The 60,948-nt window shown below is 40.8% G+C and overlaps 3 protein-coding genes across 3 annotated transcripts; 1 reads left to right on the top strand and 2 right to left on the bottom strand.

Annotated features, from left to right (window-relative positions):
* Positions 1 to 248: 248 nt before the first annotated feature.
* abcb7 (ATP-binding cassette, sub-family B (MDR/TAP), member 7) lies at positions 249 to 20,947 on the bottom strand. Its single transcript, XM_044039786.1, has 16 exons — positions 20,721 to 20,947; positions 17,168 to 17,248; positions 17,007 to 17,084; positions 15,848 to 15,967; positions 12,389 to 12,521; positions 10,402 to 10,670; positions 9,674 to 9,762; positions 9,046 to 9,133; positions 7,044 to 7,218; positions 6,647 to 6,804; positions 4,880 to 5,043; positions 4,584 to 4,713; positions 4,014 to 4,185; positions 2,673 to 2,776; positions 1,912 to 2,019; positions 249 to 533 (listed from the first exon to the last, which is right to left on the bottom strand). The coding sequence occupies exons 1-16, from the start codon at positions 20,868 to 20,870 to the stop codon at positions 315 to 317; spliced, it is 2,238 nt and encodes a 745-aa protein (XP_043895721.1). The 5' UTR covers positions 20,871 to 20,947; the 3' UTR covers positions 249 to 314.
* Positions 20,948 to 21,221: 274 nt separating this feature from the next.
* Positions 21,222 to 26,592, top strand: uprt (uracil phosphoribosyltransferase (FUR1) homolog (S. cerevisiae)). Its single transcript, XM_044039789.1, has 7 exons — positions 21,222 to 21,505; positions 22,312 to 22,354; positions 22,451 to 22,520; positions 22,760 to 22,822; positions 24,594 to 24,755; positions 25,385 to 25,483; positions 26,179 to 26,592. The coding sequence occupies exons 1-7, from the start codon at positions 21,273 to 21,275 to the stop codon at positions 26,283 to 26,285; spliced, it is 777 nt and encodes a 258-aa protein (XP_043895724.1). The 5' UTR covers positions 21,222 to 21,272; the 3' UTR covers positions 26,286 to 26,592.
* On the bottom strand, positions 26,511 to 33,336 carry zdhhc15b (zinc finger DHHC-type palmitoyltransferase 15b). The gene is made up of 11 exons (XM_044039788.1): positions 33,168 to 33,336; positions 32,715 to 32,741; positions 32,505 to 32,599; positions 32,287 to 32,407; positions 31,945 to 32,014; positions 31,584 to 31,616; positions 31,362 to 31,482; positions 31,107 to 31,239; positions 30,143 to 30,269; positions 29,767 to 29,885; positions 26,511 to 28,467 (listed from the first exon to the last, which is right to left on the bottom strand). Exons 1-11 carry the CDS (start codon positions 33,283 to 33,285, stop codon positions 28,424 to 28,426), a joined length of 1,008 nt encoding a protein of 335 aa, XP_043895723.1. The 5' UTR covers positions 33,286 to 33,336; the 3' UTR covers positions 26,511 to 28,423.
* Positions 33,337 to 60,948: the final 27,612 nt, after the last annotated feature.

Raw genomic sequence — 60,948 nt, 5'->3', positions numbered from 1 at the left:
AGATGTCTTAGACACATGTTTGTAATATACAAGGTCTCTTATGCTTGGCTTCAGCTAAAGCAACTGGCATAGAAGCTCTATCTCTGGACACCAGCCAGTGCTTCACACACACACTTGCTCTCTGTCTCTGCTCCTCCTCCCTCACTTTGGTGAGCAGTGGCCTTTATTCACATGAGGAGGAGGAGGGAGAGTCACATGGGCTGAGGCTTGGCTCGAGTCGGGAGAGGGTATTGGGGATGTAACCACCCCAATACTCCACAGACCAGTATAGGGCATCTGAGAGGGATGAACAGACACAGTGGAGGCAGCTCTTCTCAACAGGAACAGTTGCCACATCCCTTCACACTGTTGAGAATCTCCTCCTGCAATTTCTTTCTCTCCTCCTCCTTCTGGGAGAGGCGCTCAACCGGCGGCTGGGGCGAGCCCTTGCCGCTGTTCAGGATTTTATTGTGCTGGGTGTTCCACAGATCAGCATACAAGCTGCCTGGGGTGCTGAGGAGGCTGTGGTGATCCCCTCGCTCTGCCACTTTACCCTAGCAGAAAAAAAGGAGGAGAATTAAGGAAGGAAAGAAACATAACGAAGCACAAGCTATACACATGAAGTAAAACAAAGGGGCTACACACACAGTCCTATAGTTAGCTTCTCTTCCTGACCACACAACAGTGATCACATTCTCTGTGGAGAGTTGGGCCCCCCACCTAGAATGCCTGCCGCCTCCCCAACAACTGTTGCATTTCTTTTGCAAAAACATGGCCTCGCAGACACACACGCGCATCCACACGCACCAAACACACATCCCTCCCACACAGTTGAACAAAAATGAAGGCACCCTCTTCCCCCACCTCCCATGAGCAAGCAGAGGTGTTGGCATCATCTTTAGTGCACCCAGGACGGGCACGTGACTGCTTCCGCTCGTTATTTTAATGAGCACCCCAGGCAGTCCTCTGCTGGTGACACCAGCAAACACCATGGCGACATCACACGCAAACATGCCTCCTCACAACGACCCTCTGATCCCTGCCATCTGACTCTGGAAACATGGAACAACACACGCTCGCTCACCACAGTTCAAAGAATCCTCTTCTCATTTTATCTTAACACACTGGTGGGAAATGTCACTTCAGTTCACCTCAGTTGCATTTCTTATTAACTCTTGATTTCTAGCTAACTGGCAGCACTCTGTTTGTGCTTAATAGTATCTCCATGGCCAACCACTTAAACGCTACTGCATTTTCCTCTTCACTCATAGATTTGTATGATTTAGAGCACAGCGCCAATGTAGCAAAAACATGAATTGTTGTAACACAAAATGAAACCCTGTCTTTGTCTTTTCAGGCTGACTTTAACACATAATTCAAAAACTGTAAAGATAGGTCCATTTGAAAGGCGATCTGCAAGTAAAAGACTTGTTCAGTTCTAGATAATGCCTCATCAGCGTCTGGGAAGCTGGCCCATACATTATTAGTCACCGAGACAAACAAGACACGCCATCTGACCAAAACAGCCAGTCGAGTCTGACTGCTTTAATGAGCCCTTATGGAGAAAATAATACATTCACTTCAACTAACAGCACCCTGTTGTTGTTGTAGTTAATGAGAAAAGCTGAACAAAGCATGTTTTCATCACGTACGTTGAAGAAAAGTAACTGAAAATAAACGAGTGGCAAAAACAGAGAGGCTACTTGTCGCTGGCAGATACAGTGCCCTTAAGGTCATGCTGATTGCAGTCCAACATCTTTCCCTTCAATGCAAAAATCACCTAATTGGACTAGCAATTAACACGGTGCATTTTTATACTTGGAAACTCTGAACCGTCCAATAATTTGCTTTTATGAATCTGACATTACAAGTGGAAATGTTAATCAGTGAAGGCAAGTGATCAAGTAACAAAATAAGCAGACGAGTTCTTACCTCATTCAGCACAATAATCTCGTCGGCGTCCACAATAGTGGAGAGCCTGTGGGCGATGAACACTGATGTCCTGTCCTTCACCAACTCCTTCATTGAACTCAGGATGTTCTGCAGGACAAAAGACAAATACAATTATCACTGTTAACAAGAGCATGTCCTAATCCAAAGGAAAATATTTCCTCAGGGTTGCAATAACTCTGGTCTGCAAAAATAATTGGAAAGATAGCACATGAATGACAGGATATATATGAAAAGCAAAGCTAAAGTTTGATTTGAAGAAGCAGCTAAGTCAACACAATGTTGCTCGGCAACATCCACCTTCATATGGTTTTCTTTCCAGTGTTTACATATGATAATTTAAAAACACCATTGTGATGAGAAGCAACAGAAAATCTCAATTAACAGCCACGTCTACTGTCCCACTCTTATTCCTGAAGTTCATTGGGGACATGGTGAACTTTCTCATTAAATGTAACATTTACAAAGCCTGCGGATTTTAAGCTGAGCTGAAGATTAGGTAGGAGAAAACACTGGCATGTGTGTGTGTGTTTTTTTTTCAGCAGGTATGTGTCGCAGGCCTGAGTCGACTTATTGTGTTCTTTCAGCAAGTGAAGGAGTGGGTGTTTTTTCTGATAACTGTGTGTGCAGGCATGGAGAGGTACCAGCCTGGTCTTGCAGCAGAGAATGGGCATTTATGCATATGTTATGTATGCATGCCTGTGTCTGTCAGGGTATGTGTGTTCAAGCTCTGTCAAGCTTACCTCTTCTGTTATGGAGTCAAGGGAGGATGTTGCTTCGTCATACAGGAGAATCGGTGGGTTCTTGAGTATTGCACGGGCGATGGCAACACGTTGCTTCTCCCCTCCTGTAACAACATGACAAAGATCATTAACTCAAGCAAACCGGGCGAAAGACAAACGGTTTGAAACGCACCAAGATCCAGCAGGTCTCTTGCACTTGTCAGGTAATTACCATGCCTTGTTCACACTTCCAATGCTTCCGGTTTCAGGGTTATAAAATGTACTTAATTTAAATGTGAAGACAAAGTAACAGGATGCAAAGATGTCTCCCACTGTGTCTGACTCAGCCTTTATTGCATATGAGCTGTGTGTGGCCTCTTGAAAGTAAGTAAGCAGATATGAGTATAGCTGCCAGTGGAGAACAGCAATGAAAGAAGTTGGGAGCCTAAGAGCCCAGACTGCCCACCTCCCTAAACAACCCTCCCTTGACTCATAAACTCACCGGCAGCTGTCACACACAGCAGCAGTGAAATTAATGAGAAGTTAGTCAAGTCTTTATTTTGTCCGTCCACTCACTCTCTCACTCAGTCACTCCACACAGGGAAATCTGTGCTGCCAGTAATTGCATCTTGAATGTTAAGTGAAAGTGCTCAAACACTGTGTATTTATGTGGGCTAGATGAGTTGCAGAGAGATGCTAGGAGCCAAATACTACACGGTCTTCTCTTATCGCTGCATATCAAATGGGGATAAATATAACTGAGAGGCAACATGCCAAGTTCATATACTGCACAGAAGAAAAATGATAAAATAAAGGTGTTGCCAGAGATTAGTCTACAGTCCCATCCTGACTGCATGTCATTAAAAGGATGTCAAATTGAATTATTAGATTCATTTTAATTATCACCTACTTTTAGTTGACAACACTTCATAGTAAAAAACTACTTCCCATGGCATATTAATGCAGAAATTGAAATGTAATTTACAACTGTGCAAAATTAGATCTTCAATGGCAGCACCTTGCTGATATTACAGCCACTCACCTATCTATCAGCAGACATCCTGTACATTACCACTTTTCAATATGCATTATGTCCTGCGCAGTGTATGGAATATTTGGCAAAATCTTACCATTTTACCAAAAAGCTACCTCTGAAACACGCACAGAAAAAAAAAAAATAAAATAAAATAACGGTCTGCAGCAATGACCTAATAACCAATAATAAAAAATGTAGACATAATCTAGTCTCATATAACATATTCCCTGACTCCTTTATGTTACTACTCATACAAGTAATGTCTTTTGTTTTCTTTTCCAGCTTAGCACACCGTCTTTAAACAGAAGTCAAATGGTGCAGCAAACCTGACAGCTTGAGGCCCCGCTCCCCAACCTGGGTGTTATAGCCATGGGGCATCCTGAGTATAGCGTCATGGATGCCTGCTAGACGTGCCACTTGGTAAACCTCCTCTGGTGAAGCGTGGATGTTCCCATACTGCAGGTTGTAGTAGATGGTGTTGTGGAACAGAACAGCATCCTGACGACAACACATTTAAAGAAAGAAATGAGGCTTCAGAGAATGGATTTAGTGCAGCAATGACCAAAACAGAGAACTGCAGATACTGAGGCCACTTAATGAGAAATATACCATCTGTTCAGATCAGCCGCTGATCTGCATAAGGTGAAAACCTTATGCATATCAGCTTATTTTGAAAGCTAATTATTAATGCTGCTTCTATATTATAATTATAAATAAGAGCACTAATAGTATACTGCATTTACCATTTAAAGGGCAAATATACATTTTATTTGTTGTGGAAAAACACCCAAATACAGAAAAAAACCTAATAACCTGAAATCTATGTGATGACATTTATTTATTTATTTTAACTTTTTTAAATATAATATTTTTTATTGTGATGTTGTGTCCCAGACCTGAGGTACAACCCCCAAAGCTTTCCTCAGGCTGTCAAGGCTGACGTCTCGGATATTCTGCCCTGCTATGTAGATGTTCCCCCGCTGAGGCTCAAAGAAGCGGAACAACAGGCGCACAATGGTGCTCTTCCTGCAAACAGACGTGGAAACAATCATCAGCACCACTCTGTCTGTGAGCTGTATCCCACAGTCTACTGATGATATCTGATGACACGAATGACTGCACATACAAATGAGATGACATACTCCTGGCTAAAGGTTTAACAGTCAGTGGATTACTACAGCAGCTGACATACCCAGATCCGCTGCCACCGACGATGGCCACCTTCTTCCCAGCAGGCACATCGAAGGACACTCCATTTAAGACTTTCTGGCCCTCCAGGTATTCAAAATAAACGTCTTCAAAACGGATGGTGGCCTCCTGTGGTGTGACAGCCAAAGGCGGGGCGAGATCCCTCTCCTAGAGCAAACCATCAGAGGGTTAAAACAGATGAAACAGAAACAGATGGATACAGAAGAGCCACTGGCAGAGAAGACCCAGCATGATGCAACGTTACTCCAACACCTTGTAAAGAGGGATATTATAGTGGAGCACAGAGCCTACACAGACTGCATACAGCAGAGACATTCACATCAAATTCAAGAGGCTGTTTCAAAAGACTATCTGAACCTTCACACACTGCCCTTCATGGTGACTGAAGGATCAATAGGCGTGAAAACTTTCAGGACATACCGAGCTGAGCCACAGTGCTGAGATGCAGCCAAGGTCAGCAGTGAATAAAGAACGTCCTTACCCTGAAAGTAAAAGCCTGTTCTGCTGTTTCTATGCTACCCTAATAGCAACATAATCACATACTATCCACCTCCTCCTATTAATACAACTTGAAGTCGATTAGTAATGAACAGATTATAATGTAACATCCCCACACCAAAATCATTTAAAAATTATTTTACATCTGCATAATTGACCAATGTGTTTTACAAAGAGCATTCAGATAGTAATGGCCTGCTGGGCAGTGCAATTCCACAAGGAATCACAATGGAGCACTGCATTACTTATGGAGAAAAACTGGACAGACTCTTTTTCCCTTTGTAATTCCAGGATGGAAATGGGAATGGCAATCACGTTGTTAATCAGCGGGTGCACATTTGTGTGTGCACTTCTGAAGCAAGCTGTTTAAATGAAAATAAATAAAACTAAAAGCAACTGACAGCCAGCTATTTAACAAAAAAAAACCTGACAAGGTTTCATTTTTTTAAGTCTGAAATTATTTTTATTGGTTCGGTTCAAGAGGAACTTTTTTATTTAAATTGTTTTTAAATGTAAATCGAGTGTGGATTTGTAGAACGATACCTCAATGACTTCAATAATACAAGGGGATTTTCAATGACTAAATAATATATAATACATTCATTTTAATAAGTAATTCAAAACACCAAAATACTCATTTATATATTCATGTTTAGAGAAGCAGTCACTAACTAACCAATCTGCACCAAAACCTGGGAAAACCACAAATGAACTGACTGAATGAAAGTTATTGGTCTGAGAGAAATGATTATGACAACAAAAAATGCTACACACTAAGGAACAAAAACAACTTAACTTAATGAAAAACAACACCTTAATCAAATATGTTTGCACCAATTAAAATGACTATTCATAATTAAGTTCCAAATAGATTTAAAAAAAATAAAAAATAAATCACTGACCACAGCTTAGCTACAATTAGTCAAATCCAGAATATCCAAAGAGATATCACACTAACATAATGTCTCACACAAAAAGCCACAATTAATGAGGAAGCACCTGAGACACATCAAGCACATAATTACTAGGTTTGACTACAACCTATCATTTTTTCATAGCACATGCAGATAGATAGCGTGTCATGCAGCATATAATAACGCAACAATAACTCAGCTCTGTGTTAAATACCTAAACCACTTGTGAGGTTAAAGCTTTCCAACTCTATATTTAGTATCTACAGTGTGCAATTTCAGACCTACATTTATATTTTGTTGGAGGAAAAAAAAAAGAGCACGTTCGGCCAAGAAGGTACCTTAATCATTGTGTCAACGCTGAGCAGAGTGAACAGAGTGTTCATGTCTATCAGGGCCTGTCTGGTCTCTCTGTACACTGTACCCAGGAAGTTGAGCGGCAGTGAGAGCTGGAAGAGCAGGCCATTCACCATCACCAGGTCTCCCACAGTCATCGTACCTACATGTCAGCAGCAGAGCAACTTAAAAAGAGATATAATATCGTATAACATAGATAATGTATCTTATTTTAGATGCATGATCTTAAAAAAAAAGAAATTCTCATGATTACAGTGTTGTTGTTTTTTACTTTCTTATTTTTCAATGCAGTTTAGTATAAACATCTTGATAGAATACCCTCAAAAATGTTGCTCAAATCCCCAAAAAATGTTGCTCAAATGTTATCTCAAACTGACTCACCTGCTGCAATGCCCTTGCTGGCAAGCAACATAATGCCCGTGAGTCCCATGCTGAAGATGACACTCTGGCCAAAGTTGAGCATGGCAAGTGTAGATGTGGTTTTTAAAGAGGATGACTCATAAGTCTTCAGGAATCCATCATACCTTTCAGCTTCATACTTTTCATTGTTGAAGTACTGCAGCAGAGAAGAGAAGGAGGAGAGAGGTGCACAGGCCACGGAGATGGCAAAAAGGATTTACAAAAGGACAGAAAGTGTAAGTTGAGAGAAAGAGAGACAAAAAAAATGGTGAGGGTTAAAGGTTTTGGAAGCATGGAGAGCAGTGTCACACAGATGGACACTTTAGCACAGCCTGCTTCAAGCCTGCATTTGTTCTCAGTGACCCCTCTGGGCATAGTCTGGGTCTCAGTCGGTCTCTAAAGCACTTTTTAATGTCTGAATCATCATCTCCTCCCCACTGATTTTAAAGGACGTGGAGGGCGATGGAACAAAATCCAGAGTCTGCTTCACTGGGATGGATGTAGATCTAAAGCCTAGGCAGAGGACACTGCTCACGGCCAAAGAAAAGTTTAGAAAATATTAGGCAGTTATATTTTTTTAGGAAATCCTAAATACCACTTGAAAGCTAAACAAGAATAATAACTCTGTAGCAGCAAACAAAGACGCCTTATAGAGCACCTTATAGACAGCTCTCTTACGTGCTGTAGCATACTCATTTTGAAAAAGACATACAGCTACCATTTATAGAAAACAGCCCTCATGAATCAGCCACAAGTAGAGCTGTTAAATTCTACCATAAAATCCACAGCATAATCATAACAACCTTCCTCAACTCTGCTGCCAATTACCTAATATTTCTGTTTGTTTAGTTTACACTATTGTTTCTCTGCTTGTTAAGTGGGCGATTTGCTTCTCTAGCTCACGGCAGTGGTGCTGTGCTGCTACCGCCTTGCCACCTATTTGCATATACGGAAATGCAGAGAACCACAGAGAAAGAAAGGAAAGAAAGAAGCACATGGAGGATAAACCAAGACAGTGCAAGGCACCACGTACAGGTTCTCATCCAGCTCTTTGTAAAAGTGGAACGGATTTTTGAGTGGGTGGAGATCTAATTACATATGCACACACACAGCTCATAGTGATGCTAAATCAGGCCATATTGACACAGATGACACACACAAAAACAAAAAAACAGAACAAAATGCGAAGAAAAACAGGATGCAAAATACAGCTAAGAAAACAACATGGGCACCTAAAAATCTGGAAGAGTAAACAAAGAAGCCAATACTGGATGCTGACTATGATCATGTGTTTCTGTGTACAATGAGGTTACCCAGATAGAAATTTAAAACAGTTCAAGAAAAGATTAAGGATAACTGTGTGTGAGAAAGGTGTAATCAATATTTATGTTCCCTCCTTATCACATCAGTCAGATGTCTGAGGAGCAAACCTAACCCTGATAATTCTTGCAAATTATGCACAATACAATGTCAGTAAAGCATGAATACATTTGTGAAAAGCAAGGTTGTTTAGGTGATTTCTGTCTCTTTTTGTCTGCCTCCTAGAGAATACAGCTGAGAAATGTGCCTGCCGAGTGCTAAATGAATTAACCTGCAAATAGACCTGCAGAGAAAGATTGTGAACCACTGCAGTATATACATATCATCTATGCAGGAGAAAACACACAGAAAACACATGTACTAACACTATTAACTATAACTATCAACTATTATAACACATTACATTTAATGAATATGCAGTGAACATTTTTGTACCTAAATCAATATAATAAAAAAACGAACAAAGACCTAACATTTGTATGTGGGCACACGTTGGTGAGATGTTGCTCCACCCCTAAAGAAAACCAATGAAACCAAAACACACGGAGCCATTTGAAAGCTTGACTTGTCCTTGCTCTTTTTTAACAGTTTGTGTGTGAAAGTTGGACATGAGAAAAAAAACCAGAAGGTCTGATGAAAAGTTGAAAGTGTGTGTGTATCTCACCTTAACAGTCTCATAGTTGAGAAGGGAGTCAATAGCTGCGTTTCCTGCTTCATTGTCTGCTTTGTTCATTTCTATTCGGAAACGAGTCCTGCATGAAGAGAAACACATGTAAATGTAAGAGCTTTCATTTGTATTGTACATGCTAAAAAGCATGGAGAGAATAGTCTTTATTCACCATTCTTTTCACTTGGAACACATCTTTGACCCTGTGTGGTGGTTATAGAAATGTTAATCCTGTACTTTTGCTTTTACTTTATTCCCCTGATTTGTTAGAGGGTGTTAGAGAAAATGGAATATGATTTACAGGTGGACTGAGTGGGGATAATATAAGCAGCTACAGGTGTAGCCCCGATTTCAAGCCAACAGTAGAGCAGTTAGCTTGAGAACTTGACAGAAAAAGTCAAAATTTAGACTTACTTTTTACAGGGATAAACAACCTTTGGAAAAGTTGTATCTTGGTCAGGACCAAGCTCAGATAAATAATGATGATAATAATGACAGTAATGATAATAATGACAATAATAATAATAATATGTTGACCTGCTTATGTTTGCTCCCCAAACATAAGCACTAAAGCAACCAAATAATGGCAAACGGATACAGAAAAGGCAGACAATGTGGTTATTACCTCCACTGAGTGATGAGAATGGTGAAAAGGGTGTATGTTGATAAGGTGCCCAAGGCTAGAGCAGCAAACTGTCCACCACATTTGTAAAACTGCAGATGAGAAAGGCACAGTTAAGAAAAAGCAAAATTGACAAACTGTGACTCAGAAATGTTGAGTTCCCACATCAAACCATCAGGTTCCTACACTGGTGCCACAAGGTAATCTGAGTTTTTGATTATTCCACTATGAAATCAAGTATTACAAAGGGAGGGGAAACTATAAGAACTAATTGTGCTAATGTTTAAGCCATTTGGGCAATGGAGTTTGCCCTCATTACAGGCAAACTGACATTATGGTACAGAGTGGAATAATTGTGGGAAGCTATACGAGAGCAGGTCTTTCAATGCCAGCTGAAGAGGGGGGTATCTGTGCAGGGCATACTCTGCAGGAAGACTTTAAGCTGCCACAAAGCTTTGGGATTCACCGTTGACACTAATGGGCTCTTTGTTGCCTCCAAATGTTCATTGGGATTCATATTCCATTTGGAATGGAAATTAGACCATATTCCTGAAATTAATTTCCAGTCAATCTGCTCTGAAGAGTGTCAAGGTTATGAAAGGTTCTGTGCTAGCAGTAAGGACTGAAAATGTAACAGAATCATGAAATAATATTCAGGGAAATGTAAGCAGTGTTACTATTACTATCCAACAATTACCAACATCTGTGAGCAAATTCCTCATATAACTCACCAAAATGGCACTGACAAGGCCCATCTCAAAGATTGTGGGTCCAAGATTGAACACAATGGCACTGAGGATAAAGGAGATGCCCCGTGTGCCACGGTCGATGGCCTTGGACAGCGCACCTGTCTGGCGGTTGAGATGGAAACCCAGGTCCAGATTGTGCAGGTGGAGGAAGACGTTTTTGGCAATACGGCGGATGGAGCTCTGGGCCACCTTGCCGAACACAGTGTTCCTCAGCTCATTGAAAAAGGCCGCACAAGCCCGTGAGACGCCATCTGGGGTAGCAGAGGAGACGGGGAATTTAGCACGCCAGCTGTGAAAAGCAGGGAGGTTCTAACAGTGGGACTGGGTGCTTTCTGGTGAAAATGTATCATCATCTTAACCCCTCAGGACTGTTATGATGCAGCAAAATAACAATGTGCCGTTTGTGCTTTCAGGCCTGTAACACAGTGAATGTGGCCATTTATTTATTATCATAACTGGTCTGCAGTTGATGCTAAAGCATCCCCCAAGCCTTTGTCGCCACAGAAAAGTGCGTTATCCAAAGCCACGCTACTATGGCAGGCACAGCACACTGCAGAGTAGCGGAAATCTGAGTATACAGGGTGTAAATGCATGTGCTTCTGCACATGGCAGAGAACTGCTTATATGACTGAGCACAACACTAAAAGAGCTTTTACTAAAACTGCTGCGAAAACATGGGACCAAGAGTTGTCAGTGAATAGGCTCAATTTAACGCGTCTGAATCTAGACTCTCGCTGGCTGATCTGTAAGATAAAGACGATGCAAGCAACATAGCCTTTCTTCATAGTATTTTAAATATTGCATACATAATTTGAGTTTATTTAAGGAATTATATTAAAGTTTCAGTTCAATGAACTCAACAATCTAATTTCATCTTGGAATTTAGACTAATTTCTTTGGTCTAATTTCTCAAATTGTTATACAATTAGACTGCTAAAAGGGCTATCAGGAATTAATACTAGTCTGTGTTTAAATGACATATGGCTCACCTGTGGTGATTTCACCAAGCTTTGCTAATATATGACTTTTCTGTTGAGACCAGAGTCACGCCAATAATTGCTCTGTCTACAGGTCTTTACAGGGCTGTAATGTGGCGTTAAATAGGAATGCTCATGTAATGAACAATGTGTCCACATCTGACAAGGTAGGATGAGCACAATACAACCTTTTCATCCAAATTACACCCATCCCTGAAAGCTCAAAGTACCAGGACCCGAATGCCACAAAGAAGAACAAAAAATTACAATTCCTTTTTTTGAAAGCGTCACCTTCATTCTTTCTTACTGTCCCAATTCGTCCTGTCTGGAGTTCTGTTCGTGTGCTCCAGTTATTCAACAGACAGCATTAGTGTGCAAGACCTAAGTGGGCTCATTAAAATAAGTGGTTACTGGGCTAAGTGTACATTGCATCCAAGCTGATCTCACTCAAGGCCATAGTGACTTGCAGTGGGTGTCAGGTTCACAGTGTTATTTATTTATTTTTCCCTTTCATCAGAACCTCAGAAGAAAAAAAAAAGAAAAAAAATCACTGAAAGGAAATTCAAATTCACTTTACATTTCAGCCTGAAAAGGAGTCACTCTAATGGGATGAAGTGAAAGAAGTATCCCTGGCCTCCGTAACACTAAAAAATATCCAACCACTTTTAAAGGATATTAACAAGTTCTTTCCCCACTGCTTTGAAAATGCATCGAGCTCTGTTTGCCTTGAGAGCACAGACGTGTCATCGTGAAAAGTTGTCAGTGTTTACAAGAGGGCCATATGGATTAACAGAAATGAACTCAGAGCGGAGCACATAATGTAAATAATGTGAGGGGGAGGCAGAGGTTGTGAAGCGGCATTGATATGGATGTGTTGGGAAAGGTCATCCAGCAGATTAACAGGCAGTCCCACCACTCCACCCCTCATCCCACCCCCTAGTCTCCTCTGATGGGCACGGCACCTGCCAGTGCAATAAAAGTCTGGGACTCACAGCCAATCAACACGGCCGTTGCCATGGTAGCCACAGTGCTTGGCGCGTCATTCAGGTTCAGCATGTGTCCTGACATCTGGTTAAGCTCGTCCACTGCATACTTAAACATGAAGGGCACAGTCACATTGGTGATCTGGGAAAGCAGAGAGGGAGGGGGGAACATTTAGAGAGCAGGAGAAAAAGAGAGAGAAGAAATAGTTTCAAATAGCCTATTAGCCAGACATATGCTCAATACACAGTCTAGTCCTCTGCTGTGCCTCTGTACATTATCCATGTATGCACACCCCATGTGCTTTACATGCATTCATAATACCCTTGAATGTACCTTGAAAGTTATGCTGAATATACTGATTAAATGCTACGAGAGTGTGTATTCTTCTCAGCTAGCTCTGCTGGTGCTGGAGCTTCCTGTTAATGGAATTGAAATGGTTATTAGGGCTAATTAAAAGCACAGGGACAGCTGTGTGACTCAGGATAGGCAGTCCGCAGAGCATTAGGACAGCCATAGAACACAGCAGCACACCAAAGCATTTTCATTTGAAATCCATTTCATTTGAACCTCTCAGACCCTAACACAAGGGAGGGCTTCTTTTTTTTATTCCATTACGCCTGTCAAATTTTACATGATACAAAGAAATGGTAAAAATAAATATATAAAAACAAGAGATTAAAAAAAGGTCAACCCTACTGGGATTGTATATGAAGGCACCTAATAATGCACTACTATAATGCTACATCTTCGGAGATCTGGCTTTATACTCACAAACAAAGGAACCACTTTATTTGTGGGCCAAAACGTGTCCTCAATTTCACCACTACATGATAAGGCTAAACATCCTCTATTAATCCATTAAACCAACACTGGAGAATAAATCAACTATATGTCAATTTGTACCTCATGATATGTCATGTTATAACAGAGATACTGTGTCAAGTAATGAAGATGAGGTTTCAGGCTGTTAAGAAGACAGAGAGCATCAATATGATTTTTTACTTGAAATGAAAATGTCATTGATAATGCAGGGTGCAGAGGGGTGATGCAGGGTAACCACATAATTATTCAGCTGATTTCAAAATTGCCTCCACACTGTCGGTGGTTGCAGTGCAAACAGACAACCTGGAGAAGTGGGTCCCCAACCAGGCAGAAAAAATAGTAGACAAAGACTGGAAGACAGTCTCCTCCTTAGCGTACACGAGAGGCCACCATGCTGAGGACAGCAGGACATGCTTATTTTGGAGCTGAGGATGTGTGATTGTTTTCCAGGGTATAAATTAGAGACCATCAACAAACGAAGAGATGAAACATCATGCATTGATTATATATATATGAACTGTCACTATTGAGTTTGTTTTAGCAAAGATGTACATTTATGTTGAACTGCAAATATTGCATTTTATTGTATTCAAATTTAATTGTTGAATATTGGAATTGGCATTTGCTAGCGTTTTACTACACTGTACTGTGACTGAGCTAAAAACAATGGCATCATTATTGGTGAGTTTAAGTTGAATTAATATTCATACACACCATATCCAGTGTGTTGACATATGAGGTGATTAGAATAAACATTTCAAAGGGTAGGTAAATGAAAGATATGGCGTCATTAATATTAACATTAAAGCTCTGTCTACATTCTTCAAGACCCCTTTTTTCCAAAGACTTAACCTCTGACACTGCAACAGGAGGGTGGTTGTGGGTTTAATCAGCATTATCACAGCAGTGCATATGATTCATTATTCTTGTTCAGACTGTGGTTATTGTTTATCTGATTACAAAGAATATCTACACTAAATAAATGATCACCATTTCTTGTTTACAGTTTTCCGTGGTGCATTTGTTTGAAAACATGAACAAACCTCGAACTATGAAAAACAGCAATATGTGAGAAGGACCTTCAAGCTGTGTAGTGTAAATTGACTCTCACATTCCACATTTTTGTAACACTGTCAAAATCTTCAACAGCATCATCAGTGTCATAAACTGTTGTCTGTGTCTTAAAAGGAAATATCAGCAATTGTTTGTTATTTATTATTATTTGTTATTTTCCTTCTATTCTTTAATATTTTTAATCGCTTTATGAACTTGCTGTGTATATTATTTATTTTTTTCATAATTAAACAATTTCTATGTATTTATTTTGAAAGAAGCAACAACTTTTTTTATTGATTATAGTCTTGCTTCTGCCTTTTAGCCTGACCAAGTTGTATAAGATAATTGTTCCTACTGTATACAGAGACAGCATCAGCCACATAGATTTGTTTGTATTAAGGACAATCTGGAGAGAAGTAAGAGGCTGGACTTGAACAAAAATCTCCTAATTTGTGGGGTATTAAACAGTAATGTGCAAACATTTCAGACAGGTGTGGGAAAAATGCTGTAAGAATGTTTTCACAAAAATATATAACAACTTAACAGAAGAAAATCATAAATCACATGAATATTTAGCGTGACCACCCTTTGCCTCCAAACCAGCATAATAAAAGGTACACTTGCACAGTTTTTGTTCCAAACATCTTGGAGAACTACAGATCTTCAGATGTAGGCTGCTTCAAATCTTTCTGTCTCTTCAAGTACTCCGAGACACACTCAATGATATTGATGTTATGTCGGCCATACCATCACTCCTTGCTCCTCTTTACACTGAAGATAGTTCTTAATAGCCTTGTTTTCATTTAGTTCGTTTTGGTACAGTATTGTATTGTATTAAGAATAGTACCAAAATAACCAGCCCCTACTGTTCCATTTTTTTGCACTCGTCCCTTGAGGTACCAGAGATACAGTCAGGGTGGCGTTAGACCGGCTCCACCCATGACAGTCTAATTGGGGGACAGAAAAACCTAACTCCCTTGTGACCAGTCTTTCTCCAGTGCCTGCAGTCTATTCTCATACAAACCACAAACTGAGCAGAAAAAAAGCTGCTGGATGTCCTCCATTGTTGTCTCTTGTGTCGTGTTTAATGTCATCATCCATTGCCATTGGAACTAGTACAATCTCACCCTACCTATCTCGCTGACATGGCCATCAGAACACAACACCTACCAAGAAAAGGTGTTGTTCTCAGTTGAAAGCAAGCCTGTACTGTACCAAATCGTACCATGAAGGAAACACAGCAAATGACAGTGGCTTTATGTCTGGGGTTGTTGTCCTGATGCAGAGTTAAGGAACTTTTTAGCCCTTTAGTTGAACTAACTAGCGATTAAAACATCAGACACCTGACAATAATACTACACAATCCCTGACTACTCTGCAAATGTATCTATAAGAATTGATAATGGTTTGAAGACAAAGGCTGGCCTTGATTTAGAGTTTTCTTCTATTAGCTCACTTTGCATTTTGTAAATTGATATAAAAAATTAAAAAAAAAAACTTAAATGAATCAATACATTTGCAGAGTACTGTATATAAATAACACTGCTTTGCAATAATAAAATAAAACTGAATAACAAATAAATTTTAACCTTGGCTCCAGCAAGCAGTCCCAGAGAAATGGCAACACGGGCCCGCAGATCTGGTCTGTCCTTTGGCCATACGTAAGACATCATCGCAGATAGGATCTGGGTTGAATTCACCTCTTTCAGCTGTGCAGAGGAAAACAAAAGAAAGGCTATTTTCACATCATAGTACTATAGTTTGATAAACTGTAAATGGTATCTTTATAAAGTACAGATCTATAGGGGGTATTAACTGCAATGTTTGCTTTCCAACTTGTCTTATGTTTTCTAATTATCACAACTAACTGGCATTTTGTATTCAGTGTTACAATCACAATGACCTATACATGGCTCTCTGGGCAGACACATGGTACATCAAATGTCAATGGGACTCCCTACGGAGATGTGTGAGAAGCTACAGCAGCAGACTCCAGGTGGACCCAGGTATCCAACTTGACACTACAAATCCCAGGAGACACCTGGGCTGTCATCTCAGCCGAGGTGGAGAATCCACTGGTGCCAGCATGGCTGTTTACCCACACTTTACCACACCTGCCACAGGGACTCTCCACAGGCCAAAGGACATGGAGTAATTCCTCTAATCCACACAATATGGTGGCACCATGTTACAGTATTGCTATATGGCAGCGCCTCCTATCACATTACTGTGAAACTGTGCCCAACACCTGCCTTTAATTAAAAACAATCAAGCTATAGATGTCACTGCAAAGGGAAGATTAACAATTAATTGGACCACTGAAGGTTTATGTACCATATGTGGAGTAAAACAATTATTTTATGTATAAATAGTTAAAGCCCAATGCAGCTTCAAATTTCACTTTTTTGTTGTTTTGGTTAGACTGATGGAAATAAAAAGAACATTTAGCTTTGCAGAGTACGAGTTGTGTCGATAAGAGAAGGTCCATAAATGGACAATTTAATGAGGTCAAAAAACCTCATCAGCCAAGAGTATAAAGAAAGAATACACTTAAAATATGCCAATATACACAGCGTGCATAATCTGATGAATAAATACTAAAAGTTAACAGTAATTGTAGCCTACATCAAATGTGTGTTGTCAGTTCAGATAAACATGAACCTATTATTTAGTTTGCATGAGTAAATTTGGCTCTTAATAATTTGAAATTCTTATTTTTAATAATGAAAAACAAGGTGCTGTACTCACCACATTTTTTGGATCGGCATTTAGCTTTCCTCCTGCATGTCCGTGCCAACATGTTCGTTTGTCGGTCACCTGCAGATGCTATGGAAGCAACACATCATGTTATTCTAGGTTGGATTTCCATAGCGCCACACTTACTCATATTATTTATCACAAATACTGACTTTTACTGCGCCCAAAATCCGACAGTTTTTGTTTCTGTTGGTGCTCCATGTAGCCGTCTGTAAGTGCGGAAGCGAACTCAACTGAAACACATAAGATGATTAATTTAATTGAGGCTTCTATTTTCTTTCATTTTTTTGAATATTTTAAAATAAAAACATAGTAACCAAAGAAAAAAAACTTAGGAAATACATGAACATTTTCTTTTCCATGTGGTTTCCATTCCACTGGTCTACATGGCGATATGTCCTTGGGCAAGATATTTAACCTCACATTGCTCTTGACGGCTGTGCTGGCAGAATGTGAATGGGTATGAAAGATGAGTAACAGGAAATGCGCTGCACATAGATGCACTGTAGTGTGAGTGAACGGGTGTGAATGGCAAAACTGTAGTTTAAAGCGATACTATATACAAACCATTTACCATACAGAGCTTAAACTTAACCTACATTATCTTAGTATATTCTTATAAGACATAGGAGTAATAAACTACTTATTGTGTTCATTATAAAGTGCTGCAACTATTTTAAATTTCTCATTGACGACTTAACATTTGGATATAAAATGTGAGCAATACCTATCACAGCTTCACCAAGACAAAGGACACCTCTACAAACGGCTTTGTTTGACACAGCTGCACTATTTTTGCTTTAAAAGTGACTGAAAAAAATATTCAATAATCAAACTAGTTTTAGATTATTTTTAAACAAATCCACTTAATTGTTTCAGTAACTTTTCTCATAATACAATACATGCAGTTGCCAGGTTACCAAGTTCATGTGGCTAAAAATAATGCATGGATCTCACTGATATGCACGGAGAAGAACAAAATACACCACTTCGTTTGTACCACAGACTTCAAAATAACCATAGATAATCAACACTTAATCAAAACAACTTCATCACATTATGAACATTTTACTGCTTGCTTTCTGACAGAGCTGTTGCTTTTGTCCATTTAAGTTTCATCCATCACTATTGCATGTCATTACAGACAATTAATCAATTACTGAAAGTAATTGTCAAGTATTTTAATAATTAAGAGTGTTTCATTAAAACAAGCTTTCTGATTTTTCTGCTTGTTAAAGGTTAATGTTTTCTGGTTTCCTTGTTCCATATAACAAAGAAATCCTTAACACCAAATCATTTTGAGATAATCTGAGAACTTTATCATTACAAGATTTGAGAAACACCAATCAACATTTTTTAAAATGATTTTAAGAATCATAGTTCGCTTGATACACTCAAAAGGGTAATTGGATAATTTTGTATCAAAACTATTTAATGTCAGTAACACAGTTCGACAAGGGGGCATTTTATTTTCAGCTCCATTGATACTTATATGGATGATTTGTCACAACAGTTAAATGTATGCAATACAAAGTATATGGTTGGCAAGATCATTAATCAACTTATGATTTGGTAATCCTTATCCTTATCCTTATAGTACTGGTTTAAAACACCTGCAGATGGTTTGTTACTAAAATGGTTAAGACTTTGACATCACTATAATGTTAATAAGAGCAACACTGCGATGATCAAAAGTAAAGAGAACACTATTGTATCCTTCTTTCCTTCCATCTGGTACTGTATGCGAAGTGTGTGTGTGATCAGATGTAATGTCTTGGTCACCATATCACATATTTGATAACAATTGAGGACACGAACAGTAAGACATATGCTCAAGTTAATGTACTTGCTTTTAAATTTAGCATGAATTCTGTTAGTGTAAGGGCATTCTGCACCCCAACATGTATACTGCTCATGTGTAGCCTTCTCATAGAATCGTAATATGGAGAGTAGGGCTGCAACATGCAACTTACTTATTTCCATAAAAAATGAATCCGTCTATTATTTTTTTCAATTAATCAAGTACTTGTTTGGTCCGTAAAAAGTCTAAATATTTGAAAAAAATAATTGATCAGGATTTCAAGTGAAAACACCCTTTGACTGCTTCGATGGCGTAATGCTAGACAAAAACGTGTGGGTATGCCTGTCTGTTATGCCAATGTCAATTTATGTGAAGAAAATAGTATTATTCAGGCATTAATCCACTCTGGGTTTAGCTTGGTCAGGTTGTCATCTAGACTGTGTAGATGTTGACTATCCTGTTTGTATTCAGACAATGGAAACTGAAAGCTTTTGATTTTTAGAATAGTAAAGAATACCCAAAATAAAAAAAATTGAATTTAAAATGTCAACAGACCATACTTTGTTAAGAATGTTTGTTCATACATTAGGTCTCAAGTTGTTACTCGAACTGTGCCACAAAAGACAGGTAGTTCAGAAATAACTCATATTAATACAATTACCATACACACACAGACTCATATATATACACATACATACACAGAGAGGATTCTGAAGGTAGAAAGGCTTATCCTAATTTTTTATTGGGAGATGATATGAACATTATATTAATAATTGTATAGATTTGAAACATACTGAATCATTCAGTAATTGAAAGTATCTTGCCTGAATCATATCTAAGCTCGGGATGACACGATACCACTTTTTTGTGTCCAATACAAACACCACTACCAATATCACACACAACCGATACCAGTCCGATACAGTTATTTTACACCTTTTAAACTATGATGCTGTTAACACATTTGTGCCACTTCAAGCTATTAAAAAGACATGACTCCCGAACTGTGTAGCAGATATTCTTTTCCCACAAAGAAGAAATAAACAGCCCACAACATGACTCAGCCAAAATGCTGCTGATGATTTTTATTATATTTTTTTGGATTTTTGGACTGTATCACATTTTTTATCTGTCTGATATCCGAGCCAGTGATTTTATCGGTCCAATAACGATACCGAATGTCATATGGGCTCATCCCTATTATTTGCCAATGTATTTACATACATATCAAATCATCTGTTTATGGGAAAGGTGCACACCCAAAGTATATATTAAAATAATTTTAAACCCTGACCATACTGTGAAGTAATAAATTACAATATGAAAGTGTAAAAAGGGGTTCATTCAGTCTTAAAAATTAAAAGTTAAGTTTTAACCATACCTACACAATAAATTTGGTAAATCAGTATTAGTAGCAGCGAGCCTTTTGAACTTTTGAACAGTCAATAACAGACAGTGAACACGTGAGGACAGAACTATCAGCAGTAACAGTAGGACAGTCTTATCTAACGTGCACACGTGACTAAGCGCCACTGGTAAACCCCACAGCATTTACACGATAAACAGTGACGTGTAATACAGTAATTTAACTTTGAATGCGGTCAAGTGAAAAAACAAATGCCTTGTTATAACAAATAAGCATGACGGTAACAACCCTGTGTCGGTGTTCTCATGGACAACGCAACTTATTACCGGCTACTGTTCAACGCAGTTAACTTCACAGACATCAGCCACACGTGAAAACAGCGACTAACAATAACTAAATCATAGATACCAACTTCCTTTAGAGTTAGTTAGAAGTACTTTTCAAATGTTGTCCTTGGGTAGGGACAACCGTCCCCACCACCACCTCCAAAAACACCGTGTCCTCTCCAACCATTCGCCTTCCCATAGTCCCCACTTACCGTATATGTACTGTGACGTTTATAGTTGGTGCCGTTTACATTGTGACTTTGACTCCAAATGTGATACGAGCTCGTCTGTCGTAGGAGAAGCGCTAATTTTCGTCTTTCAAAGTAAAACCCGCATTTCAGCGGTCCCAACATAGGCGCCATGTTGACGGTATAGGAAGGCAGTTAGTCAAGTCAACACGCCACCTCCGTCATATCCGGCCGCCCGTCACTGACGACGCGCTGTCACTTTCAAAGCTAGCAGGCTAATAGCACTAGCGTTCCCCTACACTTCAGAAGAAAATACCAGCTGCTAGATTGATTTTAACACGACGTGACTGTTTCTGAAGATCTGTGAATGTGGTCCTAATGGGCAGACTGCGTACTGAAGCTGCGTAAGACTGTCAGTCGGATAATTTCCTTCAAACAAGGGTAAAGGCTAACGGCAGAACACGTTGTCTGATTGCTAGTCTTTGTCAAACAGGACATTACATTGGTCGCTGGGTCAAGAAACGTCATTGGACCCACTTTTTTAAAAAGATAAACCTCGCTGATCTCTCACTCGGGATGCCGTGCCACAATCAGCAAATGAACAGTGTCAACAGTGGCCAGGATCACCCAGTGAAGCAAGTACGGTTTGCAAGCAGCAGCAGCAGCAGCAGCAGTGTCCCCGCAGTGCTTACGAGCCCTGAGCCAAGTGATGCCACCCTACTGCACATCCAGGATAACCTAGGCCCTCAGCTCAAACTGCTGCCACTGAATGACCAGATCCGTGAATTACAGACTATAATCAGAGACAAGTGAGTCCCCTGCTTCTCAGTTTTTAGATACAACAAATCGCAGAAGCAAATCTAGATGTAGTGTCATCTAATAAATCAATGTAAAAATCAGTTGTATCTGTGTGTTTATGTAAAGCCGTTTACTGATTTGAATATAATTGGTCAACAAAAAGAACTGAATAATCATTAATTTCACTAACTTTGTCAAAAGAGCCAAAGAGATTAGACATTGGGTCTAATTGGGTCTGGACTGCAGGCTTTTGTGGGTCGGTAAATAAGGAGCTACACTTAACCATTGTTTAAGTATGTTCAGGCACTACTCGTATACATACATGACATCCAAGTTGTATCATAACCACAACACTATTAAGTCACATTCTAGTTCTATAACTGTATCATACACAGTACAGAAGTTGGTCTTCCAGTTCTGTATTTGAATGGTGTGTATGTGTGAAATCACAATGTACCATAATAATCTGAGAAGTATCAGCACTGCTGAGTGAATCATCATTACTGATCAGTCAGTGTATGTAACTTATGTCTTTAGTCATCTTATCATCTTACCATTCAGCTGTGCAACCAAACATTAGTCAAAGTAGCACAATCTTATTTATAGGGCTGTAACAACTAATCGATTAGTTATTAAATAATTACTAAATCACTGTATGTTCACTTATTCTCTGTTTGCTACAAAATCATGCAAAGCGGGATGACCTCACTCACCCCCACACAGTGCTATAAATATCTAGAATTGAGAGACGAGATCAGCTGAGCAGTGTTGGCTAATTCTCATATATATCTAATCAAGCAAATGTTTGTATTTTCAGGACAACCAGCAGAGGAGATTTTGTGTTTTGTGCTGATCGACTGGTAAGATCCTGAATGCACCACTACATAGTGTGTGTGTGTGTGTGCACGCACATAAACACATTTGTAATATGTGTGTATCACTTTTTTGTCCAACAGATCAGACTAGTAGTTGAAGAGGGCTTGAATCAACTTCCCTACTCGGAGTGCACGGTGACTACACCAACAGGTGAGGATGTCTCTCTGTCAGAGAGACAGTGGACATTTTTAAAGCATGGATCTTACAGAATCTGAGCTGATCATGAGGCATCCCCCCCAGAACAAGCTTGAAAGTGTGGACCAATTGCAAAATCATGATAAATAAATGCCGGGCTCTCATGTTATGAATTGATTTTTTTCCATGACTATGTAAACACATTCAGAGCAGCAGCATTTGTTCATGTACAAACTTCATTTTTTCCCCCACAGGGTACAAGTATGAAGGCGTCAAGTTTGAAAGAGGAAACTGTGGAGTCAGCATTATGAGGAGTGGTAAGTAAATCCTGTGGTTGTACACAATTGCTGCCATTTCTTCAGCACACATGTCATTTGTGCCCATTGTGCACCCATACTAGGCTCGTGTGCTGATGATTTCAGGCTTTTTATCAGCAGTCAGTTATTTTCTCTTGGTGAAAGTGATGGATTGTTTGAAAGCTAAATAATATAACAGTAAAATATCACATGGGGTTTATGAGACAGATGCTGTTCTGTACTTCATACAGAGCATGTTCTCTCACGGCACAGCAGTCAGCAGAAGGCACTCTCATTCTTTCTCTTGCAGATTTAATCCAGCTGTCATCACAGGCGACCAAAACCTGTAAAATCCTTTTATGGATAAATAGAAAATATTAAAATGCAAGTCTCTTGATCAATACACATTACATCGTGTCTATGTTGTATAAAAGGCAGGAAACATTTCAGAGCTTTTCATAAGCATTGCATGCCAAACAGCCAGTTAAGTATCTGGCTGGACATGAATAGTCCAGCTGTCTACATTATCATATTAATTTTTAATTGTAATCAAATTGATTAACAAGTTTTTCTTTGCAAAATTGTGTACATTCTATGATCAGTAGCTTCTGCTTCAAAACAATGCAATGATGAGGATAGAGGAACTATCAGTCCTGTCCTCATCTGCTTAAACATACTCAGTGGAGAGGTTGTGTCCTTTTTAAGATGACAGTTGTCTTCAGGGATATAAGTAATATGTGATAACAAAACAGATTAAGAACTGAATTGACTGTACAGACAAGGCATACCGACAATAGATGGGTACACTTTGGAAGACAACTGATGGAAACAACTTAGCAATTCCACTGCTAACATTAAACAAAGCCCACTGGAAATGCTTAATGGAATATCATGCAGTAATATTCTACATATGTTCATGTATGTGTCATATACTGTATGTACATGCTACTCTCTCTTGACCGGCTTCTTTAAGAATAAAAAAAAAAGTTACAACTATATATAGTCATCATTGTGGCATGTTTGTTACAGTCAAGGTGTCAATAAATGATAAATGAGGGGTAATTGCAAAAGCCTTGATGAGAAAGGATTAGGTTTGAAGTATTAATCACTATTTTAGACTGTTGGTGCTAAAACACAAAAGAAGCCTGTTTGTCCTTCACAATAATTAGCTCTTCCAAGCAGGTTATGTTCTTAATGATGCCTATCTGTGTGTCTTCTAGCAGGATTACTCTAACACTACTAAGCAGTTTTTCATAAAACAATTTTGGAGGGGTGGGACAAGACACAAGGAAAAACTAATACACTTTCCCTGTAACATTGAGAGACAGGGTGCTTGGTAGAGGTGTGTATATTTGATGGAATGGCAGCATGCCAGTTGTTGGAGGCTTTTGTACTTAGACTATTTCTCTGTGGAGGGGCATGTCACCTGACCCTTATACAGCTGGCTCATCTTGTTAAAATGCTGAAATTGGCAGTATGATGTGAATTCAAAGACATAAATACGTCTAGACGGCTGTGGCGTCTTAAAACCGCTTTTTTCTGACTCATCAGCTAGAACTGTATCATTATACAAGTACTGGTATAATCTTTTGCTGCGCTGATTCCTGTTCCTGATGTATGGGGAATAAAAAGAATCGGTTTGGACATAGGCACCTGTGAGCCTTGCAGCAACAGACTTAGTCATGGTCACATCCGTACTGATAGAAACGCTGGTCACACAACGCAAACACAACACAGCTATTTCAATTTGACAACACTTCGATTCCTGTTTGTGTTCTGTGTCTCCCCACAGGTGAAGCCATGGAGCAGGGACTCCGAGACTGCTGCCGCTCCATCCGCATTGGCAAGATCCTCATCCAGAGCGATGAAGAGACACAGAAAGCCAAGGTCTACTACGCCAAGTTCCCCCCAGATGTGTACAGAAGAAAGGTGTTGCTCATGTACCCCATCCTCAGTACGTAAAAGAGCGCCGCACACCGTTCATCCCACTGATAACTCCAGTTTTAGTCAGTGACTTGTAAATGTCAAGAGGTATCCATTTTTGTGCATATGTAAAAACATTCCGGTGTATGTATCCATTTTGAGAAATCTCCATTGAGTTGACCTTCTCACCAAGTCTGCATTTCCACATCATAGAGGGCCATTCACACTGTTCTGGTAATTATAGCTCTCAGGGGGGAAATTATACACTGCCTGGTGGATAGCCACCAAGCTGCTGAATAGCATAATGAGAGCCAACAAAAATAGTATCTTAATAGCCCTGGCTTCCCAATGTCAAAAAGCAGTATTTTTCTGCTCTCGTTTCTGAAAGAATATGTTGACAACCAAGCTCTGGTTGAAGGTGCATTTTATGATGTCAAAATGATGGACCTCAGGATTACATTGATGCATGCTGTTGACGGGGTCAGAAATGAAAGCCTGCCAAGTGCCCAGACTCAAGGACGGATCAATCAGTCGTAGCTTTGTAGCTTTTTCTGATGCTTACCTCAATTATTTGCACTTTTAATTGCCTTTAATAATGGATTCATAATGAACATTGTTCATAGTTGTGTCTCAATGAACCTGAATTTTGTTTTTCTGCAGGTACAGGGAACACTGTGATTGAGGCAGTGAAGGTGCTGATAGAGCATGGAGTTCAGCCCAGACACATTATACTGCTCAGCCTCTTCTCTACACCTCATGGTAAACCAAAACAGCCGACTCACCGCAACTGCAGCTCATCAGCAATTTCATTTTATTTACCCACTAAATCTCACATTTAGGCCCCAGTTTCATCTCCACTTTTCTATGTCATTATCATCTTTTTTTACACCACTGGCACTGCTGACCACAATGTTGTAAATGTTTTAAACAAAGAAGCTTAATTCACAATTATCTCAGGTTTAATTTGTCATATGAAGTCAATTGTGTACTTTGATAGTTGTCTGTTAGCCGAAGACCAGATTGTCATGACATTTCATTCTAATATTCATAGTTTTCAGAAGAGGATTTTTAAAGCACTTGACCTTTACTGCCACCACTGAGCATAAATTTCCACTTAAATGTGATGTTGAACTCAGAAGGGCATGTTACCATCCTATTTATAAGCCCTCAAAGGATGAAAATTGAGATTTTTCTAAAGTCCCATAGACTTTCCTGATGTTAACCTAAAAAAAAAGAGCTAGGGTTAGTTCAGTTTTAGTTTCCATTATCTCCAAATCTACTGAAAAGTCTTAAATAACAGGCTCAGCTGTTTTCACGGTGCTACATCAAGCAGTAACTGACAGTAAAAACTGACAGGAATGTGGCTGCTACTTTTTGAAGTAGTCATTTAAGAGCTGCAGTGTTGGGCTTGACAAGTAAAAAGGCCTATGTTAAACTGTTAACCTTTCTTCTAGGAGCCAAATCTATAATCCAGGAGTTCCCAGATATCACCATCTTGACCACAGAGGTTCATCCAGTGGCTCCAACACATTTTGGACAGAGGTACTTCGGCACCGACTAAACTGACAACAACCTGAGGACCACGACCTGCAGCCTGTTTTGAGTATTTTTGTCCTTTATTTAAATGTTTCTTGTGTTCTCCTTGTTGTGCCAAAGTACTGCAACTTTATCTCCAAAGTTTTCTAGATGACACAAAATAAATAACTTGATTGTATTTATTATACTTGGGTTTTTTTTTTTTGCAGTATATACTCAAGCTTCAGAAAGAAAACAATACTGAACCATATGAGGGGTTCAACTTGGAGCATTTTATTTTGCATGTTACAACAAGTAATCTATCAATAAAGAATTTATATTTGTTAACAGAACAGAGAATGAAACGGTGTCGTTATTTTTGGTGGTTCAGGTGTTAAAAAAAGGGAAGCACCACATTCACATAGTACAAAGACAATTGAAAAGGGCCACATGTACTTTAACAATACTGAACTCCTGTTTGCAAGATTGCACTTCTTATTTCAGTAATATCTCACGGCCTGATTAAAGCACATTCTTTCAATAGTTTACGTGTCACATGATGGAGCGAAAAAAACAGACACCGCCTGCAGCACTTAATCAGTAAACTCGATACACAGGAAAAACAAACATAATAAATAGACATGAGACTACATGAAACACGCAACATCCACAAATTTCCTAATGTCTTGCACATGCACTCAAACAACGAATCATAAATAGGACATTTTCTACTCGATGTATTTCTCACACATGAGCAGCATTTGGCTGACCCAACACAGTAGGAAAAACAGGCCCGTTGAACTTAGTGTCAAAATCAAACAGCTTCAAGGTTTGATGAAGGCGTATATTTTTCTTTTTTTCACTCACTAAATTAATGAGTGTACTCAGATACAAAAACAGTCATCAACACAAGCCCACAAACCAGCCTCAGTAAGGAGAATTGGTTACGATGGAATAAAAATTTAAAAATGCATCAACACAGCAAGTTTAAAAAAACGGAAAAATCAGAACAGTATATTGCAGAAGACAACTGACCTCTGCCAACCAGTGGATGTTGATCAGTCATCATACATATTTATATATGTACAGTTATCAGCATTTAAAATGATCAAAGCTCAAGAAGAAAAAAAAAAATCTTGCATGATTTTGTGCTTAAGATGAAGCTATTTTCACTTTACTTTCTTATCACATCATACACACACATACACACACTTGCGCGCGCGCACATGCATGTTGTCTTAGCAGAAATAGCTGATGTGATGTGGATGAAAACAAAATAATATATTAAGATCTCTACATTTTTATTCTAGCCAACAGCAATCATATCAATATACAGTATATTAACAGTGATCAACACTCATTTTGCAATGATACTGCGAGATGTCGGAGCCAATTATCAAACATAATGAGATGGAGCATGAAATCTCAAGCTACTGTCACTGCTCTGATCAGACATCTGTAATGACATTCTAACCCAGGATTCATGATAAAAAGCAATACATGGGCTCTTGGGTACCATACTGGATATATTTTTAGGAGACGCAGACTCCCAACAATACAAATATGAATACAGTATATTTGATAAGGCGCAGGTTACGTTAGGTATTCAAATATGTTTATGTCCATGAACAAAGAAAAAATGACAAAATATCACTTTGATATGCTGTAAGATCCAAAGGCAGAGATCTGAATCACAACAGGAGACCTCTGGAACATTGCGGTGTCAAGTTACAGCTCCACACAGATCAAAATCTATCGTGCGACACTGTAAACTCAGGTCACCACTCAAACTTGTATATAAAGAGCACAGTGTTGGACAGAAGCTCAGCAGAGGCTGGTGTTTGGAGATGAACAACCAGAGGTAAATATACAACCTGCGATGGATTCCGGTTGCTTTCTTGTACAGTATGTGAGGTATTATTCGCCAGGTTGTGTTTTTGTTTTTTTTTAATCCAAGAGTGCAGGGGTGACACTGCCACTGCTGGTCTTTTCTTTATTTTGTAAAATGCTGGGGTTAAAGTGTTCATGACAATCCAAATGCATTTTTATCCACTTGTTTGGCCCCCTTCAGATTTGTTTTTCCAATGCGTTTTGAACATCCACACAATGCATTTGGAATGCATTTGTCACGTGGTACACGGTGTGCACAATATACTGTATATTTACATGCTCCGCACCAAATTACTATTCCTCCATCTCTATCGTGACCGAGGGGTCTTGGTCATCAACTGGAATGGGAAAAACAAGAGATTTCAGAAAAATGTAAAAGTAAAGTAAAAAAGTAAATAATTTTTGTTTATTTTAAATCAGGGCTTTTGCGGTGCTTTAATTAACTCATATAGCAAAATATAAGAAATTCTGTCAATAAGTCAGTTTAATCAAGTAAAGGAAGATTTGTGAGAAATGTTTTGGCAGAATTTATTTGCTTGTGATAACAACAACTTCCCTAAAACACAAGCCAGTTTTGGCCAGGCACATTTCACTCTGAAAATAGCTGGACCTAGTTTTAAGTAGTCTACCCAAGCAAAATATGCTCAACCCATTGGCAGATTCTTTTTCTTAAAACAAGTGAATTTAAACCAATTTAAATGAAAAAATATGAAAAATGAAAAAAATACTGTACACATCTTAATCCCTGCTACTAAAAATTAATTTTTAAAGGTCAGCATGCAATATTTGGATACATTCATCCGTATTTGTTTTTTTATGAGACACAAAAGCAAAGGTTTCTAGAACCATTTATTTAGACCTGAAATTTATGTCAGGCTAGAGGACAGTTTAAGTGTAGTGATTCTTGCATGCATTTGTCCCTTTCTATCTTTAGTTTTTGTTTTGACTTAACAGCCTCACCACAAAGCAACAGTGCAGGGTAATTGGAGATGTGAAAATTACAAAATAAAAACAATAATTAACCACATACTGAGCTTTGTGAAGACTGCACACATCTTATCTCTCAAGATGTTTTTTTTAATGTAAAAGCCAACAGATTCTGAAAGACGCTGGTTTGGTGGTTTCTAATTGTGGTTGATACAATAGACCAGATTAGACACAGTCACAAATACACTATTATCAATTAACAATAACATCAATATACACAATTCATCTTGTGTGTTGTTTTCAGTCTGGAAAAACATAGTTTGAACTAACAACATTTAGGGCATTTTATGTTTTTAAGACTAAGCAGCACATGGAAACAATAACTGCTTGATATTCATCATATCAGTATCTTGTTATTGTTTCACAGTTACACAGAATTAAGCAATATTATCAATATCAATGTCCATCTTTATTATTAGATAGTCTGTTTATCATATGAGGATGTCAAAAATATGGAAAACTGACATTGTAAAAACGTCTTGTTGTAACACATTACTGTCACATTTACTTAAAGGTTAAAACACTACTGGTTATAAATACTGTTACATATTTCACTTACATTTTTTTTCTAAATCACAAAAAAAGAAAACACATTCATATTCAAGGTAGGATAGCAAATTACCAGATATGTCAAAATAAAAGTGACTCACCTAAGCTTCCTTCCTCAGAGCCATCGTCTGACTCCTCCCACATGTCCTCATTAGCTAATAAGGGGTTATGCGACTCAGAATTTCGATTCTTCAAGGGGAAGTAGTGGCCATTCCCTTGGCTGACACACGTGTTGGATAAAAGAAGACGGAAGCAATTTAAGCAGCTGTGTCGACTATCTCATTCTAGGGTTTGTTCATTAGCTCCAAACTACTGTATAGGCTTTAATGTTGTGCGGCATCATTGTTTTCTGCTTTTGGATTTTAATTATGTTTGTATTTTTTCCAGCACAAGTTCAAGTTAATAACAAATGCAAAATGAGCAAAAGAATGAAGAGAATCATCTAATTGTGCATCTGTCTCCTGACAACAAACTCACCTTGTGAAGACAGGGATAAACCACAGTCTTCGATCCTCGCCAAATACCTGCTGCAAGTTTTTGCGTATGCCGACATTAAAGCCATTTCTGTCTGGTCCATTGACAAAAACTGGAGCTGAGAAGGCCTCTAGAAAATTGAAAAACAAATGTGGGTTACAATATGTTTTATTTTATGACACTCCATAAAAAAAAACAAAAAAACAACAACAGACAAACAAAAAAAAGGGGTCCAACAAATAATTCCTCTGAGATTTGGCAGAAGGGAGAGCATATGTAAACCAGGGGATCTGAAATGATATTGATGAGATTTGGTGACAACCAACATTGTTATTGCAATAAAATCTTGTGTTTATGAGTAACGAAATAATGTGGACCTGGCCTGGTAGTGATGAGTAATTACTGTGATTGATCAATTTTCTGGGTGTTTTAATGGAAAATAAAGCATGTTGTCATACTGATTGCATCCCAGTACGTCTGTGGCGTAGGTGTGGGCAGGTATCACAGTCTTGCTAATATTCAGCACAACACAACGTCAAATGTGATATGGCTTTTATACCACAGTTCTACAAACACTACTTTATAGTTGAAAATTAGAAGCTACTTCTAATTACTGTAATTGTGTAATTACTAAAACAATAACATATTTCTTTTATTTATTTTGCCTGCAATATTTGCAATTAAGAGTGAAATTTAGGCACCCCAGTAGCTTATATTTTTCAAACTGGCCTTTGTGAGGAACCTTAAATGTCTAATGTGGTCTCAATGCATGCACTGTGCTGCTGTAATGCAGTTGTAGAATTTTATCTGACGTCAGAAATTAGAAATGAACTTCTTCAACGTAAAAGAAGTGACTGCATAGAGGATATTTTACATAGATTTGACCACAGGTGTGCCTTGAGATTTTGACTGTGTCTTTGGTTTGCCTTGGGCAAAAAGGTTTGAAATCTACGATGTAAACCCTCACCTAAAGTGGATCTGTTCTTTGCCACTAACCAACAGTGGTAGCCAAAGAGGAACATGAGACTAACGAAGAACATGAGTGCCACAAACATTAGGAAGAGGACATGGAATTTTGCTGGCCTATTTGGCAATTCCCCCTGGAAGAGAGAAAGAAACGGGAGAACTTAAACACTTCCACTATGCACAATTCAAAGTGGTCATATGACTTGTTTTATCCAATCCAACAGCATGTGTAATAAATAAGACAAATGACACTCACCCCCCAGAATTTGAGGAAATACTGAAAGACTGTTGCTGCAATAAATACACAGTACACCATGGAGTAGGAGAGGAAAAGCAGGAAAAACTTGTAGTTGGAAAAGCCCACACAGTTGTTAACCCTGAAGGGAAAAGGAACCTTTGTCAGAGCAAAGTACGTTACAATACAATACATTACATTATCCTGACAAAGAAATACAGGCTGTCATGACTCACGACTTACCAGGGGCAGTGGTGATCCATCTTCAAGACACATCTTTAGAAGAAAAACATTCAGTACAATTATTTTCCTATGTTTCATTGGCAATGTGAGAACTACAGAAAGCAGTAAAACCTTAACATCATTTTGCACATTATAAAACCTGAATTGAATTAATGCATCTTTACAATCGTAATATCAAGGATCTGCTGGGGTTTTTTTTAACAAACAGCTGTACTGGTTCATCATTACGATATTATCTCTGATGGTGTGCCAGCTGCAAAGCAACACCTTCTAATTATCACACCAGTCTCTGGCCAACAAATATCGCCTTGCCTAGGTTAATCTCTCTGGGCGAGTGGATTGAGGAGGAAAGGTGACTTACGTTTCGCAAACTGAGCAGTGGTGACAGCGGTCAGGCTTCAGTACCTGGCAGCGATCGCAGAACCTGATAGCTACAGAGAAGAGGATGGCCAGTTGAATGAAAGACATCTGAGCTGAGCTTACCCTTCACTTACTTCCTGTAGCCTTGAACTTAGTCTAAGCAATCAGCACTAATGAAGGAAATGCATTGGTTGATTACTCTGAATGGGGTGCACACACAAAGCGAATGGCCCTTTCCTACTTCCTTTCAGTGCACACAGATGTGCATAAGATTAACTTTTCCTCCCAGCAGTTTTGATAAATGGAAAGAGGAAAACACAGATCACTCAACAGTACACGCTACCTCCAGACTGTGCTCGAGTGAGGATGGGTAGTTTTTTTGCAATTTCAACCAGGATTTGTTTTTGAGCATCTGGCCTCTCCTCCATTTCGTATCTTTGCTTGTCCGAGTATGACAGCTGAAACTAGAGCAACAAACAAGCATCGTGATCAATTTCACATTTGCTTTGTTTCAATCTTGGCTCAGCAAACATGTTCATAAAGTCATATTCATGTGCTCACCTTTTTGCATGGAGTGGCAGGAGGTGTAAAGATGGACTTCCAGTAGGTCCAGGAGAACATCACGAAGCAAACGTGAAATACTAGTAGATAGAGCACTGAAAGTACAAAAACACCAGACAGGATATCACACACACAAACGTCACCGTGGCATTATACTAGAGCTTTGTTGAGTAACACCATGAAGCACACACAAATGACTGAGTAGCTCACCTTTTTCCAGTGTGTTGGTGAGTGTAACTGTTAAACAAAACAAAAAATATGACTTAATTAAGACACAAGCCGGATGCCAGTGACGACAAGTCAATGTAGATATTTGGTTCTACTTACGACAGTCACACTATTCACAAGAGGAACTACTACATTTATTGGCTAACACGACTAGCCACATTTATAGGATGTAGCACAACTACAGCCGGTCTCTTTGTGAATAAACCTTTAATACGCAGTGGCGATGACAACTGAATCACGAGTGGCTCTTTAAAAGGTAAATTGACAACGTTTACTAAACTAAAGCACACGCCCTGCACCACTTCCGCCTGCCTCGCGAGCTCCTGCTCCGTCTACAACAACGTTATTTTTGTCAACACTGCTGTGCGGCATTATGCGAAGTCCACACTTTAATCCTGTTCACACATTTAAAGCCCACAGTTGTGTCGTACTTACACAGACATAATTCGAAGACGTACGCGTAGTAAGACCACAGCACGACGGAGGTTATGATAAGCACAGGTATCCAGGAGAAAACCCTTTGACAGCATCTCAAACCTCTGGAGAGAGCCATGTTCCATCAAACCACTGCGCTTATCTGCGATCGACTATCGTTCCTGGAATTTTCTTTTCCTTTTTTTACATCAGCGGCATCAGCGAGCGATTCACCGCACTACAGCAACCTGGTCACGTGACCTGCACAGTCTCCGAGGCCATTGCTCTGCTTTTCCCTGGATGGTTGTTGTCTCATACTCTGTTATATTTTGTTTTTGTTTAATTTTGCAGGGATTAGAATGGATGCATGAATATTATCCTGTTGAAAGGACAAAAACACACAGTTCTTTATATCACAAGCACATTTCAGTTAATCATTGGATGGATATATTCCATTTATTAACTTTAGTTGGACTTCTGTGGCTTTTGCTGAGAGAATGACAAAATGTATTGCTGAAGTGTATGTAACAAAGAAAAAATGGAAAAAAAATAAAGAATGCTGTGGACTTTAGTTACTGGATTTGCATTCTCCTACATCATAAAAGTCTTGAAAACTGCTTCAAACACAACATAATTTTATAATTCAGTATTTTAATGCAGCAATATGTCTTATTCGTTCTTGTGTTGATTACCATGTCCTTCAGGTGGTCTCTTCTGACTTGTTCTATCTGCCAGGTCATTGTCCGTATACACTGGTAAATCTGGAATATCACACATTCCAAGAAAAGTTGGAAAACAATTATTATTATTAAAAAACAAAAAACAGTGTGTCTTTTTTGTGGGGAAAACTTTTATATTTATGAGGATTAAATTACATTTAATTGTATAATAATAATAATAACAATGTTAATATGGGGCCATTCATTGTATTCATTGCAAACAACAAATACTACTCAATACATAATTAAATTAAATTAAATAAGGATAATTGAATTCAAGTTACATTACATTACATTACATTAGACGCTTTTATCCAAAGCAACTTACAAAAGTTACAGTCATGTTATGTACAGCAGATTATATAAGTGATCTATTTTAGTTAGAATGTGAAGTATTACTGGTAGAATCAGTAATAATTCAACATTAATGTTTTGGGAATAAATCAGGTGGATGCATGGTGTTATTTTACAGTTGTGTCCAATGTTGAGGCCATTTGGCCACAAAGTACTGGAGCTGTGATTGACTGGCTTTCAGTTACACCTAGGAGGTACGAGGTGAAACCTGTCGGTACTTCATGCATCAGCTCATCACAGAGGAGGTAAAGAGGATTGTGTGTTACTGTCAGTACTGGGTGTCAGGTTCAGCTCTATGACAGTCAGCCTTTTCAGCAGCATGTTTGGACTGTTGGCCTCCCCGTCTTCTCGCTGCCTCCTCTGAACAAAGCTAATGACACTCAAGCACCAACTGATGACAATGCACTGCTGCACTGCAAGTGAGGCTCGTCTACAGGAACACTGTGTCGTATCGTTTTGTGCTCAGTTGAATCTGGGGCACAGAAGTGCAGTGTCTTCAGTTTCTCTCACTCTGATGGAGACACAGCTTATCCTTGTGGAGCATAAAACTGCAGATTACTCTCAAGGTGAAATCTCCCTGAGGTTTAGGGGAGCAAGAGTGTTGTACATTGAATGATCTGGGGCCAGAAAAGTACAGTTTGCTCAGGGTATCTTGTTGTAATGACTGGCCAAGAAAACTGGCTTTACCTCCTGAAATAACACCTTTACAACATGAATTATCATTTAATTCGGATCTGCTTTAAATAGAGACAAAATTGATTGCTGACTATGAAGTACCATATTTTGTTTGTTTTACTTGAAAACATTTAGAGGGGCAGTTTACAGTAAGTCAATACAGCATGCACTTTGCAGACTTCACCAACAGGAGGCAGTGTGAGCCTGTTTTAAAACCAGAGACATAACGCCTGATTCCATCACAAATATATTGTATTGCAATCAACAATACTAATAATAATAATAATAATAATAACAACCATAATAATAATAACAACAATGATGATGAACAACTGACAATTGCTGACTCAACACTGCATACAAACCAATTAAGACTAAGACACTATGTGTTCATCATCATCATCATCAGTGGAGAGTGGGGATAAATTATTGTTTGTGTAAAGATCACGGTATCAAATTATTATAACTTTGTCTGAAAAAGTTGTTTTTGCAAGACATTCTTTTAAAAAATGTATTATTCATGCTCCTCCAACAACAACAGCTGATCACGGCCTGCGATTTCAATAACAATTTTGCTCGTGTTCAACTCTCGTTTTCAATGTGAAACATGGATTTCTCCCCCAAACTTTCCAAGAGACACTCATGTTCACTCCATTTGTTATGCAGATTTATGGCATGCCGTCATCCTCTGACAAGGCCCTTCAGCACAATGCGTACAAACTCATGGAATAGTCTCCCCATTACCGAGAGCTGTGAAACTTTACATCATGTCCCCAGTGTCACTCAAGCTGTTAAACCACAGAGTCAAACAGTCCAACAGATTGCCGAACACAGACTGTGTAAAGGGGTCCCCCCACTTTTTTTTTACGTAATACTCACCTCACACCCCTGTCCCAGTGAGAGGATAAGGGTGTGAGGTGAGCTGGACCCTGTATTGACCTCTTCTCCTGCATCATTCATGTTCTCTTCCCCCTCTGTCTGTGGACCTACTCCTTTACTCCTGACATCTTTTCCCACGTCACATTGTCGACCACTGGCTCTCGATCCAGCTCCCACTGAACCCCCCCCCCTCCCCTCTCTTCAGGCTACAGTGTCGGCAGCTGGGTGATGACAGCTCCTCTCTCATTCATGCACTCACAGGAGGCAGGGAGTGGCTGTCCATCCATCAGCAAGGCAGCAAACCACTACAAAGCCATCGTGACCAGCAAAATAGTAATAGCCTTTTAATAAACCCCCGTAAATGTAAAACACAACCCGCTCATATCAGGTTGAGGCAGACTCTTCATCACAGTGAAGAGTGTTGGAGCAATTCCACATCGCCCTAATGGCAGTCTACCATCAGACAGTCGGTGCTGGACAAGAGCCTGTTTGGTGAGAAGTCACGCGTGGCTGCAGAAAAGTGCAAAAAGACCTGAGTTCACAATGTTCCCCCATACAGGCTTTTAACCGGTGAGAGGAGCACAATGGCCAACACAGTCCAGTGTTATTTGAGTTTGCACTTGTGCTGCTGCTCACTGCTATCACTTGAAAATGAAGAGGTACTTTTGAGTGTGTTTTTCATTTGACCCCTAAGACTCTCATGTCATGCTGTTGTGCTCTGCAGCCACAGTTGACTCAGGGAATGCGGATGATGCTAAGCACTTGAGAGGTTGATTCATTTGTTAGGTGTGTCTCTGTGTGTGTGTGTGTGTGTGTGTGTGTTTGTTTTCAGTAACTTCACTTGTTCATTTAAATCTGTTGGTTCAATGTTTTATCCGTTAAAGAAGAAGAGTTCATAGTGATGCCTTCAGGCTGCCACTAACATGCACCTTCCAGGAGAACCAATAGATCCGAATCCTTCATTCAAATGTCTGTCTATCTATTGTTTATTTTATTTATTTTAATTATTTTACTAATCTATTTATCTATCTGTCCTTCCCCGACCTCTGTTTTTTTGAGCTGAGCCTTGACATGTGATATATAAACTGTTATTTGTCTGATTGTAATTGAGATAAATCAATTGCCATCCTGGTATCAGTAAAGTGATCATAATCTGAGTCTGTGTGAGCATGCACATGGCGATATTACTTGTTTTCTTGGGTTAGCACGCTGCAAGTCTGTCTCTATTTTTACAGCGTTGCAAGATGATGCAGACTTTGATAGGATTTCAATTTCATTCCCTGCATGCTTCAGTGTCTGGACAGGGAATTCATCATGTGTCCATCTGTTTGAAGTCAATGTGGAGCACATATTGGAAATTCTGCATCTAACTTAACATATTGTCAATGGTGTGTGTTCAGGTCCTCAAAGAGTCACTGTACTGAGTTGCCCACTTTTAGACAAAAGGTATGTGTGCAAAAATCAGGCACGAGCACGAGAAACAGACCAGCACAAGAACACGCAGCCATGACTTTGCGGAGTATAGTCAGACACGTCATTTGCAATTTAGTTTAACACAACACAGAAAAAGACTTAATGTATTCTACCATTAACATATTAACATTAATGCATTGCACTGAGAAATGTCTAGAAACGTCTTATGCCTGTATGAATAAGTCATGTTGGAACCATGGAGAATAATTCATGTCATTTTTAGTCAAATGCTCTTACAATGAGAACGACTGCAGAGCCTCAAGCTCTGGCTCCGCACCCACCGACAGGTAAAGTGGACTGCAGATGTCGGGAAATCTATTGGGTCACGTGACCTCAGCAAGCAGCACCTACGGAGCGGGAGAATTCCCTCTTTCTGCCTGGTTTCTCCTCATATTCACATTCAGCAGCAGAACAAACAATGACGGGGCGGGGAGGACTTGCAGACACCTCACCCAGCATGTGTGAAAATAAATCTGCTCAAGGGTGGAGACCTGTGTGTCTTCAACAATCATGGAAATTTCAATGGCCACGCCATGGAGGAAGACTATATGCGTTTTAATAAAGGCATTTCATTACACTGTGTGCGAGTCATGCACTCGTGGGCGATTTCCGTGTCACTAGTTGCCTTGAAACCATGTGTGGAGCTCTTTCCATTGCCTTGATACCAACAGGATCCTAACTGAAAAAGTGTTTCATCGGTTTTATTGTTCTTGTGCCCCATGCTTGTCGTCAAACAGACTAATTGCATTATGCTAAGTGATAAAGTAGTACATTGTGTCTAACCACATGATAATTGATGCAGAACATCAAAGGGCAGTTGTAGCAGCTTTGTCGCTTTCAAGAGCCCTTTTGAAAGCTGAACCGCAGCCTGCGCTCTGTCTAAACTGAACCACCTCTTCACCACTAAAAGCACCTCATGGAAAATGTGATCCGGAGCTAAACCTTGTCTAATCACAGATAGTGTGAACAAAAGGCATTCCTCTCACTTAAACTCATTTTCATCACCCTGCGTAACAATACGTGTTAGTTGACTGAGTGAAAAGGAAGTGGTTGTTAAGAGCGGCCTGTGAGATACAAACAGACGCTGGGGAAGAGTCAGCGCGGTGCCGGACAAAGATGGGGACTGGAAAGTATAACATTTCAATGGATTAGATGCCGTTTGCCTTGTATTGTACTCCAGCCTCCAGTGTCCCCGAAGGACGCTTATCTGTGCACTCTTTCCATGCAACATAGACACAGTCACAACATACAATGAACCACAAACAAAGAAAATGTAGCACTGAGTAAAACTTGCCATTAGGATGTTTTGCTAAAGATTATGGATTTAAAGGTGAAGGAAAAAGTCTCTTCAGCTTTAATCAAACTGTCAAGATAGAGCAAGCAGTGAAAACATAACAGCAACAACCAGAGCACAAATATGTGAGCATTCCCTCTCCCCGCACTGCCACAGAAAACAGATTACTCAATGACGACCCAGTGGGGAACAGACTGAGGTAGACAGTGGAAGGCCTCATTGGGTTCTGATGATCCGGTCCCACCGATGCAAACCGCGTCAGCGTCACATGGGACCACATCAGTCTTCTTCTGTGTCTGTCACTCGTCCTCAAGTTTGCACACCACTGTGCCTATAGGCACATAAACTGACCTCTATGTATTAGTCAGTCACCCTCAGGACGAGTGCAAAAGAGCTATAAAAGAATGAATAAACTTGTAAAAGTTGGAAAGGAAACTCCAGATTGCATGATCAACACATCTACCTTGTCTTTAATCTGCCGTGTTGCAGATTTTACTCTCACCTGAAGACATGGCCCTCTTTTCCGTGTGGAAAAAAAAGGCAAACTCCAGTGTCAGCACCAAAAGCCCTGTGACCAGATGTGTGCAACTCTATCAAAGCCAGATCACACAAAAACCGAGCTCTGACGGAGCAGTAATGTGGCATAAGAAAAATCTGGGTGACAACAGCTCATCTGTCTCCTGCTACGGCAGCTTACGGTAATTTATGAGCACCCCATTTGAACCGTACACAAATGACTGCTTTCCAAAATGACATGCTCATAAATATTCTGACGAATGCCTTGAGTGAAGAGGTGACCCCGTCAATGACAGTAATTTACATTTCAAAGATTGCAAAAACACTTTAATGGCGTAAGTTTTTTGGTTTTTTTCTTACAGTCTGAAAATTCAAGTTTGGGTTGACTGTTTTCCCAGCACTGCATGGAAAGGGTCTGGAGTTATCATTGCAGAGGAGATTCCAGAGCAGGTACTTAAGGGAATCTGTTTCCATGATCCAGTTCGACACACAGGGGCAGAGTTATGGAGGCAAACTGTATGAGTGGAATAAATAGAACAGAAAAAGATTAAATGTGGGAGGGAGAGACGTGCAGACAAAGAGGCGGAATAATGAGAGTGAGGAGCAGACAAAAGGGTAAACAAAGCACAGGTATCAGGGTGGAAAAGAGCTTATTATAGTATTATAGTAATGCAGCCAGAGTCAGCCAAAAGTGTCATCGTCACTGAGTTGTAAACCACAATAAGGAATCTAAACCTTTGCATTTAAAGCCCCTGGTGTAGACACTAATGTGTTTTCATACTCCGGGTTACCACAACAAACAGCTTGACCATGTTTTGTTCTGTTTTGCGAGGAATGTAACAGATGCAGTCTGGAGCCGCAGGGGGGCTGGTTGGTAATCATAGCACATGTTGCTGACCCTGTGTGCACCCCCAAGAAACCCGGACTCACCACTGTAGCTGACACATGGATGCCTTTGAAGAGCAGACAGACAGGCAACCATAGAGACAGGCCACGTGTGCCATTTCAAATCACTGCTGTGCACCAAGAGAATCGCTGCATTCGAAAAGAGGAAATAATACAGACACCGACTTGTCGAGTTATTTATAGCGTAATGAAAGTGGATTCCTGAGTTTGCCTCACACCTGAGGGTTGACACTGTTGTGATCACATAAATTAACACCAACAAAAAACTGCTCGGTGCTTTCAGTCAAACATCAACCAGTGACAATGCTGGCATGGTGCTGGGCAGCTCGTAGCCAACTGGCAGCCTGTTGCCAAGCGGAAGGGAATTGGGCTTGTAACTGGAGGGTTTGCCAGTTGAAATCCCAGGATATGTCATGGGCTTAAGTGCTGCCCACTGCTCCTGCGCCCGTTTAGTGTGTTTGTGTGCGATAGCGTGCTGATGTTAAACTCACTATTACTGAGTGGTGTCAGGGAGGTCAGAGTTAAGAATGCCATTTGGATCAACCATGAGGGAATCACAGATTTGTATTTTGGTGGCCCTTAATAAAAAGAGTAAACAAAGATTCATGCTCTAAATACAATGAATTCACGACACTCCATCAGTCGTGGTTTTGATGTTGAATGAAGCTGAATAACCAAACCACTGATAGGACTAAAACAGTTTGGATATGAAAATGTGAACTTAAATGATCTATTATTACAAATTAATTAAATATGTTCAGGATAAGTTAATGTTTAAAGTTATAACAATCCTGTGTAGTGCAAATAGTTTTTTGTTTTTTTTTTCTTTTTGCCAGCAGCTTCTTTTATCAGCACAGGAAAGCTGGTTTCATTGAAGATCTTTCCACTGATGTATAATGTATTTTAAACACTCTTTCCACTGGCAGCATCACATAAACCCTGGCAGATGACTTTGTCTCCCCTGTGCTGGATCCAGTGTTACAGTCCCACTGCTGTCAGGAGCCACCGGCCAGGCCGACAGCTGTCTAGAGAGAGAGAGAGATCTTGTGGGTCCAAGCAGAACCTGAATTGGGGTCATTTGGTTCTCAGCATGACAGTAAATCCTCATCCAGTCTGTGATATCGCAGTGGTCCCAGAGCCCAGAGATACTTTCACTCCCACATACGGTGGACTCCATCTGCAAAGACCAAAGACAAGTAATCTCCGTCAAAAGAGTGCAAACACAAATACTTCTTAATGTGTGTATGATTCATTGATGGGAAACAGTAACTGACCTCGTGAAAACATGTTTCTCTTGGAGAGTCATGTCAAGTTAATATTATGAACAACTGCTGTATGCCTGGCTTGGAATGGATTCAGACTCAGAATGGTATTACTGTACTTTGCTTCTGTTGATTTTCAGCAGATTTTTGTCACGTTAGTTGTAATGTACGCGCTTACCTGGCGGACTTTACGGCAGAGTTGTGCGAATGTAAAAGCACACTGTTTGTGGATGTCGGCCTCCAGATATGCACTGTATATAAAGTAGTGTTTCTGTCACCATGACGACAAATTCCACTTGCCCACATGTCATCAGGTGGCTGATAAAGGACATGTCTTGCCGTGATGATGTCACTACCTCCATACAAATGAGAGCTCAAGCGTTAAATGGAGTGTGGAAGAGACTTCTCATTCGCAAAAAGGCTCTGTGTTGAGCTAGGGATTAAGGGGAATTAGAGGGCCAGTGTCACCTTTAAAGAGTTCCCTCATCCTTAAAAGTCACATAAAAGGTCTATGCACTTGGTCAGCAACAAGTACTTTGTTACATTGTATTTTCCATTTGAATTCAATAGCCAAGAAAAATATGGCATAAGCAGCGGTGCTACATCAAAGTCAGGGAATGCAAAGGGAGGAGAGGGAAAGAGAAAGTGACTAAGAGAGGGAGGAGGGGCATTGTTTGTACTGCTCCTGGGTACCTCACTTGCTCTTCCCACCTTCTGGCAAAAAGGCAATGCACCAGTGCTGGAGCTACGAGCTGGGACGGCAGCCTAACTATTTATCCTCTGCAGCCATATGCTCTTCATACTTCTGCCTGCCTACAGTCTCTCAACACATTAGCATAACAACATTTCCACTTGTGGCAGTTCTTTCTGGTGAAGCAGGGTCTTAAAGGAATGTTTTTCTTCTGGTGGATGGACGTCCACTGATGGGACAGCCACTGTGGTTCACGTGTCACAAGCAGCCAGGTTTTTTTTCTTGTCTTGAGAGCTCTTATAAAGTTTCAATCACTTGTGAAAGGGCCTTTCATGTTACCTGGCTCAAAACCCTTGTCATGCTCTGATGCAAGTCCTGGTATTTCTTTACTTAGCATCAAATTAAATCATATAAACCAGGGGTGTCAAACTCATTTTTGTTCAGGGGCCACGTACAGCACAATTTGATCTCAAGGGGGCCGGACCAGTAAAAATAGCAAAATAATAGAATAATAACCTATGAACACCAAGAACTCCTTTGTTTTTTCTCCTTTGTGTTACATTTAATGAAGGATAATTTTACAAAACATGAACTTTCTTGCGAAATATAAGTGCAATTTCAACAATATCATGCCTAAATTTACTATTTACACAGCACACTGGATCTATAAAGGCACAAACATTTAGTCACGGGTATCTGGAGCATTTGACATTACGTTTAGATTAGTGTGAAATTTTAACAAATTCATGCTGTGGGCCGGATTGGACCCTCTGGTGGGCCAGTTCTGGCCCCCGGGCCGTATGTTTGATATAAACTCTAAATTGCTCTCAGTGTGACGGCTCTACAATGATAATACTGCCACTATTATCAACATGTTAACAATTGACACATTTCCTTGTATGTGGAAAGGTGTCCATGGAATCACAAACCACAGACGGTCACTGCATGTCCCCTCAGCGCCAGAGCTTTTGCAGATGTAGTTCACTCAAGACTCGAGTAGCAACGTTTCCACCCACAGTTCTCCTTAAAAACAAATATAGACACAGTTCACCACTTGCCGAGAACCAACAGATAGAGCAGTTTAGCCACTTCAGAGCCTGATGTTCATCTCAGGAGTTGGTGGAGACCAAAAATTAAGTTATAGGCTTAAAAAAGAGTGTAATGACTGGGCTTCTACTCATGTTGCTCCAAGACCAAAACATGTTCCCTTACCAGTTTACCGTATATATTTAAAAGGTAGTGATAATAGTTGCGTATAAAGTTTGGAAACTCAGAGGATGCAGATTTATATAAGTCAGGGGAGAAAGAATTAAAAAGGAGCGACACTGACAGCTGCGCAGACAGCCTTGTTCAAAGGAGCTGTGACAAAACGTGTTTTGAAGGCGATAGACTTTCATATCGTCTGTCCTTCAGAAACAGCATTAGTGCTGTGTCTAAAACAATAGGTCACACAAGCCCTCCAGATACATATATTAGAGCAGAAATGACATCTCTTTCTGATCGTTCTGCAGTTGCACCTGCACCTGTGTCGCGGCACTAACCTTGACAGGGAGAGACACGTTGGTTTGTTTGGTTTTGAGGTGACAGTGGGTGCTGTGAACCACTCAGCACACTCTGCCGTGAACTTCTTGCGTCTGGTCATGTCGAGGACAGCTGGGGTCACAGCACTACTCGCCAGATAAACCTCATCCCTGCACACGTCTAACGTCTGTGTTCGAACCCTAATAGAAAACAGACACCAATAATAGCAAATTCCTGCCAGTGATTAATGATATTGATTCAGTTTTCCAAGCCTGTGTTTTTCTCATCTCCTCCTGAAATGTTTCATCAGTGTTGCCATGGCCAATTAGTCTGATTGCTCTGTGCTGGCATCAAAGACCGGCTGGGAGGACGGGCCTGATGGGTCATGCGGACTGGAAAACAAGCCTGATGTTGCTAATTAGAACCTTTCTCGTGTAATCAAACAGGACTTGTGTCACCTATTTAAGCCATGCTTTTACATCTGTTCACATTAAATAATTACAAGGACTAAAATCTGTGTTAAATAGCCACCGGGGGGAGGGGAAGGAGGGCAGATTCAAATCTACTGTGGCTGACTTGAAAACATTATCACATGGCTGGAGAGGGTAAAATGGAAAAATGGAAATATTTCACTCACAAGGAAATGTCAGAGAGGAAATACTCACCAATGATCTACAAACACCCATAGTCAACCAACCAACCAGTCAATCAACCAATTAGACTTTAAAATCAAACTACATCAACACTGCGGCAGAAGAAACAGAAACGAGAAAACACTTTCACTCTCATCAACTAGTGATGCAGAAACTCCAGAGACTAACACAATAAACCCTTTCGATCGCAATGTTAACACCTAAAGTCTAAAGCAAATAAAAGCTACTGGACCTTTTTATATCTATACGAGACACACTGTACATGAGTGCAGCAGCCCATCATGAACTTGATTCATGTCGGTGTATCTCTATGAAAAATGTGGTTTGGCTGCATCTTGTAAAGCACGTAAAGGCAGCACAGAGCAAAGATGATTCACAAAACAAATGTGCCTGTGTGTTTTTTTCCTTACATTTACTTCCCTTTAGGTTTAGGGTTACCAAATCTGTTGCAGTTTGACACGATTATGTCACTTTTCACGGAAAAGTGCTTTTCAATCTCACTGTCACTCGCTAAGATTCTTTCCTCTCTGTTGATCCCATATTGTTCCCCGACCTCTGTTACTTCCCATCACTTGAAACCACTTCACAGAGAGCGGCTTCTATTGGTTTTGTTGAAAACAGGAGAGGTGGGGACTATATGAAGGAAAGAGTTTCTGTAGATTTTCCTTTGTTTGAAACATTTTTGTATTAAAATCAATACCCTGAAGTAAATTGAGGTAGTGTTTGTTAAAAGTGTGGGGGGGGGGCAGCTTCCTGCCAGAGTAATCAGTGCCTTACAGGCCGAGTGGCAACAGAGAGCACTTAAAATGGTGCTGAAATTTGTACAACATGTGGTTCACAAGTAACATATCAGAAACAGAAGCGGGGGTGGGACGAAGGGGCGAGACACGCACTTACTAAAGGCAAAATGGTGCACCGTCATAGTACAGTGGCTCGCCCTGAACACAGCAACTGCAACCTTCTGAGTCTCGGAGTTGAGTGATTGTAGCACACCGTGAGTCCAAACATGCTAACAAGGCTTTATCGATTCAGTAATGACATTCCCATCCACTCTATCTCCACAGGGTGCCCCACCCTAACTCAATCCAGATGAGTTCCATCATGTCATACTTGGAGGGGACCCAATCTTACATGACAGAAGTGGGTGGGTATTTCTAGACTTCTGATAAAATTGAGGAGAGTAGGAAAAACATTTCTAAGGGGACACTCTATTAAAGAAAAAGCATGAGGCCTTTTCAACAGATGTTTTGCACATTGGCCTGAGTCAGGCGGCGTGGCTGGTAATGGAGTGGTAGGTAGTGTGGAGGCTGACTCCGCTGAGGGCCATTTTACGCTTTTCAGGGTGTTGAAGACGCACACTAGCAGGACCGCACACACACACAGACGTAGGTTTTCTCACACAGACACTGTCCAAACTCCCAAATGAATCAAACGCAGTATAAACATACGCTCAACCCTTACAGCATTTCAAAATTATTATTAAAAGAGCGACATATTACAACCTGAAAATCTTGTTTTCGCTGACCTCCACTCTTCAGCTTGGTATCGGATTTTTAGGTCCACCTTGGGACACTGGAAATCAACTGTTAACACAAACGGCGATCACTGGCATCAAGCAGTTTATTACATCTCACGGTTATTATGCACCTGTGGCTATGTTTAATGTACTCTTCTCTCATCCCCCTTGTCCTCTCCTACAGCTATAATTACCAAACTATGTCGATTCGCTGCTTAGATTAGTTTAGCTCATTTGATGCTGGGCATGTGCTGCACACAGTCGCTCTTGATTTATTTTGTTCGCCAAGGTGAGCGATACTTAAACACTACACAGAACAGTGACGTTCTGTTTACAAAGGTAAAGGCCCAGAATGCAACATGTTGAGGCTTTATATCCATTTCATTGGCCTGGATGATCACGTTATTACATAAATATTTGTTTTTTGTTGCCTTAGAATGAGCATTTTGTGTGTAATTTATAGGCAAGAGACTTCTTTGACAAAGTCTGCCATCTTGCTTATTACTCAAAGGAAGAAATAAAGGCTCGTTATCTTACGTTAATTTGACCTAAAGGTTTAAAAATTGAATAAATAACTCAAAACATGTGCATCTATGGGAACCTCAGCAGCTGTTGGTCAACCTGAAACACCTATTGTGAGGCACAGTAATTCCGTGATGCAATAGGGAAAAGGAAAAGTGAGCAAAGAGTCTTAGTTTGTCTACCCACTAGATGTCACTAATTCGCACACACTGGAATTGTATGCTGAATTCTACTAGGATTTCTGTCCCATGAAGTGTATGATGTTGCCCCTTCTTGATCATCCTTTTGTGGTCTTGGTAGACAATTGTCTCTGGAAGCACATACTCATAGACTCGGGATAAAGGGGGAGCAGTGTGTTTTTGGCATTTGCACATATGGGATCAAAGCATTAGATCTGCAATGGGTGACTAAATATAGCTAGCATTATAGTCAAGTGTGCTGTCAAACTGCTTTTGACTCCGCTTCCACTGATGTTTTACACACGTGCAGTCGCATGTGGAAACTACAGTGGCTCATTAGAAAATGACTTCAATTATCTTTTCTACCTCAGCGTTAAGTGGTAACAGTAGAAGCAAGTAAATGAGCACATTACACGGTGATCGATCACTGTTTATGATCTGCACTAAGTTTGACAGGTTTCAGACTCCATATTGTTCTTATTATCGTTGAAAGAAAAGGGTTGGAGCTGCTGTAGCTGACGTCACGCAGTCCCATCATGCAACACCAGTCAGTGGCATGTGCCGTCTTTTCAAATCTGTATTCATAAAAAGTGAAAATGGATCACCAAAGACCTGGAATAACCACCCTGTGGTCACTATCAGGGTCAGTTATATTTAGTCTGTCAAGGTTTGTGATATATTTCTCAGTCTCCCTGGATTTTAAATGCTCAATGAATTCTAACAGCTTAAAACTGGAAGTGGCCACTGTTCGTTTTTTTTGCAGAACTATTCCTGCCAACATGGCGGTGTAAACAAAAGAGGCACGTGACATCCAGACCTCACAGAATGGAGTGGGCATGAGACCAAAGCAAAGAAGTTAGCAGTGTGACAGTAACGGTATCAAAGACTTGGAACTGCAGTTTTATGTCACGTGTCGGTAAATACATGCTATAACTCACCAAGAACCAAGCCAAGTTCTCAGTTCGCAGAGCAAAACTAAGCCTCTCCCCTGTGCGCCCCTGACTATAAACCGAACAATAACTCAGGGAAAGATATAACAACGCAACACAACATAATTCTACCTTGTCACTCAAGTGTGTGATGTTGTCCAGCCTGTTCTCACTCCGCGAGCACCATGTGCTGCCGCTCCGAGCATCCTTCCACAGCCAGCACTAAGCAGTTGCTCACAATGAAAACATACACTCTACTGTTATTTATAATTATTTATGATTTATTATTGGTCATGAAAAGCAGATGATATTAATAAACTAAAGGTCTGTGTGAGTGTGAGCCAACACTGAAGATCCACTGAGCCTAACCTGGATATTTAGCCTCACCCTAACCCCATACTCTTGTATTGGTTAGAGACTTTTATTTTACCACTGTCTAAATCCACACCAGTGGGTTTACATTAGAGCCAATTGAAAAGCCCAGTGTTTCTCTTTCAGAAGAGTAGGTATCTTGTGTGTCTGTCAGGCGACGCCGAGGGTCATAGACACACAGAACGGATGTATATGACACTGTTGTCGGGTAAATATTTTAAATATCACTGATAATCCTAATGCTTCATCAACCAGAACAGCCATCGAGTGATGGAGCTCACCAGGCAGCAACATCAGCACAGGAAAGACAGGCAGCACAAACTCATGAGACAGGACAGGCCCCGGATTGTACGAGATTTACTCCAAGTGTAATTTTGTCGTCTGCTCCACATTTTACTCATTGGTGTAGTAAACAGCTGAATCGCACATTTGGAGTCGAGTGTTTGGCTCTGCTTGTTTATCTGTGCAGGCCACGGCTGTAGAGCTGAGGGGAACAGTAGAGTCAGGGGATAATTCTTATGGGCGTCATCCCTACAAGCAGTTCCTTTTACATTACACAGAGTCATGTGATCCGTTGTTGATCACAGTCGCGTTAAGTCCAGCCTTTCTAAATGTACAAGTCTGGCGGACGCGTCTAAAATGGCATTACAGGAAAAGCATCGCACATATTTTATCAATTTCCAGTTGACCACGGGGAACAGCAGTGTTCAAGGAACCAACTGTTGTGGCTGTCATCAATGTTCAGAGATCAGTGACACACTTTTTCTTTTCCATTACTGCTGTAGCTCCGGTCCATGCAGCAGCAGGCAGGTCTGAAAACACCTCAGACAGCTTGATATGCCATGTGGACGCGCTCTGTCCACCAGTTCCCACAATTTAATGGGCTGGCGTGCAAGAAAAGTCATTACGCAAAGCTGCACTTCAAAGTTCATTTGAAATCCTGAGCTTCACGCGCACTGATTGACTCACTCATACATTAGAGTCATGAGCATTACTAAAACAGGCTGTAAAATTATAACATTACTGGGATGTTTGATGCAGTTTCTGGTGTTCAAGTGCAAGACTTAATGTTTCCTTTCCCTGCAGCCAAGCCTTATTTCAGTGCATGCTCCACTGATCACTTTGCATTTACGCTCAGTTCACTGTGTTCCAGAAGCAGACACATATCCAGAATTATCTGTGTCCTGAGTGATTATGTGTGCAGACGGAGATGCACGAAGCAAATCTGCAGCAAAGGTGGGGAGGGAGGAAAGTAGTGACGTGGTGAGATTTATCAGTCGTTCAAAGCAGCAGAGTTAGATTTCATAATTAACCCAACAAAGATTTAATAAATCTGGTAGATAGAGCATTTACCAGCAGGAGTCCTCATCTGATTCTTAAAGTGTCTACATGTAAAATATATGAAACTGCTGCCCTTACAGTTCAAAACATGCACTAAAATCCTTATTCAAGAAAGGAGCTGTGCCTCTGCCTGATGTCAATGCACACATTATTTGAGTTCATTCCTGTGTGCCATCAACAGGCAGACTGAGCAGAGCTGAAGATGCTGAGATTTTCATTGGGAGTGGCCAAGATGGACAAGATTAGAAGCATAGAGCATATTTTAGTGACAGCTCAGGTCGAAGGGTTTGGAGATAAAGTAAGAGAGGCAAGGTTCAGATGGTTTGGTCACGTGCACAGGAGGAGGCACAGTGATTATATTGGACAAAGGATGTTGAAGATGGAGCCGCTAGGCAGGAGGAAAAGAGGAAGAGCGCCGAGAAGGTTCATGGATGGTGTGAAGGAGGACATAAAGCAGAAGAAGAGGACTTCCATCCGTCCATCCATCCACTCTCACACACCTACAGTCAATTTACCCGGCGAAAACCCACACACACACGGGGAGAACATGCAGAAGATAAAATGTACTCGATTATTTAGTGTTAATAAGCTCTTAATAAATTGACCATTGTAGTCAACTATGTCATTTGATTACATTTACATTTGATTACTTGCTAGTTTGTTCTTTTGATAAAAAAAAATAAAAGAAGTATTCAATTAAAAGTGTATTAAGTAGCTGAATAGTGATGAAAGAGGCCATGAAATTCTTTTAGTGTGTCAAACATTTGGAAATGTAACTGGCCATACAAAGTTTTCATGGAGATTTTATGCTTTCTAAATATCTCTCTCCCACACACACACAATCTGGTTTGCAGGACTTCAGAGGACATTAACGTTGACTTACATTCATTTCCTGGAGACTTATTCTAACCTTAACCATACTGACCTAACCCTAACCTCATTCTAACCATACACCATGTCCTCACCTTAAAATGTGATCATTTATATTATAATGTGACTGGGTAAACAAACTGAGGTCCCCACAACACCAGTAATGCCTGGAACACACACACACACACTCAAACCCCAAAAAGAAAACAGCATGAATCTGCAGTTTCTCGCGGTGCTTTTGTCCCTTTGTGTTCACCTTATGATGGAGGTTTTTTACAACTGTGGTTATTTCGTTTGACTTAATGGTGCCGGTGGGAGCACTCAAAGTCAATTAATATACTGAACAATAAACAGCCTTACACAGACGTTTCAAAGAAGATGACGCCAATGACCTTCATCCATCCAGCACATAAAACACCAAAACATTCAGTTTCATAAACCACTATGACTTCTCTTGAGTACAAAAAAAAATATCACAGACAAGTATCTGCTCAGGTTAGTCAAGGTCCAAAGATTCACTTCCAGTCCTCTCTGCTGCCAGACACCAAGTCTCTATTAGTTCACACCTTGTAGTGCAATGAAACATGCCTCTGCTAGTTTTATGGGTTTTGGCCAATGGCGTTCTGTATCCACACTGACCAGTAAAAGCCTCTGAGTGCTCAGTGTTATTTGGCCCGCGTGTGCGATCAGACAAAGACAGTCCGGATGGGAGAGATACAGGCCCTCGCAGCTCACCAAGCACACAACAATGTGACAGAGCGGAGAAATGAATCCATGGAAAAGACGCATAATCCTCATTACAAAGAGCTTGGCATGTGCTTTTATGACACATGTGACTGGCAAACTATTATATCTCCTCAAATCCCATCAACCAGTCAGCAGCCAGCCTTCTGGAGGCTTAACCTTTGCAGTTATAATGGAATCTCCCGATCAAAACAGGAACATGTCAGGTTCCACTCCTCTCAGTCTGCCGTACATCAGACAGCATTCGTACATGCATAGACCAGTATGTGGAGAAGTCATGGGTCTTATATGAATGTACTTGAACAAGAGAATAACTGGAAAAAAGCCCATTATTGTCTTACAGGGTTCCGTTCTCCTCTTCATCGGCTTTTGCTTTGATTATTATTATTTGTTTCTATGGCTACGGATTATTTGAGACGTTTCTTGTCAGAGTAATAGGGCTATCAGTGAGTGTCTGACTTTGTTTCAAGGCAGAGGAGGAGTGAAGGAGACGGAAAAAGAAAAAAGAGAAGAGGCTGGCAGCATTGGTGAAAACAAGACAGTTAGGGCCGGGTCATACTTTCCACATCCGTGTATGCGCACAGGTCTGTTAGGATCCACGTGATGTGAATTTTGTCATCCTCCCATTTCCACGGGGGTTCAACCCTGTGCGGACAAACATGAGCACACCTCCATGATGAGTCTGCGTGGACCCTGTAGCAAAACACTTTCCAGTCCCATTGGTTGTGTGTTCTTGTTTTGGTCAAAAGAGAGAAGACGGTAATCATGTTTGCTTGGTTATGCCAGGAGATCCGCTGGTACCCACGCACGTACGTGTATGCACATGCCTGCGTGTGTCCACAGACACAGAACACGTTAAGTATGACCCGGCCCTAAACAACAACACACTCTTGAGGAACCTCTGCACAAAATGAGGCAACGTGTGCATCTCCAGATCTACATCAAAGTGCGGGCACATGTACAAAGGTGCATGCGTGTGTTGTCTTCTAGCGTCGTGGAGATATAGTTCGCTCACTGACCCTGTGCAAGGCTTCTCCAGCAGCTTGTCAAGGTTGGCGGCTCCTTCCCTGGGACTTATAGCGTTCTTGTCCAAATTGCAGTCAAGCTTCAAAAATAAAGAGCCCCCGAGACCCATTCGCTCGAGCAGGCAAACCCCGCACCGACAATGCGTCACAAACTCCACATTGACACTTTCATGGCTGATTCCTTTTTCTTTCTTTTCAGTTTTCTCTCGTTTTATATACATTTTTACCAGTGCTTTGACCTTTGGAGAATTTTCACAATTGTTTCCTGTCTCACTCCCTGTTTTCGTCTACATTTTTTCTCTCCTCCCTGTCTGTTGTTTTGTTTTTCTATTTCTTACTCATGATTTCTATGGCGACAGTGTATTTCCCAGGAATAAAATGGAGGCTGGGGGATTAGAAGGCGTGAAGGCGGATGGATGGCTTTCTCATAAATAGGTAGGAAACTCCTGGAGCTGGGTGAATGGGATCAGCAGATGTGTGACATGTGCTCAGCCTCTAATTGGAGACTTTCCTATCACTCAGAGGTACAGTGAACATTCATGTAGGAGAAACACAGACATCCTCTACATACCGTCATATCATCTCATCGGAGCTGAAGGGAAACACCACTTAATCCCTGTTATAACCAAACATGAGAATTACACACACACACACCACATGCACGTGTGTGCAGGTGCACACACAGGCACGTGTAAAAGTTTTGACACATGTCTTAAGCTCCCGCGGGTTCTGAAATCATCAGATGCCACTTGCAGGCTTCATCACAGCCAGACTCCATGCTGACAGCGCCTCATCCACTGCGGCTCCAAATAGCAAGGGAACCACACACACACACCGCAAAAGCCTCAAGTCAAAACACATCAAAACAGTTGGCGCACACACACACACACACACACACACACAGGCAGCAGAACAGGAGGTTGGACAGAAACAGGCTCAGTGTGTTTACAGTTTGATGTGACTTGTTTGGAAGATAAGTTTGGTGTGTTCAGGGGATGTTTGCCTGCTCTGTGCCGCAGTTCTAACGCGGTGTAATGAACCATTTGGATTTTGACAAGCGGTTTTGTCAGAGGAAAGGCCAACCTCTGTGGTACTGCGCTCCTGGCCTTTGGAGTGAGACAGAGCGAGTGCAGTTGCCGCACGCGCGTGTGTGTATGTGTGTGTTCCTATGTGTGTTTGAGGGTCTAAAACATCCACTCGCTGTTGTACTCCGTGCTCGTCTGACCGCGGCAACCACAGGCAAGCCACAGCTAAGCCTCCAAAGCCAATTAAAATGTTATGAAGTGGCGTTCCCTTTATTTATTTATTTATTCCTCCAGGCGGGGAATAGCCAGACAGTTACTGTAACTACACATAATTGACTGCGAGCGCCAGGCCTCCTCCTCCTCCTCCTCCTGCTGCTGCTGCTGCTGCTGCTGTTTCCTGTGGGAAATATGTGAGTGGAGGTCCCTCTGAGGCCTGGCAGGGGCAGATCAACGCTCCAGATTTTAGAGCAAGCCCTCTGACAGACTGACAGCACAGTGGAGAAGGCGTACGAGCCGGTTTGCCATGAAGCAGACATCAGACAGAGGCTGCAGGAAGGGCCCCGCTGCTGCAATGAGGCCAACCTAAGTACCACATACCAAACATATTGCACAGTGATGCGTGGTGCACTGACTGCATAACCCTGCGCCATCATACCTAAAGAGTGTGTGTGTGTGTGTGTGTGTGTGCAATGGCCTCCCTCATAAAAACATCCTGCAGGTCCAGCTGAACATACAGCGGAGTCCCCACCAGCACTGGGTGTCATGACAAACACCCCAGGAACACACACTTCTTCAGGCCTCACACATCCTCACCCTCATTCCCCCAACCACCCCAAGGGAACCCCAACCATGTTTCTTCCCAGGCTGCGCCCATATCATCTGTCACAGGTGTTTAACTACAGAAACAGCGGCGCGGTTTCGGAAGTAGTCGCACTGGCATTAACAGGTCGAGAGAGAAGCTGCTTGATATCGCCCTGACAACACACTTACTTCTATGAAGTAAAAAAAAAAAGCCTCTCCCTTGATTTTGCTGCATAACTCCACATAACTCTGTGCAATACAGCGCCATGACAGGACATCAGCTAAAGTAACACTCAGCTCCTGATGTAACTCACCTGGCCTTGCTCTCACTCTGCAGTACCAGCATGTCTCATGCCGTGTGTGTGTGTGTGTGTGTGACAGGTACTCTGTACGTGTGAGTGCTAGTTTGTGTGTCAGTGAGTGATTGTGTCTTTCCTCCACTGCAAAAGGAGAGACTACATCTGATTGTCTCCATCTTCTTGTCAGACTGATGTAGAATGACTTTGATTTTCCCTCTCTCTCACACACACACACACGCACACACACACACACCTTCAGGGCACCTCTCCATCTCCTGACTGAGGAATGTTTTTATGCGTGTGTGTGTGTGTGTGTGTGTGCGTGTGTGTAGGATCAGGAAAGACAGCTAAGAGAATCCTTGTGAGTTGGAAAACAATATCTCATGTCTAAGCAGGTCGTGGAGACAAAGTAAACTTTGGACTAAGCTCAGGAGGAGCAAGACAACCTGTTCCTTAATCAGACAGAACGTTCCACCACTCACACACACACACATTGTTTTCCATCAATAAATCTACATTTTTCAGAAAGGATCAAATTGTCAGTCAGCACCGCTCCTCTTACTACATGACAAAACGGCAGCAAACTGGAACCTTTGTAGCTTCATCTCCATCTTTCAGTCACATTCCAAAATGTGTTTTCTGGCAACCACTAGAGGTCGTCGTTTTTTTTTTTCTGTGGGACGGTTCATCAAAAAAAAAAAATGATGTACACCAAAGTTTATAAGAGAGATGATCTAAAAGGTGACAAGGAATTCAAATCCGAGAGAGGAATCCAGCTCGAGCAAAAATGCTTTGTGCGCTGCACGGTGAGCGACGACGATGTTAATGGTGCTTTTGTGGGATGATGGATGTGTGAAGAGTTGTGTTTCTCCAGAGCCCACGAGGTGTGCTTCCTCCCTCTCCAAATCCTCCCCAGCCCTTTGATATCAGGTCCGCTTTGCAGCATGTTCAACCCTGGCAAGAATACCAACACTCATCCTCCCCTCTGGAAGGAGTGGGAATATTTGTATTTGTCAAAATGGTGGAAACATGGACGTCAGAGCAAGAGTTACTGCCACGGATCTGCGGTGCAACCTTGACGAGACACTCCAGCAGCGGTGAGAACCAGAGGGTAGAAATGAATCGCATGGACATGTGTGTATATTTGTGTGTCGATGCAGACACCACGGATGAAAAACAGTTAGTGTCTCAGAAAAAGAACAAGACCTGATGGATCGTAAAAGTGTCTGTTGAAGGAGGGAGTTCTTTGGGCTTTGGGAGAAATTAAAAAAGGGGAATCATGACCTCCAAAAACAAAAAAGCTATGATCCAGGAAATACTGCAAAGACATAAAGTTGTGTGAGGAGCTGAGAGGCTTCTTGTGTAATTTTCTTTGCCTGTCCATGCTCCATTTTTCTTTTTTGATTTAACATGTGCACAGTCGCAAACGCGAGTAGGCTTTTTCTGAATCCAGAGCGAAGGCTTCCACCTGAACTTTGATCATTTTCACAGACATAAAGACAGATATCCAAGACAATGCAGACATAACAGCTCACTTTTTCAATTCTCAAAGAAGGCTGCAGACGACACCGAGGGAATAGAGGGTGTAATTCATTTAGAAGCGGTGTGTGCAGACCATCTCATATCTCAAAACCTCTTTGATGTTCTGTGGTAAAGAAGGAGAGGTTTTTCTTTAGCTTGAGAAAACAAACAGTCTCGAGTATTCTGTACATGCATGTGCATTTGTTCCCCCTCCCCCTTTCCCCCCCTATTTTTTCCCAATCCCAATCAATTCCTGATGGAATTACTGCATTATTCCATGGAAAGTGTTTAACATGAGCAGGTGTCTCACTCTCAAGCTGATTGCCAGAGAGAGCAGAGCGGGGTGCAGCTGACTGTTAGCACTAATGTGAAGTGACAAGGCCTGTGATGCTGAGGGAAAGCATAGAGCTCATTCTACTTTCCAGAGCTGCTCCGAGACCTATCAGGTTAACTACAGGTTAAACAAAATCAGGACAAAAGAGGTTGAACTGCAGTTGATTACATTAAATGACAGTGGTCGTTTCATTTTTATTTAAATAAAGAAATGTATTTACATATATATCATTTTAATAATTATCAAAGCAGGCACTTTTGTCTTTAATGTATATCCTCAGCCCTTTGCAATCCAAACCACTTCCTCTGAGCCGAGCATGTGCTTGCAGGATTTCTCGTCTCGTATCAGAAGACACCCGGCTGTACCTGTCGTTCTCACCAGATCGCTCCATGTTGAGTTTGAATCAGTGCCTGTCTCTCAGACAGACGAGTGTCCCTCAGCTAATCTCAGTTCAGCTAAGACTGAACTCTCAGTAGCCCTGGTCAAACAGACTCTGGCCCCAACATCAAAAAATGGCCTCTTCATATCACACCCCATCAAGGTAGTGAGCTCTCTGACCATGATGCATCTGCATGTTATCCTCCTACGGTGACACAGATGTTTGCTTACCTCAGTCGACTAACTTCCAACATTTGCTTTAAAACAAATAAATAAGCATTTTCTTTCACCGAATCTTTTGAAAAGTTGCCAAACATCATAATGGAAAGCTATTGTCCACGACTTTTTACATTTTCACCTGATCTCCTACTGTACGCTTTGTCTTGTTGGACCATCAGAAATGACAAATGATTACTACTACCACACTGACGTTCTCAGATGTAAGTCACTTTGGATAAATGGATAAAGTCTAGTGTTTATCACATTGTACAGATTTAGCATAATAAAGCAACACAATGTATCAGCAGCACTTGCTTAAAGTTACAGATCTGGTGTCGATAGTATAAGTTGAAACAGTACTAATTCCTGGACATAAATAAATAATAAATAAAAAGGCCGATTGTTTGTTCTCCTTCTAGGCCACATCTTTTTCTGTTTTTACGAGACACAAAATAGTCATGAATCGCATGTCAACCAAGTGTATATTTTGTTTCACGTTTGCATGCCTTCGCCGTGTTTACTTTTCCACGTACTCTCCTCTGCTCCGTGATGTCGAAGACATGAAAGTATCAACTTTGATTTGACATCTGCCCCAGCGCAGCAGGTGTTTTGAAAACAGAGAGACACTCTATAAATCCAATGAAGAACATGTTCACAGGCAAACAAAATGTCATCAATCCAACCATCTACCAGGTTTTCGATCAAAAACAGAAACCAGCAGGAATATCATTCACATCTGTTTCTTGTGACGCCAATGGACAAAAGTCATGAAATCACTCACTAGAGAGGAGCGGGGAGGGATGGAGGGAGAGAGGGAGAGAGTCAAGGTGGTTCCAATTAAGGAGCTATAGATAACTCTTCATTTATTTGAGGCTTGGCCTCGGACAACGAAATGTTAAATTCACACTATCGGCTAATAGAGTCTTCCTTAATGAAAGCAGATACCTTTTATCAGTGTGGGATATCTGCTGGCTGTTTTTATCCTGTATCCAGCCATGCTGACAGAATGAAGGGTAGCGATGGGGAGGGCACACAAAGCCAGAGCCTGTACTCCCTGAGCTGAACCTCTGACAGAGAATAACTGAATGACTGCCATCGCAGCCTGGAAGAGGAACAGAGAGACGCCACATCTGTTAGGCTCATAACTGGGCCAACGCACACTGAATGTGTGCCCCTAAACAAAAGGGAGAGACATAAAGTTAAAGTCAGAGCTACCTTTAGGCCAACACACCTCACGCCCTCTTCTCAGCCCATCCACTTCAAAAAACCCTGCAATCATCCCCAAAACAAGGATATCCAATATCCCCAATAAAGACGGTGTTGTTTTTAAATATAATTTACGGAGATTATCACCTAATATTGCACCACAGAGCAAAAATATGACAGCACCACTCGGTTTAACTTTTTGTCAGCATTTTAATATTCCAAGGCCGAAGACATGTGAGTGAAACCTTATGGTCCAGGTGCATCCGCAGACCAGAGTCTCTGATTGAGACATAGAGAGGAGGAGGACAATACACAGACTTTGTGAGGACAATGAAAAATCCACGTGTCCATGTGGGCATTTCCAGACCTCGGGGTCAGAGATGTAAAGTTTCATAATGCAATGATCACTTGACAAAACCTAAACAAGCTTGTGATTTTAACACCAAATACGCTCCACCTTCTCTGGAAAACGGCTTATGTGTGGACCTCTGGAATGTGTTCATGGACAGCTGTCCACCTGACAAAACCACTGCCAGATTTATGAGCTACTGTCACAAGTCACTTCAAAGGTTATGCTCATATATTCCGAAGAAGCTGCCGCCGTGTGTGTGTGTGTCCTGTCTCCATCGTGCTGATACTGAATTCAACAGACGGAAATGTACTTATTACCAAAACGCAGAGACCACCAGGCCGAGTTCCCCCTCAACTTGTCTTTTGGTGCAAACTGAAACACACAAACAACAAACTGTCAGTGTCAAGGTTCTGATTCCTCCACACATGATGCTGCTAAAGAGTGTTTTTTGAATCCACACACACACAGGGAAAACATGCAAACTCCATGCAGATAGGCCCTTGTTCAGATCGGGTCGCGAACCCGTGTCTTCTTGCTGCAAAGGTGTACCCCACCTTTTGCCCCATGTCAGCTGGGATTGGCTCCATGGTCCTCAATGGTGTCAGAGTGTTATGGTCATGGTGCATACTGCATCATTACCCTCACTTTCAGACTTGCAGTACAAGGACACATACAGGATAATACTGCTGTGCTCGCACATGCACCTAAGCATGATAGTATGTATGCAGCCATCGAGTGCAAAACAACCCTGGTACAATTCTTGTACAAAATTCAACTTGAAATACTAAAAGTTCAACCTGCAACAGCAATTAAAAAATATAAAGCTAAATTTAGCTTTATTAGCTGGCTACAACATGATGAGCCAGTGAAATTAGTCATTGCAGCTGCCAAAAACGACACTCACGATAAATGAAAATCTACCATTATTACTCTACCCTGCATGCCAGTACACTGAGTTCTGGCTGAGAACGGTAGTATACACAGTGACTCTTTTCAAGTTAATGTTAATGAAATAGGTACATCGGTTCTCATTTTACCCCTCAGTCACTTCAACTGTGATGAAATGCCAGTTTGTGAGTAACACATCGCTCTGAAGTGCAAAGGTCTATTTCTATCCCTCTCTTTACATACAAAGCTGCCTGTAAATCCTCTATGAAATGCAGCTGTTGCCTTTAGTGGAGCTCGGAGTCTGTGATAATTAATAACCTCACTTGTGCCTCACATGCAAAAGCCAATAAGAGCGTGTTTAAAGTCAAAATACACACAGTACCATGACAAATAGTTCCATATCAGGCCTATATCGGGTGGGAGAAGTGCGAGGACGGCGCAAACCACCTGTGGACTTGAGTGTCCCTTTCAGGTTTTCAGATTGAGAGGAATGAACACATCCACACATTCGCACGGGGACACGAAAACAGAAAACACACCCATGAACCTCGTCTCTGCGCCTCAAATTAGAGTGCGACTGGTGCTTCAAAGAAACTGGATGCTGCCCTTTCCCACTGACAAATTTGAACCTGTGCCGCCTGAAACCGCACAGAGCAGTCAAAGCGACGGTTCGATTCCAACTTACTGGATTGTAAAATAGACTAAGGATGTGAACAAGAGTCTTTAAACCACACAGAGGGGGGCGGGGGGCAAGAGGGCAGAGCTGTTTGAAGCTGGCATCCGTGATTTAATAGTCCTAGATATTTGCCGACTAGAATCACACATCCGTCAGGACACACTTTGGTAGTTATGCAACGATAATGTGGAAAGAAGACCATGAAACCTGCTACATCGACTGAGTAACAACAGATATTAACACGTGCATATCTCAGTTATTTAACCCGATAAAAAAAGTCAAAGAAACATGTGCTGGACAGTGAAACCACAAATGGAACTGATCTCCTCATCCATCCAAGAAATGCAGAGTTTTTCTCTACAAAGTCTTATCCCCAGCAGAATATACAGTGGAGCAGACAAGAAATGTATAATTTACTACTGCAGAGTGAATATACTGTATGTAGTCAGTTACATCCTGCAGGCTTGGAGCAACTTCTTGTATTTGTATTTCTCTTGCTTTGTAAAAACCTGGCATGGCAAATGATTTATTCCACTCAAACAATATAACTTAAGCACACGGTATGCAATTTTTGCCTCTAGGGATCTCTGAATCAAAACGTTTGAAAAAAAAGAAGAAAAAAGACCTAGTTTGATGATGTCAGGAAGCAGCGTGGGATCATGGGAATTGTTGTCTCCTTCACCTGCAGGTTCACAGGTGAGTGAAAAATCATTAAAAACCACTATAGACTGAATGAATACAACGGCCTGTTACCTTGAATATAAATATGGATTTAAATAGTGTTGGAAAAGTTTAAATTAAGTGTTCTTAGATATATTCATGCAGAAATGCTACATATTACATCTTTAGTACTGTCAATATATCCCTGTAAGTACTTTTTATTGTTGTTGTTTTTTTCCCTATTCTTTATGAGAGCTCTTGCTTTTTCTATTTTTTTTTGCAAACAAATGAACTAAATACTTAGCTGGAAAATCTTTGGCAAACTTTCTAAGTTGCCATGGTTTGATGCTTCAATTCCACACTCACCCTCTTGTATTATGCCACATAAAGACACAGTTCAAAAGGAAATGGAAAATCGGAACACAACGACCAGGTAACCAAAGAGTCTTTGTTTCACCACCCTGTGTCTGATAACTGCATTTTTCCCTCATCTAATCCCTTGCACGTCGACTCAAACAAGGAAATGAAAACTTCAGTTTGATTCCATAAATCCTTTTGGCACATAAACAAAGCCTCCTCTCAGTGTGTTATCCCAAAGAGAAGCAGCGCCTCATCAAATTACCACAGCGTTTCATATCTGCCTCCCCTCCACTGGAAAGATTTAAGTAGAAACCAATCCCATCTTTCCTCAGCAGGCTTCAGTCTCTCATAATTGTTCACTGTTTAACTACTGGATTAAATAGCGTCTGACATCCAGCCAACAGGAGTGAAATTAGGCTCTCTTAATGTAAACTACCACATTAAAATGACATTAAAATGCAAAATTCATTGGATCAGGTGTGCACAATGAAATTGTGGACCAACATCCCCTGCTCACTGAGATTGCAGTTTCTAATGAAGGCACAAGCAACAACCTTTCAACACAAACGATTACTACCGATCTGCAGGACGAGTTTTCACACTGTTGAAAACCTGATGGTGGCATTTGCAGTTTGGTTTTGA

Source organism: Solea senegalensis, linkage group LG12 (genome assembly GCF_019176455.1).
Source record: "Solea senegalensis isolate Sse05_10M linkage group LG12, IFAPA_SoseM_1, whole genome shotgun sequence".
In the NCBI taxonomy this organism is placed as follows: domain Eukaryota; kingdom Metazoa; phylum Chordata; class Actinopteri; order Pleuronectiformes; family Soleidae; genus Solea; species Solea senegalensis.
Note: the sequence above shows the minus strand (reverse complement) of the source record. Positions and strands in the feature narration are given on the sequence as shown.

Coding starts and splice junctions, on each gene's coding strand:
- abcb7 (XM_044039786.1), bottom strand. CDS start 20,870: ATGGCGCCTATGTTGGGACCGCTGAAATGCGGGTTTTACTTTGAAAGA. Junction 9,134..9,673: donor ATTCTCATCACTCAGTGGAG/GTAATAACCACA, acceptor CTCTTCATGCAG/GACTCGTTTCCGAATAGAAA. Junction 4,186..4,583: donor CTTTGGGGGTTGTACCTCAG/GTCTGGGACACA, acceptor TGTTGTCGTCAG/GATGCTGTTCTGTTCCACAA.
- uprt (XM_044039789.1), top strand. CDS start 21,273: ATGCCGTGCCACAATCAGCAAATGAACAGTGTCAACAGTGGCCAGGAT. Junction 22,521..22,759: donor CACGGTGACTACACCAACAG/GTGAGGATGTCT, acceptor TTTCCCCCACAG/GGTACAAGTATGAAGGCGTC. Junction 24,756..25,384: donor GCTCATGTACCCCATCCTCA/GTACGTAAAAGA, acceptor GTTTTTCTGCAG/GTACAGGGAACACTGTGATT.
- zdhhc15b (XM_044039788.1), bottom strand. CDS start 33,285: ATGGCTCTCTCCAGAGGTTTGAGATGCTGTCAAAGGGTTTTCTCCTGG. Junction 31,483..31,583: donor ATGGATCACCACTGCCCCTG/GTAAGTCGTGAG, acceptor TTTTCCCTTCAG/GGTTAACAACTGTGTGGGCT. Junction 30,270..31,106: donor AAAGAACAGATCCACTTTAG/GTGAGGGTTTAC, acceptor TCAATTTTCTAG/AGGCCTTCTCAGCTCCAGTT.